Source organism: Xenopus tropicalis, chromosome 7, assembly GCF_000004195.4.
Source record: "Xenopus tropicalis strain Nigerian chromosome 7, UCB_Xtro_10.0, whole genome shotgun sequence".
NCBI lineage: Eukaryota > Metazoa > Chordata > Amphibia > Anura > Pipidae > Xenopus > Xenopus tropicalis.
In genome coordinates, this window is record NC_030683.2 from 73,036,528 (window position 1) to 73,097,475 (window position 60,948).

General features: G+C 38.5%; 3 protein-coding genes and 1 long non-coding RNA gene across 11 annotated transcripts in view; 3 read left to right on the forward strand and 1 right to left on the reverse strand.

Moving 5' to 3' along the window:
- tmem45b (transmembrane protein 45B) overlaps positions 1–8,115 on the forward strand; it is a 20,374-nt gene extending 12,259 nt beyond the window's left edge. Inside the window, 4 exon segments of one of the 2 annotated variants that reach the window (NM_001011108.1) lie at positions 191–403; positions 2,407–2,591; positions 5,730–5,875; positions 7,601–8,108. In NM_001011108.1, coding sequence (NP_001011108.1) covers positions 191–403; positions 2,407–2,591; positions 5,730–5,875; positions 7,601–7,715 — 659 coding nt within the window. In that variant the 3' untranslated portion in view covers positions 7,716–8,108. 2 annotated transcript variants of the gene reach the window in all.
- A 5,986-nt stretch (positions 8,116–14,101) lies between these two features.
- Positions 14,102–59,988, reverse strand: nfrkb (nuclear factor related to kappaB binding protein). Of its 6 annotated transcripts, none has more exon segments than NM_203876.1 (26): positions 14,102–14,766; positions 15,198–15,333; positions 18,012–18,118; positions 18,854–19,537; positions 25,252–25,455; positions 25,539–25,806; positions 26,157–26,371; positions 28,449–28,528; positions 28,622–28,745; positions 29,951–30,057; positions 33,053–33,227; positions 33,795–33,855; positions 34,177–34,220; positions 35,453–35,532; positions 36,463–36,528; positions 37,923–38,049; positions 38,182–38,290; positions 39,422–39,605; positions 39,810–39,894; positions 40,700–40,773; positions 40,887–40,988; positions 44,960–45,134; positions 45,875–46,002; positions 46,260–46,461; positions 46,637–46,781; positions 48,422–48,535. In NM_203876.1, coding segments are annotated over 25 exon segments (3,798 nt in total). In that variant the 5' UTR covers positions 46,772–46,781; positions 48,422–48,535; the 3' UTR covers positions 14,102–14,640.
- On the forward strand, positions 48,584–51,209 carry LOC116412091. Of its 2 annotated transcripts, none has more exons than XR_004223545.1 (3): positions 48,584–48,602; positions 50,911–51,012; positions 51,125–51,209. It is a non-coding gene; the product is annotated as an uncharacterized LOC116412091 (long non-coding RNA). The 2 variants fall into 2 exon arrangements; XR_004223544.1 differs by lacking the exon at positions 48,584–48,602 and adding an exon at positions 48,734–48,870.
- Positions 51,650–55,040, forward strand: LOC116412090 (nuclear factor related to kappa-B-binding protein-like). Its single transcript, XM_031905591.1, has 5 exons — positions 51,650–51,830; positions 52,969–53,077; positions 53,209–53,335; positions 53,910–53,975; positions 54,913–55,040. Exons 1-5 carry the CDS (start codon positions 51,667–51,669, stop codon positions 55,023–55,025), a joined length of 579 nt encoding a protein of 192 aa, XP_031761451.1. The 5' UTR covers positions 51,650–51,666; the 3' UTR covers positions 55,026–55,040.
- Positions 59,989–60,948: the final 960 nt, after the last annotated feature.

Below are 60,948 nucleotides of genomic sequence, written 5' to 3' on the forward strand. Positions count from 1 at the left end.
TAAGAACATGATAAAAAGCAGCGATCGCAACCGTAATAGCCCAAATATCAGCAAGTGATATAAGTTAAGGAGCTGTATAATAGAGAAGTTTAGTTACAACATACAGTAGATAGCAGTATAATTGTAGGGTTGGAATGGGCTCGGTTTGCAGAGAACCACCAGACATGGTAATGTGCTTGTGTTGTTTTAGGGATTCTGGCAGAGCAGTTTGTTCCCGATGGGCCTCATATGCACCTTGTTAATGGTGAAGACCACAGCTGGGTAAAGCTAATGAACTGGCAGCATACAACTATGTACCTCTTTTATGGAATCTCAGGAGTAGTGGACATCCTGACTTTTCTTCCCCTAAATTTGCCGCGAGGCTTGGATCGTCTCAGCTTGGGAATAGCTGTGATTATTGAAGGTAAGAGTGTGTGTGTATGTATATAATATATATTAGTTACAAAGACCAGAGTCCATCAAGTTCAACCCTTCCAAGTAAACCCAGCACACACAAACCTATACTGACCTATCTATACACTCACATACACCATATATACCAACATCAGTACTAACTGTAGATTTTAGTATCACAATAACCTTGGATATTATGCTTGTTCAGGAACTCATCCAAGACCCTCTTAAAGGCATTAACAGAATCTGCGATCACAACATAACTAGGAAGGACATTCCACAACCTCACTGCCCTCACTGTGTGTATTACATGTTGATGTCTTTGTGTTTTTTTTCTTTGCCATTTGAAAATAAACTATATCCCCAGAATAAATACGTAACCAACAGATTGTTTAGATTATAGTAACCGGCCTATTAAAGAATCTTACCAAACTGGAATATATAGATATATAGAAATAATGCAGCTCTAATTGTAACAGGGAAAAGTGTAAGAGTAATAGACAGAGCTTTGCCCATTAGTTGGCTGATGTGACCTAACATGTATGTGTGCCCTTGGTTTGTTTGTGAGCACTGTGCATCATATGATCCCAGGGGGCGGCCATTAGTACTAATAATGGCAGTTTTCTATTTAGTATTACCTAATGGTAATAGAAAAGTATATTTTATTGTATGAAGCAGGGCTGTGCTGTTTAATGCAATATATTTTTATAGAGACCTACATTGTTCAGAGGTATAGTTTTCATTGAAATTTCTGATACAATACTGATTGAGTTATAGTTTGCCCTTTATTACTCTGCACCATGACCTCAAAACTATAGAAAAAAAAAATGTTCATGTTAAACAAATCTTCTTTGCAAAAAAAAAAAAGATTATCCAAAATTCCAAATGCTTAAATGTAATTAACTAAATGCATATTTCCTCCTCTGTCATATTTCATCTCCTGATTCTTTGGCTCCAGAAAATAGTAACCCATGACCTAAGTACCAATGCTAAGGTAACTTACTAACTATGCCAACTCATTTTATTTTTGCATTACATCACATTTACTGAGATACAGACAGCTCTACTTTGGATATTACATGTAAGGCAGTAATGTATGATAAGTAATTCTTGGCCAAGATCCTTTTTTATTTAATAGAAGATTTAGTAGAAATGCAAAACAATGGGCCTTGCGCTGTTTTTCATTCATGCGCACAATTAGAAATGCTGAAAGGGAACAATGATTGTAAAACTGTAGTTTATACCAGCTTTAACCTCTTAATCTACACTGAGGTACTAGCGTTACAGCACCATACATGTTACATTTCTGGGTTGAATGGAACTCTACAGAAAAAAACTTGTTTGTCAAGTACGTCACAGCCAACACTCAAAGCATCAACTAACTGCATTTCAAAGGTTTGTCTTTATCAGTTGGTAGCAGTAAACTAGCTCAACCAGTGTTTAGAATGAGTCACTCAGAGCTCCATTGACATTAATTCAGTTAATGGTTCCATGCTTTTGTCTTGTGGCATGTTTGAGAAAGTTATGTTATGGGTTACTGTTTCTCTGCAACAAATTGAAACAAACTGTTTCTCTGCAACAAATCAGCACTTCTGGTTATATCACTGCCAAATAGAGAGCAAGCCTTTCTAGCTTTCTATAGATTTTATATCACTAATATGGCTAAGGTAAGCCTTTAAAGAACAGTTGCTTAAAATGATTTTTAAAGAAACTGTTGGATATAAAAGATATATTAAAACTTTGTTATACTTTTCCAAAATAATGCTTTAGGGCTATGATACGTGGAGCTACTTGTAGCCAGCTACAGTCAGTCAAAAAAACCACCAGAAAATACCCTGCCCTAGACAACTGAAAATTGTTTCTGCTAAAACACACGTAATATTGTCTATTTTGTAGCTGCAGCTTTCTACCAGAGAACTTAGAATTATATACAGGATGTATGATATGACATGAATAATTATCTTCATTATTCTCACTATAGTTCTATCCCTGATTTCTTTTGTATTTCTGCAGGTCTCCTGTTCTATTATCACGTCCATAATCGCCCGGCACTTGACCAACACATTCATTCTCTGCTCCTCATTGCTGTTTTTGGTGGTGCTATAAGTATTATGATAGAAGTGTTTATGAGAAATGATATTGTTCTGGAATTATTCCGTTCCAGTCTCACAATTCTCCAGGGAACATGGTTCTGGCAGGTAAGTTCTAAGTTCTCTCCTGCTTCATGGATGTCCTTTCTGTATTCTGCCTTATGAGTCACTGGAAATGTCCTATTTTTATAACAGAGCATTGATTCGCATGTAAGAACATTTTATTAAAAGCTTAGCAAAGTTAGAGGAACTAACACTGCAGAAACTTGTTTATCATTTGTTCTCCTTTAACTACACTTCTGTAAAAGTGTAATAGACTAGGAAAGTGATTTCTACATCAGATGTCCACTTCAGAGGCTCCATCCCATACTTCTACCTTGTTTGCTTGCACATGTTAATAAAGTGTAGCGCATCAGCGTAGGTGAACAGGGAAATGTTATATTGGCCCTTACAAAAACAAAGAAAACTCTAGCTAGAAAGAAAACACTAGCATATACAGTGGAGGAAATAATTATTTGACCCCTCACTGATTTTGTAAGTTTGTCCAATGACAAAGAAATGAAAAGTCTCAGAACAGTATCATTTCAATGGTAGGTTTATTTTAACAGTGGCAGATAGCACATCAAAAGGAAAATCGAAAAAATAACTTTAAATAAAAGATAGCAACTGATTTGCATTTCATTGAGTGAAATAAGTTTTTGAACCCCTACCAACCATTAAGAGTTCTGGCCCCCACAGAGTGGTTAGACACTTCTACTCAATTAGTCAACCTCATTAAGGACACCTGTCTTAACTAGTCACCTGTATAAAAGACACCTGTCCACAGAATCAATCAATCAAGCAGACTCCAAACTCTCCAACATGGGAAAGACCAAAGAGCTGTCCAAGGATGTTAGAGACAAAATTGTAGACCTGCACAAGGCTGGAATGGGCTACAAAACCATTAGCAAGAAGCTGGGAAAGAAGGTGACAACTGTTGGTGCGATTGTTCGAAAATGGAAGGAGCACAAAATGACCATCAATCGACCTCGCTCTGGGGCTCCACGCAAGATCTCACCTCGTGGGGTGTCAATGATTCTGAGAAAGGTGAAAAAGCATCCTAGAACTACACGGGAGGAGTTAGTTAATGACCTCAAATTAGCAGGGACCACAGTCACCAAGAAAACCATTGGAAACACATTACACCGCAATGGATTAAAATCCTGCAGGGCTCGCAAGGTCCCCCTGCTCAAGAAGGCACATGAGCAAGCCCGTCTGAAGTTTGCCAATGAACACCTGAATGATTCTGTGAGTGACTGGGAGAAGGTGCTGTGGTCTGATGAGACCAAAATAGAGCTCTTTGGCATTAACTCAACTCGCTGTGTTTGGAGGAAGAAAAATGCTGCCTATGACCCCCAAAACACCGTCCCCACCGTCAAGCATGGGGGTGGAAACATTTTGCTTTGGGGGTGTTTTTCTGCTAAGGGCACAGGACAACTTATTCGCATTAACGGGAAAATGGACGGAGCCATGTATCGTGAAATCCTGAACGACAACCTCCTTCCCTCTGCCAGGAAACTGAAAATGGGTCGTGGATGGGTGTTCCAGCACGACAATGACCCAAAACATACAGCAAAGGCAACAAAGGAGTGGCTCAAGAAGAAGCACATTAAGGTCATGGAGTGGCCTAGTCAGTCTCCAATAGAAAACCTATGGAGGGAGCTCAAGCTCAGAGTTGCACAGAGACAGCCTCGAAACCTTAGGGATTTAGAGATGATCTGCAAAGAGGAGTGGGACCAACATTCCTCCTAAAATGTGCGCAAACTTGGTCATAAATTACAAGAAACGTTTGACCTCTGTGCTTGCAAACAAGGGTTTTTCCACTAAGTATTAAGTCTTTTTTTGTTAGAGGGTTCAAAAACTTATTTCACTCAATGAAATGCAAATCAGTTGCTATCTTTTATTTAAAGTTATTTTTTCGATTTTCCTTTTGATGTGCTATCTGCCACTGTTAAAATAAACCTACCATTGAAATGATACTGTTCTGAGACTTTTCATTTCTTTGTCATTGGACAAACTTACAAAATCAGTGAGGGGTCAAATAATTATTTCCTCCACTGTAGATATATACTTGGCAGTGCAACAGGATGTAAATGGTAGTAGAAGCTTTGATTTCTTTTGATGAAAACCAATAAAAAATGTATCCTACAAGAGTGGGCAGATGTTTATACTACTATGGACCAATATAAACACTAGTCTGAAAGATTTAAATGTTTTTGTTCCCTAGTGCTGAAAAAAATCCCAAAACATATCCAGCATGTACCTAAAGCTTAGTATGTAAAGTAACTTAAAGGAGAACTAAACCCTAAAAATTAATTTATATAATAAACTGATTCAAGTGGCTTAAAGTTTCAGTATCTCTATAGTAGTAATGATATATGTCTTTACAGTTATCACAGTTACATCTTCCTATCTTGGATTCTGTTAGAACTGTCCGGGACAGTGCACATGCTCAGTGGGCTCTGAGCAGCTGTTGAGAAGCTAAGTTTAGGGGTCGTTGCAAATTATCAAGCAGAAAATGAGATATGTCTCTCATGTAAGCTGATTCTAGAGGGTTCATTATTTCATTCTGATGCAGTTGCACTTGTTTCAGATCTGTCATTTAATGTGAATCTGAATTACATTACATATATTAAGAGTCAGTCCCTAAGCTCAGGTAACATAAGAGAGGAGCAGGGCACATCCAAATGATAAAAAGTTACAGCTTTATTTTACATATCAAAAAACCCAACACGTTTAGACCCCCCCATTCAAAAGGAGGGGGTCTTCGTCAAGACCCCCCCCCTCCTTTTGAATGGGGGTCGAAACGCGTTGGATTTTTTGATATGTAAAATAAAGCTGTAACTTTTTTTCATTTGGATGTGCCCTGCTCCTTTGGGGGATCTTACAGGGGACCCCTGCAGTGAGCACCCACATTATTGTATTGATTCTGTAGGTGTGCAGCATTACATACTTGAATTCCTAAGCTCAGGTAAGTAACGGCAGCACAGGGTATGTGCAGTGAATCAACAGAAAAAAAGATGGGGAGCTACTTGGCATCTGTGTAGGCACAGATCTTCCCTGCTAAAGGGCTGTGGTTGCCTTGAGCTGGTACAGAAGCCTAAAACATAATATACAACATTTCTGCTCTACTTCTTTGGTTAGGCTTTAGTTTTCCTTTAATAGATAAAATAATAAAATGTAAAATTCATATTTGTTCATATTCAGATTGGGTTTGTGCTATACCCACTTGGAGGAGCACCAGAGTGGGACCAGACTGATCACGGGAACGTCATGTTTATCACAATGTGCTTCTGTTGGCATTATGCTGTGGCCTTGCTTATCATGGCTATCAACTATTCTTTGGTCTACTGGTAAGTTTTAATGATTATCCAGAATATTTTAGTAGTACGGTAAAAATGAATCCCTGTAAGAATCCATAAACTTTTGGATTGATAGCAGCATATTCAACTAAACGGAAAAGCGGCTTTACAATTTTCTTTATTATTACCTATTATTGAATTAATATTTGGTATGTGTATGGAGATAATGGAACCAAGGATGAGATTGCAGCAAAAGGCCAGACATATAAAAAACAACACATATATTTAAGATATTCCATTTATCCCTTTTTCACAGTAGCCAAACCACAGTATCTGTTTTCAGTATCAATAAAAATGCTATTCTACTTCCAATGCCCTGTAAACCCCACCCTTGTAAGAATCTGCACAAACGAGTTCTTGCATTTCTCAGTACTAGAGTATCACTGTAAGGACAAACAAAAGAAAGAGCGGAGGACTTTTACAAATGCAAGTGCAAGCCTGCATCCATTCATGTTCCACAAAGACACTTGTGTCTTTACACGCTCCTCTATTCTTGTATTACCCTTCTTTGACCTAAAGCACACTGACTGCTCCCAGGGTAAGAAGGGATTGTGTGGCTGAATTACAACCAGTGACTGAAGAAATAAGGCCACCAATAGATTTTAACCATAAATCAATTTTTATGTACTATAAAAACTATAAATGACGTACTCACTTAGGACATTGATCCACAACAAGTAGTTTGGGAACACAGTGACATTCAGGTAAAATGTAAATAAGCAGGCACAAGTACCAGAAAGGAAATGGAGCTCACCAGAAGAGAGCTACCTACTAGTGGTCTGGATCAAGGTATTACTTGTGTGAACTACCTTTAGTCTATCTATACTTGTTGGAACAAAGTGCTGCTCTTGTTAAGAAGTCCTGTTCGAGCACAAATAGTGGATTCCGATGCAGAGACTCTAAGGCGGTGATCCCCAACCAGTGGCTCGTGAGCAACATGTTACTCCCCAACCCTTTGGATGTTGCTCTCAGTGCCCCCAAACCAGGTAGTTATTTATGAATTCCTGACTTGGGGGCAAGTTTTGGTTGAATAAATACAATATTTCCTACCAAATAAAGCCCCCTGTAAGCTGATAGTGTGCATAGAGGCTGCCTAATAGCCAATCTTAGCCCTTATTTGGCACCTCCATGAACTTTTATGATGCTTGTGTTGCTCTCCAAGTCTTTTTACATTTGACTGTTGCTCATGAGTAAGAAAGGTTGGGGACACCTGCTCTAAGGTATGCATTTTTGCTCCGAAATCTGCTGTTTGCTGACAGGCTGATTCTGTGTAGAAGGAAGTTGATCAGGTGTGTCATTAGCATTAGGATAGTTATTGGAGAAATAATAAATAACATGATCAGATAGATCATACGATGGCGTGCACAACAAAAAATTATTATAAAGGGAATAATTCATCCAAAACCCTCTATACACAGACACACATTCACAAACATACACACTTACAAAAGCATGTTTTTTAAAAATGTTTAACCTTATAGCAAAAGCAAAAATCAATATAATCCATCCTGCCAGCAATAAATGGGAAAAATCTAAAAATGCAATTACACAAATACTCAACACCCTTTTGTAGAAAGTGACACTGAAGATTCCATACTAGCCCCATCTAAGTATATAATATAATAAGTCAAAATAAGGATTTGATAATTTCAAATAACTGAACAAGAAAATGCACTTTAATATCAATATAATATCTGTATTCTCTTTTTACTGCAGTTGTGTAAAGAGGCACAAGAAGTTGTCTAGTGTTGTGGATAACAGCCTTAAGAAAATAAATTCAAACAAGACTGAAGTGGAAGCCTCCCTTCTAGCTGGCTCTGATGAAGAATGAGACTAAGCAACAACGAACGAAATTCTGAAGCAAACAATTCAGAGATGAGTCTGCAGAATTTGTGTTCTAAAAGTTACTGAACATTGAACATCTGCAAACCCCACTGACTCTGTGGAAATTTGGGATGACTTCTTTGCTCAATGCTTGTATATATTTAATATATCTGGATCTGTGAAACTTCCATACACATTGTTGGACTAAGGACTCTTTAACATATGCTTTTGATATAAATGCAGTTATTATATTACATCTTGTTTACATATTAGTGAGATGTGTATCATACAGCTACTTTGCTATTTAATTGCATACACTGTGTAAATTTTAATATAACTAAAAAAAATTATGGTTTACAGAGAAAAGACAGAAAAATAAAGCACAGCTTAATGAAGTATACTATATATTGAACTGATTGCCACTGCTTTTGTGGGAGCCAGTTGCTAGCCATTTTGTGACTGTACCTTTAGAATTGTTTCTATTCCTCTTAAGGCAGGGATCCCCAACCTTTTTTTTTACTTGTGAGCCATACAAGCATGAAAAAAGTTCCTTGAGGATGCAACATAAGGGCCATGATTGGCTATTTGGTAGCCCCATGTGGACTGTTAGCCTGCTTGGAATAAAGCTTCCAAAACTTGCCTCCAAGCTAGATATTTAAAAATGGGCACTGGGAGCAACATCAAAGGGGTGAGCAGCTTGGCTGGGGATCACTGCCTTAAAGGCAATGGCACATATGTCATTTTCATGTTCTCATGATCCACTGTTGATTAGTAGCTCTGTGGGTGGAATGTTCCCAGTCACTTGTTTGGCACCCACCTGCAAGTGTGTGTGCACCCAGATATTTTAGGTGATTGCCATACAAGTGAAAGGGGTTTTTATACTAATTGCCAAGGTGACGTGTTTAGAATCACCCCCTTGCCATTACTGTAGTGACAAAGCATAACAGTAGTGGCAATTGCCCATTGTAAAAGCCAAGTTATATAATTGTTTAAAAAAAAAAAAAATCAGTGACTTCTCCTCTTCCTAAATAAATGTGGCATTTTACGTAAGACTATGGAGTCTACTTCAGTCTAGACCAGGAAAAATGGCTGCTCCCCAAGTGCAGAGAAATTTTACTAAAATAAGGTATTGTACGTCTATTAATTTTAAATAAATGACACTACTTGCAAACAAGGTATCTTCCCTAAACACGCTGAAGCATTCTGACTTGCACTACAGATTAGTACGTTAGGGGCCGATAGTAAAATTAATAGAATTAAAGAGGAAATCAGGGAGTAGAGGAAAAAAAAAACTTGGACTGCAGTAAAAAAAGAGAGCCATTGAAATTTCAATGTGAGAGCTGGAGGAGTAAAAAAAAAATTGTGATGGTGGTAGAGGCAGATCATTGGAAATGGGCTATGAGCATGTGTAAGCCTGCTATCTCAGTTCTTGCAAGCACCCTGTTGCTAAAAATTGTTGATTCTATAACATACTTAAAGTTAACTAAGTTGAATCACTTCCCTTCTGAATGTCAGTGACACTGCCCATGCTCAGTACACACTAAGCTGCTGTTGAGAAGTTATGCTGAAAGATTGTAAAAAAATTCATAAAAAAAATAGGCAAATGTAAGGTTACATCAGTCACAGAAACAGATGCTAAAGGCTGATTATTACATCAGTCTATATTAGCTATCAGTCTGATTTTTAGATGTATACATGCTGTAGATTTTAAGCCAATCCCTAAGCTAACTAAAGGTGGCCATACACGCACTGATGAACAGTGCGAGTATGCAGGGCCGGATTTCCAAACTGGCTGCCCCCGGTTAAACAGCGAGGGAGAGGGCGTGTGCCTGTGCGGTAGGCCAAACTTGCATACGGAGCAGTGGGGAAAAGTCCCTATTGCTCCGTATGGGAATAAAAATTTCAAGATTTTGCTGCGCGGGGCGGCATGCCGCCCCCAGGTTTGTGCCGTCCTAGGCCCGTGCCTTTGTGGCCTCTCCAAAAATCCGGGCCTGCGAGTATGAATATTGGTCGCCTTGGCGCAGGACTGAAAATTTTGACCAATTGAACATAGTCACATTAATGCTGAATCAGCAAGATAGGAGTACAGAACTCCTTTTGTTTTTACCTAGATATCTGTCGATTCAACTCTTAGTAGAGTGGACAAACAATCTTTCCTATGACCAATGGTCATGGAACAGATCATAATTGTAGCGTGTATGGGCACCTTAACAGAAGCCTGTGCAAAAAAATCAGCACATATGTTCGCTGCTAACAGGCTGTGGTGGCCTTGGCCTGGTACATAAACCCAAAACAAATGGTGCAACCTTTTAATGCAAAGTATATAGTTTGTCACAGGTCAAGGAAATCCACCTTAAATGCCTGCCTTTAGTGAGAAGACCTGGACTACAAAATTAAATGTATATATGCTCCGCATCTTCATTTTCCCAGGTGCCACAGCCATGTGACCTGTGCTCTGATAAACTTCAGTCTCACGGGGAGATAAGTCACCCACAATAAATCTTCACTATTGTGTCAACTAATCTCCCTGACATACATTCCAACCGGCAAGAATGTAAATAGTTGGTGGGATGGCATATGTATTGCTTCAGTTTTCTGAAGATGCCCAAAGATTCCTTGCAAGGAAGTTTCTTGCTGGTGGGATTAGCCACCTACAATAGTGAAGATTTATAGCGTGCGACTGCCCTTAAGGGTGAAGACCTTGCCATAGACAATATTAACAATTGCTTCAGCTAAAACACACAGAGACAGATCAGTAAAACACCTGCATTGCCTATGCCTAGTGGCCACAACAAATAGCTTCTACTGGTAGCTCCATGTGTCTTCACCCTAAGTGCAGTGGCACACAGGAAGATTAGTCGCCCATGGTAGCAAAGATTTATTGCGAGTGACAAATCTCCCTGAAATGCCGGGAAACAAAGCGAAGCATATGTCATCCCACCAGCGATTTACATTCTTGCCAGTGGGATGACACATGCTTCGTTTCCCGGAATCGCGATTATCAAGAAAAATATGGCTATTTTACAAACCGGATAGGGTTTTTCAAATGTCGTTTTGTTTTTAGAAAATCCCGTTCTCTTGGGAATATTTTGCCTCTAAGTGATATTCATACTGCTTCCAAAGAAAACAAAATGTGGCTCAAGTTTAAAGGTACTTTTTGATGTGGTGCTCGTAGATGTTTAACTTGCAAATATATATATAGGGAAAGAAACATTTTTCTTCTAACGCCACTAGAAAAATATTTAAGAACAAGCAAACATAATGTGATCTACCTAATCTCTTGTAAAAAATGCGGAAAACAATACACAGGACAAGCAGGTAGAGCCTTGAAAGACAATACATGAGCACATTCATGATATAAATATAGCAAAACACCGAGTGTTCTCTCTCTAACTTCCACAATTTCACAAAACAAAATGGATCTTTACTCTTGCTACTAGATATCCATTTGGCATGAATAGTGAATATGATGTTTCGTATTTTGGGTAATTGTTCTTACTGATCCTAATTGAGATTGTCTGTAGATAGTTTAATTTGCATATAATAAAAAATCTTTTTGAGCTTCTGCTCTGCTCTCAACAGGCTTCAATCATGAGAGTACTACTATGGTGGACTAAGTTCACCAATCATAAAAAGGCTTGAATTTGCAATATATATGAAGATACACCAATTAACTTGTATGCTTTGATTAGTGAGACCACCTTTAAATATCTTGTGATTGTTGTTAGATCTTCGCCTATGATTATGTGTTTGTGAACAAGAAATGCATAAGGCGGGACCATAAAAAAAAAGCTACTTTTTAACCAAGAATTCTGCCTGAAGATTTGGTCAGTGAGTGCCTGCTCTTCAGTAAACAGTGATATCCACCTGAAGTTGCCTCTCATGGGAACTTTGGGCGACTTCAGAAAACCGAAGCTATGCGTATGCCATCCCACCAGCGATTTACATTCTTGCTGGTGGGATGGCATTTTGGGGAGATCAGTCGCCAGTGGTAGCGAAGATTTATCATGGGCTAATCTTCCCATGTGCCTCTGCCCTAATGTGCAGTGCTGGCTCCTTCGAAAGCTCAGACTCAGGCACAATGCACAGATATGGCTGCCTACACTCCAATATTACAGCTTAAAAAAAGACATTTGTTGGTTGAAGAATAAAATTTTAAATGGTAGAGTGAATCATTTACTATGTAAACAGAGTAATTAAGAAATAAATAGAAAACCATCAAAATCATGACAGAATCCCTTTAATCTGAAATATAGACACTTTCTGCCTAGATTGGTTCCAGTTATCATGGCCTCCAAGCTCACAATCTCAAATCCTTAAGACAGACCTATTCACTCCCATCCAAGATTACAGTGGGGTTGGGAAAAGAAAGAATCATCGCAAATGCCCCATATCAGCATTAGGGTGAAGACAAACAGAGCTAGTAAGGGCTCTGGCACACGGGGAGATTAGTCGCCCGCGACAAATCTCCCTGTTCGCGGGCAACTAATCTCCCCGGATTGCCACCCCACCGGCGAAAATGTAAGTCGCCGGTGGGATGGCACACGCTGTGCAGGCAATTTCGGCAAATCGCCGAAGTTGCCTCGCGAGGCATTTTCGGCAATTTGCCGAAATCGCCTGCGCAGCATGTGCCAATCATGTGCCAGAGCCCTAACAGTTACTTGTCGTGGCTACTAAAAGACAATGCTGATCATTTACTGATAATTGTTCTTATGTGCGTTTTAGCAGAGGCAATTCTCAGTATTCTCTATGGCAGGGTATTTTCTGGTATTTAGTAGCCGTGACAAGCTGCTACTAAGTACCTCCATGTGTCTTCATGCTAAAACATGCAGCATTATAATCCTAGGTTCAGTGTAAAAAATGTGTAGAAGTGGGACAATGTTGCACTTTTTTTCCCTATATCTCTTCTCCAAGGTATCACTAGCACCATGAATTACTAGGTAGAAGTCACTAAACACTAAAACCACACAATTCTTCCTCAGAGAAAATAAGAAAATAAATGGTTTTCCATTACAGCTGCAACTCATTTTGCTAACCTCTCACTTTACATGGTAAAATGACACAAAGAAACAACATTCTGCCAATGCGCAACACTAACACACACAATTCATAAGCCACCAACCATTAATATATAAAGGTAGGAGACCTGTTATCCAGAATACTAGGGACCTGGGGTAATTTGCATTTCCATACTTTGTCTACTACAAAATCATTTAAACTCGTATAAAATCATTTAAAGCCAATAGGATTGTTTTGCCTCCAATAAGGATTAATTATACCTCAGTTGGGATCAAACACAAGGTTCTATTTTATTATTACAGAGGAAAAGGGGATCATTTTTAAAAATGTAAATTATTTCATTAAAATGGAGTCCGAGGGTATTTCCATTTTCCTTCTATAAGGCCATTAACAAGAAAAGCAAGTAATACAGATGACAAACTAGTATCCTTTAGGTTATTGGGTGTTATATGCCATACCTCCCAACTGTCCCAATTTTAACGGGACATCACTCTTAACAGCTTAGCCTGCAGTCCCGGATTCTTACTGAAAAGTCACTCATTTGCCTTTGATCTCCTACACTGAATGCTAAAAAAGATACAATGTTTCTCAAATGTAATTAAATAGGTAGCTTTTGGCAGAGAGCCCAGAAATCTTAACAAGCTACACCTGCACTTAGATACAATTGTAACTAATAAGCTAAAACAGGTCCCTTGGGGGAGACTTGGGCTTAAAGGGCAATTTCACCTTTTTAGCAAAACTGTAATAACATGAAACAACCCCAAAACCCCCAGGAATGTGTCTAAACTTAAAATAACCTGCCAAATGTAGTAAAATGGGAGTGGTAGTTGGGGGGTGTGGTCGCACAAATGAGTGTGGTCCCTCTTTAAAGTTTTCAATGTGTAGAGGTATGGGAGGTATGTTATATGCCAATATGTTAACCATGTGCTAATTATCCAGTGTCCAACACTGATTTTATATATGGACTTGGTTAGTAAAAAAGTGTAATTTTTTTTTTTGCCTGATAATGGACTACTTTTGAGGTCACAACATACTAAGATTATAAAACACAGCTTCCTGCCAATTCACTGTAAATACACTAAAAAAATTTGGATACACCATCTACTAAAAAAAAATATTTAAGCATTAAACCCAATAGGATTGTATTGACTTTAATAAGGATTAATTATATTTTAGGATTAAGTGAAAGTAACTGTTTAAGTTTGTTTAATTATTAAAAAAAAAAAAAAAAAACAATTCCTTTTTTTAAAATTTGAATGATTTGATTAAAATGGGGCCTATGGGACATAGCTTTCCCTTAAGTCAAAGCTTTCTGGATAACAGATCCTATACGTGTACTTCAGTTTTAAAATGAATCACAGAAATACATATAAGTTTTCAGTCTTAAATATATATATTTAACAAACGGGAGAAGAAGGCATATAAGTTAATTTTTTTTTTACTTTTGCTTTTACAGCATAATATAACAAAATTCATTCTGGCATACATAAAAATGCATTTTACTTTGCTTTGACAGTGGATATTGTAATCTGGCTAGACATTCCACTGCCACGATACAATCCATCAAGCTATTTCAGAAGTTTTAGAAGAAACTTTAGCACACAAATGCATCAAACACCAGAAAGCTCCTCTGAACTTGGCAGCAGAGGTCTTATTCCTACGAGCAAAACTTTAGAAATGAACCTGCTCATAAGGCAATAACATCTTCTGATCAGTTTTTAGACAGTGTGAACAAGGACAAGGTTGGTAGAAAGAAATAATATGAAAGCAGGCAGATTGCCAACATGGTATTAGGTCTGAGTTAATCTTACGATGATCCAATTCTCAACTGATGTTTCTATGGTCACCAGACTGAATTAAATGGCAACATATAAAGGATTACGGATCTCATGAGATCAAGATTGAGCTTTCTATTACTGTGGCTCCTGGGTTGGTTTGGTTGTGGGAGTAGTTGTTACAACGACAGTTGACACAGCTTTGGAAGAGGCAGGTGAAGTGCCTTGTGGAAGGTGTGATGCTGGAACAGTTTGAATACGCACCTGTCATTTGGAAAAGAAAAAAAAACAAAAAAAACAATGAGCAAGGGTCTTTCTGTCCTGTATGTGAAACACGAACTGTGGCAGTTTGTTTCCTTGAGCCCCTAAAGATACATGCAGTGTGTTTATAACTAAGAATTTAATAAGCCTACAACTATGTTATCTTATAAGCCTTAAACTGCCCTTAACCAGAAATCTACTTATTTGGAGAGGTCACCAAGATTAATTTTAAGATTAAACTTAATTAAAAGATTTAATTTAAGATTAAATTTTGCATTTTTACAATTAAAAAAAAAATATATATGCAGAAGGGACTGAACGTTGACAAAAGGAGAGAAGCATGTGAAAAGCATGTTTAATGCATTTATATTAAATCTGGTTGAATGACTAACAATGAAATACATAGTAGTTGTAGCTCAGCCTATGTTTCTTACCTGGGTGGCCTGACCCTGCTGCTGCAGCTGCTGAAGTTGTTGTGCTGTCAAGAAGCTCACAGGCTTGTTACCAGCTATCAGTTTTGTCCCAGCCGGCACTGTTGTTAAAATGATGTTGCGGCCCAATCCACTAATACTAAGAAGTAGAAATATATTAAACAAAAGGATTTATATACAACATTACATCTTCTCTTCTTTGGATGCCAGAACACACCCTAACAAGATTTTAAGGATGTCTAAAACTGGCCACACACATGGTGATTTACGATCTTTTGTGCGACCATCGGTCACACAAAAGATCGTTCCAACCCTCCCCTGACATTCAGGGCTGAATTGTCAGATTTGGAAGTAGAAACTATAGGATTTCTACTTCCTTCTGCTGATTCAGCCCTGAAGGCAGATTTTGCTCAGGCGCCTTCATTGGCGCCCGATCAAAAACTTTTCACCCGCCCGATCGGTGAGTCAATCCATATCAGCAGCTTTCTGCGATATTGGTCGCTTTGTCGAGTTGCCATACACGCACTGAATATTGTACAAAACGAGGTTTTGTACGATATTATCGGCGCGTGTATGGCCAGCTTTAGGGCAGAAGTTTGGAATATTGCTCATTAATTTTAATCCTCTGTCTCTTACCTTAAATTTTTACTATTTAGGCCTATTTGTACATTAAAAATGGTTCTCTCTTGGTTGCACAGGAAGCTTCCCCATCTGCAGCTTCAGTGTGAAGCTTTTGAAAATCGTAGTCTAGAGCTGGCCATACACGCACTGATAATCTCATTTCATACGATATTTGGTGCATGTATGGCGGCTCGACGAGGTGACCGATATCGCAACCAGCTGCAGATATTGGTCGACTTGTCAATCGACCGGGTTAAAAGATTTTGCAAAATCTGCTTACACAGCTGAATCAGCAGAAGGAGGTAGAATTCCTATTGTTTCTACCTCCATATCGGACAATTCAGCCCTGAACGTCAGTGGAGGGTGGGAACGATCCTAAGATAAAAATTGGTACATGTATGGCCATAGGTGGCCATAAACCTTCAGATCCGCTAGCTTGGCGATGTCGCTAAGCGAGTGGATCTTCTCCCGATATCCCCACCTACAGGCTAATTCGGTCGTTTGGCCCTTATTTATTAAAGTTCTACTGAAAGTGGCATCTTTGAGCATTCTATGTTTTTGCTTTAAGAGTACGCAAGTAGCTAAGAGTGCTGCAAGTAATAAAGTCATCAAACATCATGTAACAGGGCTCCTTTCACATGAGCATTATATAAAATTGCAACTCCTACTTCAATATCTGGTTATGGGTTGGTTCAGCTTTACGTTTACTTTTAGTAAGGTATAGAAAGGCTAGTTCTTAGCAACTTTTCAACCAGCCTTCATTTTTTTTTTTTTTTTTTTTTTTAATATCTTTCCAGCTTTTAAAAGGGGTTCACTGACCGTGGCAACCAAAAACACTATTGCTCTTTGAGGCTACTGGAATAGGACTAACAGTGGGTGTGAATAGAAAGCTAAGTAATAAACATTAACAATCATTTAATTATTGTTACTTTTTATTACTTAGCTTTCTATTCACGCCCACTGCTATTCATATTCCAGTTTTCATTTGAACCACTGCCTGGTTGCTAGGGTAACTATGACCCTAGCAAACATATAAAGCAGTTTCAGAATAGCACTCTTTATAACATACTAAAAGTTAATTTAAAGGGATAATGTCATGATTTTTATTTCTAAGTTACACTGTTTACATAGCATAGCAGCCATCTTAGTGCATTGTGCCAGAGTCTGAGCTTTCAGAGGAGCCATCGCTATACATTAGAACTGCTTTCAGGTAACCAATTGTTTCTTCTATTCCCATGTAACTGGAGGAGTCCCAAGCCAGACTTGGATTTCTAACTATTGAGTGCTATTTTGTATATCTACTGGGAGCTGCTATCTTGCTACCTTCACAATGTTCTGCTGATCGGCTTCTGTGGGAAAAGGGAGGGTATGATATCACTCCAACTTGCAGCTCAGCAAGTTTATTAAAGCACAGGTCACATGGCCGTGGCACCCTGGGAAATGAAGAATATGGCTAGCCCCATGTAAAATTTCAAAATTAAATATAAAAAAATATCTATTTGGTTTTAAAAAAAAATGGATTTCACTGCAAAGTTCTGCTGGAGAAGCTCTATTTACTGATGTGTTTTGAAAAACACATGGTATCCCATGTCAGTATTGAATGATATTCTAAGCACCCATAACATTTAGCTTCAGTAATGTATCAATTTTGAGATGTTTGCTATGGCTCAGTACAGTTCAGTGTAGTTGTTACAATTTTATTATTACTAACATGTATTTATACATTTTTATTCTGCAGATATATAAAATAAAAGGGTTTAAGCATCAAACATAAATTCCATACAAATACTGATGAGCACAGGAAGCAGAGGGCCATATGAGTTCCATCTTATAATCTAAGAGGGATGGAGATCTGAGACACAGGTGTGGGGATGGGCAGGAGTCAGCAAAGTGAGAGATGTGGCACTGAGGACTGCACTTATCAGTGGCATAAAGAGTAATTTGAAGGAATGCAAGGCTAGAAGTGGTTATCTACAGAAACATGTTTTAATAACTAGTTTAAAGGCAAAGATACAGAAGACGAAACATATAATGGAAAGTCTTGTGTCCCATTGCTGGGATGCAGCTGTATAAAAATTCACCAGGAACTCTTGGTTAATTGCCCATGGGGCTTTACGTAAATAAGGGGTTTAAGAAAGTAATGGAAAATTAAGACTATTCATGTAACATCTGATCTTTACTGCATTAGATACTTACTTAGCTCCTAAGTTTCCTTTGATGATAGGTGCAGTTACAACACCCTTTCCTTTCATAGGCTGACTGAGTACAGACAAGGGTACAGTGATACGTGCTGGTAGTTTACCCTACAGAGGGAAAAAAAAACAATGTTTATAGTTGTAAATTAAGTAATGCATTTACATAATACAATAAACTTATTTATTCTGATCTTAAAAGTCAGTTGACATATTTCTGTTCATATTGCCCAAAGCTGAAAGTGTCTCCAAAACTAGCTTTCAAGTGAGCAGTGAAAACCGAAGCTCCCTTTCACATCTGACCCCAACTCTTTGGTTAAATTAGTTAATCAATATATCAATTAAGCCTCCTATGTACTCCCCTATAACTGTTAGCCTGTGATAAAAAAAGAAAATAGAGAAAGAAAGTTGCTCTTTTCCAAGGGAAGAAGTAACATTTAAGGCAATGACACACGGTTGGCCGCACTAAATCTGCACTACCATGGGCAAGAAAACACCCATTGTTTTCTTAACACCAGTTGTAATGAGAATCAGTGGTGAGAAAACATATGTGATGCTTTTGCTTTTCAAAGTAGCCCAAGGTACACATGTTTTCCCACCGGCCATTCTTATTACTGCTGGTGGGAAGTAAACTAGGGGCATCTTGCCACCCGTGGTAGAACAGATTTACTGGGTGACAAACCATCTTGTGTGCAATTGCCCTAAGGGCAACGACAGATGAATTAGGAGATACATCTAAATGTACTGTTTTACATACAACGCAATGTAAAGAAATAACTTTAAAATACCTGCTCCACTGTAGTCAAGTCTGGGACCAAATCCAAATAATTTTTGTAATTTACAAACCTGCTGAGTTGTAGTAACAGGAATCTGTCTCACTGTAGCAGCTCCAGTTCCAACAACAATACCAGTAGGTGCAGTCTTTACTGCTGTGCTGTTCACTGTTGGAAGGCTGACATTTGAGGCTGAATGAACAGGGTTCACAATAGTTGAAGAAGGAACAGTGACTGGTTTTGCAGAGACTGTAATACTCTGTGTTGCAGATACCTTAGGAGGCATAACTCCAAGGCCTTGCACTATCCGTATTGTTGTTGCTGGTTTACTTTCACCAGCTGTCACTACTTTGCCTTTTTGCTCAGCAACAGATATTCCCAGAGCTGGCATCAGTCTGAAACTAGAACTGCTTGTTTCTGCAGGTTTCATTTCTGGTGTAAGCTTGATAGTAGATGGAGCAGGTGGAGAAGGCGATGAAGGGCTAGAGGTCACATGTAAGAGCCCCTTTCCTGTGGTGCTCACAGGAGCAGCAGAAAAAAGTTCTTGTGACAATTTGACAGCAGTGACTTGAGATTTAGCTAGTGTTGCCATCATATCAGGTGTGATCCGCAAAATTGTTTGGCCCTTGGCATCTGTTGTGATAGAGGATGGTGGGAGACGTAGGACATCCTTGCCCTGAATGCGAAAATTGGTAGAGGAAAGCGGAAGGCTTGAAGATGGCTGTGATTTCACTCCAAGCTGCCCAGACAGAGCCACCTAGTGATGAAAAAGGAAAATCAATGAAAAAAATCTCTATGCAGAGAACTAGTGCCAAAAGACTGCCAGAATTTCCAGCACTGGGTGTTGTATACAGAATAATTCAATGTAATTGCATCTGGTTTGCATTGAAGTATACATGCATCTGTATGTGTTTTTTAATACATCTGTGTCATGTTGTAGCAGTAAGGCTCAACATGTAAAGGGTTAAGTTCAATTTAGAAAGTCTGGTTGGAATACACATTTGAGGGAAACCCTTCCCAGTAGGGGGTAATTCACAAATACCCCCTAAAGACACAACCAGGGACTGTGGAAGGTGACAACTTCAACATCTTCATCAGACAATGCGGGACCAGCCCATTGAAGCAGGAAGCTGGTTTCTTTGATCTGTTGATCAAAGAGAGGCAAAGTGTGGACCTAGAACTGCAGGGGGGAACAGCATACAGAAAAATATGGATTATAGAAAGAGATCCATATCTCCTTTGCTTTAGGGTTCACATCCTCAAAAATCATATGTGGTTTATGAGGAGGCCCCATGCTTCCCAATGATATCAAACAGGGACTTTCTATACCCACCAGTTAGGAGGGATAGTTTCGGGGGGACTGGTACATGAGACACCCCTCGTGTTTGGTATAATTTTAATCACCCACATATGGGTTAAAACAATCCCCTACTTTCATATTAATATTGGGTACTGCCAAGTACCAATATTATATGACAAGAAACTGGCATGAGAAGTACAGCTCTCTACAGGGGAAGTCATGTGACACTCCCCTGGGCACTCCCTCCTCATGCATACGGTAAATGATGGAGGAGCCCAGAAGGGGGATATAAGGGGCACAGACCCAGGTACTAGTTAGCTTATTCTGGAGGCCTCAACTGGGGGGATGGGCTCAGGATTTCCAACCTCTTGTCTCAGAGGACACAAAAGATAACTCTGTAATGTACATAGGGTTTTCTCTGTGTTTTTTTTTATTCCCTTTTATTTTATTTACTGTTTTGTATGTGTGTGTCTCTTTTTGTAACATCTTTTTAAAATGCACGGTTTACCCTTGTAATATTAAATATAAAATTTAATAAGTTCTGTCCTTTGGCTCTATAACGATCTCCACGTACCTTGTATGACTGCTCAGGCCTAAATGTTGTAACTGCTGGGCTGTATGTGTGTTGAGTTGGGGTTGGGCCAGTTCTGTGTAACTGCTAATTAACTAGTGGGCTGCTAGCAGGGGTGTGTGTTTGACTGCAATTTTAACCCTGTGGCTGCTAGTGTGCTGTTAAATTAGTGGGAACTAACCTTAACTGCAATATGAAAGTTTGTGTGTGTGATATATTTGGGTATTAGGTTTCTATCGCCTGTTAATGATAGATGGTGGCAGCAAATAGTTATTTGGGGCAGTGGTGTGTTTGGGGGGGCTTGATGCTTGTCTAACCTGTGTGAAACGTGACTGAGTATAACCCCTTATTTCCCCGTCCCGGTGTCAGACACGTCTCAGAGTAGCGTGTCCCTAACAATCTGTTACAACTGCATCACAACCATCACCACCTTGTGCCCACAATTAAACTGGATTTGTGGGAAAAACATGATAGTGGGTAAAATAATGCATCGACTTGTGCCAGTAATTACACTTTGCACACTTCAATTGCGGTTGTAAATGATTCATAGTCATGGCAAAGACAAAGTAGACATCAAGCAGTCCACAAACATTTAAAAGGGTAAAAAGGTTAAGTTATTAATTACTGTATTTTGGATGCTATAAATGAAGGATTATGGAGCATGTACAGTGGATATATAAAAAGTCTTCACACCCCTGGTAAAATGTCAGGTTCCTGTGCTGTACAAAAATGAGACAAAGATAAATAATTTCAGAACTTTTGCCACCTTTAATGTGACCTATAAACTGTACCACTCAATTGAAAAACAAACTGAAATCTTTTAGGCGGAGGGAAGAAAAACAAAAAAACTAAAATAATGTGGTTGCATAAGTGTGCACACCCTTAAACTAATACTTTGTTGAAGCACCTTATGATTTTATTATTGAGTCTATCAGCATGGCACATTTTGACTTTGCAAGATTTGCCCACTCTTCTTTGCAGAAACACTCCAAATCTGTCAGATTGCGAGGGCATCTCCTGTGCACAGCCCTCTTCAGATCACCCCACAGATTTTCAATCGGATTCAGGTCTGGGCTCTGGCTGGGCCATTCCAAAACTTTAATCTTCTTCCGGTGAAGCAATTCCTTGGTTGATTTGGATGTATGCTTTGGGTCATTGTCATGTTGTCCTCCTCATGTTCAGCTTTGTAGCAGAAGCCGGAAGGTTTTGTGCCAATATTGACTGGTATTTGGAACTCTTCATAATTCCTTCTATCTTAACTAAGGCCCCAGTTCCAGCTGAAGAAAAACAGCCCCAAAGCATGATGCTGCCACCACCATGCTTCACTGTGGGTATGGTGTTCTTTTGGTGATGTGCAGTATTGTTTTTGCGCCAAACATATTTTTTGAAATTATGGGCAAAAAGTTCAACCTTGGTTTCATCAGACCATAACACCTTTTCCCACATGCTTTTGGGAGACTTCAGATGTGTTTTTGCAAAATGTAGCCTGGCTTGGATGTTTTTCTTCATAAGAAAAGGCTTTCGTCTTGCCACTCTACCCCACAGCCCAGACATATGAAGAATACGGGAGATTGTTGTCACATGTACCACACAGCCAGTACTTGCCAGATATTCCTGCAGCTCCTTTAATGTTGCTGTAGGCCTCTTGGTAGCCTCCCTGACCAGTTTTCTTCTCGTCTTTTCATCAATTTTGGAGGGACGTCCAGTTCTTGGTAATGTCACTGTTGTGCCATATTTTCTTCACTTGATGATGACCGTCTTCACTGTGTTCCATGGTATATCTAATGCCTTGGAAATTCTTTTGTACCCTTCTCCTGACTGATATCTTTTAACAATGAGATTCCTCTGATGCTTTGGAAGCTCTCTGGGGACCATGGCTTTTGCTGTGGGATGCGACTAAAAAAATTTCAGGAAAAACCAACTAGAGCAGCTAAACTTTATTTGGGGTTAATCGGAGGCACTTTAAATTATGGAAGGTGTATGCCGACTCCTATTTAACATTATTTTGAATGTGATTGCTTAATTCTGAACACAGCTACATCCCCAGTTAGAAGAGGGTGTGCACACTTATGCAACCACATTATTTTAGTTTTCTTCCCTCCACCTAAAAGATTTCAGTTGTTTTTCAATTGAGTGGTACAGTTTATAAGTCACATTACAGGTGGAAAAAGTTCTAAAATGATTTATCTTTGTCTCGTTTTTATACAGCACAGGAACCTGACATTTTACCAGGGGTGTGTAGACTTTTGATATCCACTGTGCAGTTTGTGTAACTTTGTCAAGTGGCATGCGTATATTTTACTGCCTGAAGAGGAAACAAAAGTGAATAAAAAACCCAACTTATAACCAGGGTTCCCAGCAACAGTCTACAAGCTATTTTTTCTGACATATTGGAGTCAGGTAAGAATTTATTTTTTCCTCTGATGCAAACTGGAGGGATTTTTCGCCTTCCTCAAGTTAAAGAGATACTGACACCAGAAATTAAAGTTATTTTACAAATGAATAACTGCAAAGTGGGGTGTGCGTAATTATTCAGCCCCCTGAGTCAATACTTTGTAGAACCACCTTTTGCTGCAATTACAGCTGCCAGGCTTTTAGGGTATGTCTCTACCAGCTTTGCACATCTAGAGACTGAAATCCTTGCCCATTCTTCTTTGCAAAACAGCTCCAGCTCAGTCAGATTAGATGGGCAGCATTTGTGAACAGCAGTTTTCAGATCTTGCCACAGATTCTCGATTGGATTTAGATCTGGACTTTGACTGGGCCATTTTAACACATGGATATGTTTTGTTTTAAACCATTCCATTGTTGCCCTGACTTTATGTTTAGGGTCGTTGTCCTGCTGGAAGGTGAACCTCCCCCCTAGTCTCAAGTCTTTTGCAGAAGAGGTTTTCTTCCAAGATTGCCCTGTATTTAGCTCCATCCATCTTCCCATCAACTCTGAGCAGCTTCCCTGTCCCTGCTGAAGAGAAGCACCCCCAGAGCATGATGCTGCCACCACCATATTTGACAGTGGGGATGGTGTGTTCAGAGTGATGTGCAGTGTTAGTTTTCTGCCACACATAGCGTTTTGCATTTTGGCCAAAAAGTTCCATTTTGGTCTCATCTGACCAGAGCACCTTCTTCCACATGTTTGCTGTGTCCCCCACATGGCTTGTGGCAAACTGCAAACGGGACTTCTTATGGTTTTCTGTTAACAATGGCTTTCTTCTTGCCACTCTTCCATAAAGGCCAACTTTGTGCAGTGCACGACTAATAGTTGTCCTATGGACAGATTCCCCCACCTGAGCTGTAGATCTCTGCAGCTCGTCCAGAGTCACCATGGGCCTCTTGGCTGCATTTCTGATCAGCGCTCTCCTTGTTCGGCCTGTGAGTTTAGGTGAACGGCTTTGTCTTGGTAGGTTTACAGTTGTGCCATACTCCTTCCATTTCTGAATGATCGCTTGAACAGTGCTCCGTGGGATGTAGTGTCTGTGTCAGAAGTATCAAGATCTTTTTCGTCTCTTTGAGCTAAATTCTGTTTTTTGTGTGGCCAAATGTATACCTTCCCCAGATCCCACCTGGCTCACTTCACTGCCTTGGTCGTGCAGGGATAAATAGTCAGTGTAGAGCTCCCAATTCACAACCCCGACTGTCCCCTTAATCTCCCTTCCTTAAGTCAAGCGGGACAGTTTAGCGATCTAGGTATTAGGTATTCATTCGGCATTAACGACGGCTATATCCAGCTTACCACAACAAACCCCGTTTAGCTTACGGAATACCGGGTTGGTGATCAATATTTACAGCAATTATTTCACGCTGTTTAACTCTTGTTGCTTCACAAATACCAACTGACGGTTGGTACTAAAAAAAAAAATTCCACATACCAGGAAACCATATGTAGCAGTCTATTTCACATAACAAGAATGTTATTTAAAAAAAAAAATATATATATATATATATTCTTATTCTAAACGTACATACTGTTTAGCAGTGAGCAATCCATCTGCTATTTAATCTAATGACAAACATACTATAGCTTGAATATGAAGATTTTCATTCATACAGGTCATGGTATATCTAATTATTCACGTAACAAGCTATAGTATGTCTAGTATAAATAAAACTAAAGCAACCGGACTTGTTAAGTAATCACTGAAGATGTTCCACTACTCATCCGAGCAGCTTCTTTAGTTCAACTGAAGAAGCTGCTTGGATGAGTAGTGAAACGTCTTCAATGATTACTTAACAAGTCCAGTTGCTTTAGTTTTATTTATACTAGACATACTATAGCTTGTTACATGAAGGAATAAAAGATATCTTCTCTGGAATGTATCCAGTTTGAACAAAAACCTGGCACACCTTTGATAAATGTGTGAGAAATGTTTACCACCACTATGCCATGAAATCTATTCGAGTAAAAAAAATATTTGCAAGCAAAATGTCATTAGACAGAATAGACATTTTTCTAATTACTATGAAATAAATATTACTAGTTAGCAGACCTCAACCTCAACTAAAGAACTTAGCATCTTACCCAATTTTTGTTCTAGAATCTTAGTTGGTTTCCACACTCTTTGAAAAACATTTTTCACTATAGAACTGTGCCAACTATAAATACCTGTTTGATGATGCTTTGTCCAGTAATGCTCTGAAGTATTGCAGGTCCCGAGGCACCTGGGGAACTAACCACTGACTTTGATGCTAATCCAGCAGAAGAATTTAATGTGTTCACTGTGACACTTCCCTGAGTAGTTACTGATGCCCCAAGTCGAGAAGCACCAATGGTGGTCTGGTTTTTGACTGGTACTGTTACCACCTGAGTCTAAGTACACAAATAAGAAAATGTCAGAAAAATTCAATACACAGTACAACTATATACACACATTGAATTGTTTACCATTTTACCTGAGCCAGTGCCTTGGTGGGTGTTGTTGTGACTGGCAATCTGATGTGTGAAATTACTGGTGAAAGAGGCTGAGTTACTACTGCAGCTGATTGGGTAGTAGGGACACCTGTAGTAGCTGTCACTATTCTTACTTGAGGAACCCCAGTAGATGAGGAAATGGTTGCTGCCCTCCCAGATGTCGGAGTGACAGAAGTTGACTGGCTTGTCACAGCTGGAGACAACAAGGTGCTAAGCTGTGGCATTGCTGGAGATGATACCAGGAGAACACTTGAAAAAAAGAAAAAAAAAAAAAAAAGAGGATTGTAAAGAAAATCTGTTTTTGAAACAGACTCTCCATACTTACCTCTAAGATCCAAGCATGCTTTGTGTTTGGCACAAAAAAGCACAAGTTTTTTGGTGTGTGGTGTCAATTGCTGTTATGGTTTATCTGTGTATGTTGTCAACACCTGCAGTCTAGAAACCAGGATAGTACATTACAAAAGTTAAGCTACCATTAAAATAAGTGTAAACTAAGCTACTTGGATTGGATTTGCTCTTTATAAACTAAAAATTCAAATGGAACACATTTTTAAGTAACTCATTACACTGGACATTATCAAGGTATTTAATGAATTTACCTTTGACTGGATTTCTGTGTCTCTGTTATTGTACTTGCCACTATCTTGTTAACAGTAGCGGATGTAGATGGAGACATGGGGGTTGAAGGAAGTGCTGGTGGTGTTGGGGTACCTGGAGTACCTGGTGTAGGAGGCATGCTTGACTCAGTGAGACTTAGCTGTGCTGGTTCTGGTGTCCCACATAACTTTAACGAACATTCTTTACTACCAGATTTCTGTCGATACAGGAGACAGGAAATGAACAGTTAAGAAAAAAGCAACCATAGCTAAAGATCTACTTATGTCTGGACTTAAAGTTTATTTACGCAGCACCCAATGAATATATAAGAAAAATTGCTTGAAAAAAAAAAACAGGAACAGAGGGATATATCTTCCACCTATAGGAGGCAGTAAAGTAGGGGAGCCTTCTGTACCCCTGAACAGCTAGGCAGGCCTCAGTTTTGCAAAACAAAGGAGGTAAAGAGACGAATAAAACCAATATAAGCAGCAAACCAACATAACTAGGAGAATTAAGGTTCTGCTTCTGAGGAAAAGCCCCCCCCCCCCACCCCCCCAAATGTCAGGAGAAAGAGATTTGATTAAAAGTAACACAAAATCTTCTGTCCCACAATAGCTGGAACACTGGGATGGTGAGGACATACCAAAGTTGTCGCCAAACAACAAGGGCAGGCAGGAAGTGCAGTCATACAATTAGACTATCACCACCTGCAAAACCTACTGATCAAAGCGTGCATCAGAAGCAGCAGAAGCATTACATTTGTCAAACTTGACAAAAAAATGAATTGTGGCTCAGCTAATGCTTGCTTCCTGAATGCACAGAAAATACTGACAGCTCTACTTCAGTGAGCTCCGATAACTGGGGGCAAATTTATTCCCCTGGCAATGTAAGTTTTGAATGTATTCCCAGAGCCACAGAGAAACAGTTATCTTGGAGGTAGATTGCCATTGATGGGGTCCCAAAGGGTCAATAAACAGCGCTTCAGATTTTTGGATTCTTTCAGTTCAGCAAATGTTATATTTGAAAGCACAGACACTATCCAATGAGTGAAGAAAAACCTTCTTTGGACTGGGACAGAACAATGGGATGGTTGGTTGATGTTGAGACCGTGGACAGATTTCAGAGACTTTCAGAAACTTGAAAAGGCCTTGAAAGGTGGTTTTCCTAATGGCAATTTCATCTGCAAGTATCCAGGATGGGGAAATAGTCAAAAGGGATGCATATATGGAGACTCCTGAAGTGCAATTGATACCAGATTACACTGAACAGAAGACACTGGTCTATAGGGAGTAGGTTTTTATTACTGAACCCAAGAAACCCTTTCTGCGAAGGATTTATGATTCAACTACTCTGTTAAACTCAGTGTCCCGAGTTGAGAGAAGGGCCCCTACAGAGATTTTTATGAAGAGAAATGCCATGGGTCTTTCTAGGTTGTGGATAAATGGTCAGAGAACCATGACTGACAAGGCCAATAAGAAGAAATGATAATGGTTCATGCTTGATCTTTTAACTACCTGGGGGAGCATGGGAAGAGGCAGAAAAGAGTAGGCTAGCCAGTATTACAAGGGGGTCATCATGGCATCTACGGACCAAAGGATCCCTTAAATGTGCAAAGAACAGAGGGACTTGGTTGTTTGCTCAAGAGGTAGAAAAGGCAGAGCATAAGCAGCCCTCTAAATTTTGTTTATAGCATCCCATCCAGAAATGGGAAAAGTAGTAGTATTGGAGGGATTCCACTAGATTTCTAAGGGAAACAATACAAGTTGAAAACAGGATTATTCAGTGTATGGACTTTTTAAAACAAAGATGAAATCCAATAAACCTAAAGCACATTGCTTATAGGCCCTAATCACAGGGTATAATTTACCAAACTATAAACAGTCTGTGTAAGCCTTTACAAAGTATATAGGAAGGCAGCAATTACATGTAAGAAAAAAACTAGAACATAATGCCTGATGTGTTTTGTGCCAGATGAGAAACTGCTGTGTGAGAAATTATTAATTCATGTATGAAATCAGAAGAGTTCCCTAAGCCTTTCAGGTGAAGGGTCTCTCTATACCAGAAGAAATGTCTATAGCCTCTATAGATCAGGTAGGATCAGGTTTGTCAGACAGTTTTCCCACACTCTGTAAAACCTGAAGTGTAGTTGTAGCTAGCTGTGCATGGGGGTGCATATGGAGAAGAAGCTGTCTCCTTTTTCCTAAAGTTCTCCCTCCTACAGGTGGAAGACCTACCACACAATTCCTGTGTCCCCCAAGCGGTTTTAAAAATTACTAATTTATGTTTCAAGCTACCATCTTTGTTGGAGGCTTTGGCTTATGCTGAAGAGCTTTTTTTGCCTTTGCTGCAGCTGCTTGAGCTTGGTGAATACGCTCTAGAAAAAAAAAAAAAAAAAAAGCAATGTTACAAAAAGAAAATAAAGCAAAACATTATATCTCTGAAGAACCTAAGTTTAATTTGTTCTTACCAAACTCCTCTTCGCTGCGATCTCGATGAAGGTAAATCCACAGCTTGCGTCCAATGTCATACTTCACACAGGGATCTTTCTCATAGTGCAGCCTGTCCAGAGCACCACTCACAACTGTGTTAACCTAATCAAAGGAAAATTAAGACTTAACTGATCAAGTGGAACAATGATTGTTTAAAATACACTCTGCCATAGAGGTAATAATTAGTAACAACAAGAAGTGAAAGTGTCCTAAAAGCATTTATAAATTTGCCATTATTACATATGGGACTGTGTTTGCACCAACAATTATTAAAAAAAAAAAATGACTTCATATAATATCTTAAGATGCCTCAGAAGTCAGTGATAAGTGTATTTCCCTGAAAGCACACAAATATTAATAAATATGGCCCTTCTTGTATCAGAGGCATTGCAGACAAAAAACAACAGGAACTTTTACATAAATATGGCACATGTTTAAGAACTAGTGCTTAATTTTCAGAAGTGCAGTCTGTCTGCAATGCCTCTGATACAAGAAGGATTTAGACAAGCAATATAATCAGGCTAAAAACAGGGTGGTCAATATGCCCCCCAACCTAACTGTCACAGCTTCTAAAGAACTGTATGGGAAATGCACTGCCTAAAGCACATGTATTGATGACAGATGAACCCCCTCTCAGAAATTTCAGGATTTCTAAGCAGAAGACACCGTCACCGCTGTATACTTTGCAGCACGTTTCATTACATGACGATAAGACAGACTGTAAAGCTCATGTATCAAAACTGCCCAAATTTGCACCTTGGCTGTAACCCTTGGCAACCACTGAATCTTCAACTGTTTACCTGCAGCTGGCTGGCATTAGCTGATTACAAACTACCAAGCTACCATAAAAGGCAGAACAACTTCTAAAAAAGATTTGTACATGTATAGGATAGGTATAAATAGTATGTCAGATCATATTTATGATTAATAATAGTTTTTGATGTTAGAAATCCTTTTCTTCCAAAAACTATATAAAATAAAAGCTAAATAAAAAGTTCTGCATTATATTATCTTCACAAAGATTTAGGAAACAAAAATCAATTACAAACTGATCTGCTTGAAGCTGATCACACTACTGGTGAACCTTGTTATCTAACCAGTGGGAGCAAGGAAGTATATAATCAATCTATTGCTTTGTGGATCTGACAGGACGTTGGAGGGAGATGCTTCTCCTCTCAATTTCAACATCTGCCAAAGCTACACAGAACAAAGTAAAAGGCAATAAGTGGGCATGTGGTTCCTAACCTATGTTGTTTTAAAAAATATTTTGCTACACTTTTCTGAGAGCTAGATATGGTTATTCTTACCTGAGCACTGGTAACATCAGGTGCAAGAAACTGGGAATCTTTCAGTAGCTCACAGATTTCTGCACGTGTTCCTTCACCATTTGGCAGACGAGCAGCAGCATCCCGAACTGGTGGAAAATAAAAATCACATAACAGTTTTATATTCAAGTTTTAGTTTGGAGATCAACTACTACATCAATGTTATGTTACCACTACCTTTTGTGCTTGTTGTATCACTTTCATTTCAAATTACAGCACCACAGGTCACTATAATAGGCAAGGCTCATCAGGGCATAAGAAGGGGGTACAGTTGTACCAGGTCCCGTGAAGTTTTTTTTGGTGTGGGGGCCCAGTTGAGTTGTGAAAGTTATGCAAACTGTGTAGGTTATGCCGAAACGTACACAATTTATGTAACTTTCGCAAACACCGTCTACAAAACTATGGAATTTGCCTAGAAACTTAAGTAACTAGTGTATTAAGAAAAAGACAAGCTTTGCAGGGACAAACTCCACTGACCACCAGTGAATTAAAGAAAATTAAGTTAAATGCAATTGCCCCAATGAACTGACTGACTTATTAACACATTAATGATTAATTTTAACTATTTATATGAACTGCTTATTATATTGTTTATGTTTATATTCAGATCCATTTAATGAATTATAACAGTGTCTTCAACATGAACTTTCCAGCAGTGGAAATGACTGGTTAATGGACCCCACAGTAACATCATTGGGCCCCTACGCTTAACTTATGCAAAAACTTACTTTCAAAGAAACTTACATACAATTGCTACTAACCCCCCCAATTAAATACTGACTTATTAGCACATGAATCATTTTTATTAAAGACTAGTACTAGTTATTAGGCCCCACAGCAATATCATTAGGCCCCTAAACTTACAGTTTACGTTACATATGCAAAAACTGACAGCACAGAGCAGGGAAAGGTGGGAAGGAATTAAATGTAGGTCAAACTCCACTGACCTCGATAAACAGATAATCAGTGAAACTCTTTATATGAACTGTTTTTTATAGAGTAACATGAGCTGTTTATATTGCATGCACAACAGGTGTGTTCATGGGGGACCCCCAATATAAATAACTTTTGCAGGGCCCCAAAGTTTCTGATGAGGGGCCTAGATGCTCATACTGTGGTAAAACATACTTTGTGGTAAAACATCATGTGGTACTTGTATGTAGATATTTTTCACAACATCAATGCTTATTTCTAAAGGGGAAATTCTCTTATATGTTATAGATTGCCCTAATCAAGACAATTTTCCCGTACTAGATGGCTAGTACTGGATCCTGGAAAGCAAAAGTCTTTGTTACTTATTTATTACTGCTTATATTTCTATAAGTTCAGGTCCTATACTATTCATCTCCCGTGCTAATTAACTATCAGCAGCATGGTAGCAGAGTGTTTTGCATTGCTATCTTACAACAATTCCAGGGCACTGTCTGCAAGGAGTTTGTATGTTGTGCACATGTCTATGGTTTCCTTCAGAGCAGAGCTATGGAGTTGTAAGCAATTTTGGGTACCTGGAGTCAGCAAAAATGTACCGACTCCAACTCCTTATAAATTTAAACTGCAATGATAAAAAAATACAAGATACAATGTCATATTTCACAAATAAAAGTTATAATAAAGTACTTCTCTGCTGTAGAAATAAGCCCAGTGCATAGTGGTTTCACTAGTCTGAAGGCCATCTGAGCTATCATAAATCATAACATTATTGTCCTCCTTTTTGTCTTTTGTTTAAACTTAGGTTTAAGGAATGTTTGTATTTTCTTTAATAAATAAAATAATAAAATAAGCCACAATGACATAAGCTTAGTTACAGATTTAGACCTAAACATAAACAGGATCCTCATTCAAGGCAGTGACAGGCTTGGATGGCCAATAGGGTCAGCTTCCTAGCCAGTAGTTCTTTGGTTTGTTCACAAAAGCAGACACTATCTTCATATAGTTTTAAAATTGCTGTGCTTTAGCAGTGATGAAAAGCCTTGTATGTTGTGTTCTTTCAATCAACATAGAAATATATTATTATAATATCAAAGGAACAGTAACACAAAAAAATTAAGTAATTAAAATATAAAGTACTGTTAATCTGCACCGGTAAAAGTTTCATGTTTACTTATCAAGAAGCTGCTGTGTAGCCATGGGGATATACATTCGAGCTGGAAAAAAAAGGAGGCACACATTACATAACAGATATGCTCTGTAGATTGCCATTGTATTCTACAGAGTGTATATGTTTTCTGCTTGCTATGTAACCGGTGTCTTTTCTCGTATTTTCCAATTTGAATAGCTACCCCCATGGCTACACAGCAGCTTTGTTTATATAAACTATAGTAGGGATTTGAAGGGAACACACAACTTTAACCAGTGCAGGGCAACTTCTGCTGCCTGTTTACTAGGGCATTAAGCCCTTTCCAAGACCAAAAAGCTCCAAACAAAAATGCAAATGATACAAATGCAGAAAAATAATTAAATTTAAGTGTTCTAGATCAGCACAGTCATACTAAAAACAATTTTATGAAATACTCCTAGCATCTGTGTGTCATTGTGTGCATAGATGCCTCCATGACAGGTATTTTATGTCATGCTTGTGCTTATTACACAGGGATGTGCAAGTGCTTTAAGGTACCCTTATGAGTTCCAAAGTAAGACAGGCAGTATCAGTTGGCTTTGACTATTGCCCTTAACATAATAATTCAATTGTAAAGTGCCAGTAATTTGGCATGGAAGATAGATAAGGGCATTACAGAAGACACTTGGCACTAAGAGTTTACTGAGGTCATCTGCTGATAACAAGCTTCTATCTTTTAGAAATAACCGATTCAGTGTGCCTAGCTTTAGAACTGTGCAGGTGCTTAAAATACATCCCAGGATAAAACTAGAATTTTAAAGATCTAAACATTGATGTGGAATAAATGTACACAGTTAGTACATTTATGATCCATTTTAGCTACCTTTATTATTGTAAAAAATATAATTATTATTGATTTTTTTATCTCTTATTTTTCAGTTATTAAGCGCTCTCTCACCTTTATTGCATCATTATAAATAAAAAAAACTTAGCTAAAGCACAACTGTTAATAAATAACATATCCTTACCAAGGGAGAGAATAGTAACATAAGCTGGACGATCTGAACGCAGCAGTGAGTGTTCTCGAGCTTTGTTTAGAGATGTCTCTTTGTCAAAAACCCCTTTGACAGGTCCCACAACAGATTCAAATCCATGCATACGAAACGTGAAGGCCTTATGAGGCTGAATGTACCTGTGTCGCTCCTGAGAAAGCGCAGAGCAACCATTATGAACAAGTGTGACAAACTAAAAAGTCCCCCTATTATTACCTATACGGTTTTAATTACTTCTAAACATCAGTTACTAGGAGTTATTTCTATATAATAGTGAATGCTTTAGGACAGCAAAGCCTGGCAAGAGTTACTTGCTGTTACAAAGGAAGGTGCCTCTTGGCTAGGTTCTAGGTGTAAAGAAGCTAATTGGAGGATCTTAAACCAGTTCAAGTGGGTTAAAAATACTAATTGTAGTTGGGTATGCACTATACTTAAGTGAAATGTCTAATTAAATTATGGGATTTGTTGGGATAAACACACCTGCATCCAAATTAAAATTCATAAAACTATTTGTTTACATATAGAATTATTACAATTACAATTTTGAATAAACTTGTGAGAATAGCATCACATATACTCTCAACTTTCTTTAATGACTGAAAGAAAATTGCATGCCTTGCTAAGAAAGCTCGTCAGATACACTTGAGAAAGTTCCTGATTAAATGTAATTTTACCCTGACCAACCCCTAGAAATCATATTAGAAAGGGCTTTGTTCACCTGCTCCTGAAAAACATGTTTCTCTTCTCCAGAGCTTGGTCGTACAATGTAATCAGTCCTCCTGAAAGTGTAAATAATGCATTGCTTAAAGGTTTATTAAAGGTAAGATACTGGGCAATAAATTCCATTAAATTAATATAATTCCATGCTTCTGAAGTCACTATGATGAGAATGAATACAGCATTCCCAACATCATAAAAAAATTACAGAAAATAGATTGAACTTGTATTTGTTTGGTTAATAATCATAGGCAAATAACTAGCTTGCAACTAAATTTAACTCTCAAATAAAATGAGCTAGCTATTAAATTCTTTACAACTTTGTATTTGTATTATATTTTATTTCAAAATAATTATAAATAGATATAGTAGCTTCTACTTACACCCTTGGAATGGGAGTGCTTGCATCAATGCAATCTTCATTTTCCTAAAATGCAAAGAACATTTTTTACAGCAACAGTCATACAGAAATTTAGAAATAAATATGACTAGGGCAAAATTATTGTTGTTGTTCATCACACTTACAGCCAGTGAACAAAACACAATCTGTGAAATAACAGATAATTTGCACAAATCACTGTTCTGAAGGACAATGCCAATGTAAACAAGCATTGCTTTTCTATAGGAATTCATTTTTGGGAAGATAAAGGGAATGATGCAGTCTTAATGTCATGAAGCAGTTACTAGGTCATACATATACATGTCATGGTGCACTAGCATGAGTTGAAAATAACTTATAAAAGTTTAATAATCTATATATATATATGGCTACTACAGCAAATAAAGTGCTGTCTTGTATAAAAAAGGGCATTGACTCAAGGGATGAGAACATATTTTTGCCTCTTTATAGGTCCCTGGTAAGGCCTCACCTTGAGTATGCAGAGCAGTTTTGGGCTCCAGTCCTTAAGAAGGATATTAATGAGCTGGAGAGAGTGCAGACACGTGCAACTAAACTGGTAAAGGGGATGGAAGATTTAAGCTATGAGGTTAGACTGTCGAGGTTGGGGTTGTTTTCTCTGGAAAAGAGGCGCTTGCGAGGGGACATGATTACTCTGTACAAGTACATTAGAGGGGATTATAGGCAGTTGGGGGATGTTCTTTTTTTCCCATAAAAACAATCAGTGCACCAGAGGTCACCCCTTTAGATTAGAGGAACAGAGCTTCCATTTGAAGCAGCGTAGGTGGTTTTTCACGGTGAGGGCAGTGAGGCTGTGGAATGCACTTCCTAGTGATGTGGTAATGGCAGACTCTGTTAATGCCTTTAAGAGGGGCCTGGATGAGTTTTTGAACAAGCAGAATATCCAAGGCTATTGTGATACTAATATCTACAGTTAGTATTACTGGTTGTATATATATAGTTTATGTATGTGAGTGTATAGATTGGTTAGTATAGGTTGTGTGCTGGGTTTACTCGGATGGGTTGAACTTGATGGACAATGGTCTTTTTTCAACCCTATGTAACTATGTAACTATATATATATAAAATGCATCTAAATATACTGATAAAATTGGTCATAATACAGTGTTCAGCTTTGTTTTTACCAAACAAAGCTAAAGCAAGGTTACTAGACGTAAAAATTTAATGGGATATTAGACTTCAGGAGATATTATGCAAGCTGCACAAAACTACACACAGATAAAGTAAGAAATAATCCAAACCTTGCTATATATCTGATCCTTTGTTTCCAGCCAGAGGTGAAAATGAGCCACTAGTTCTTTCTCAGAGTCACTAGAGGACACTGCAAAAAAACATTAACCCATTTAGAAAAAGTATGTTTACTATTTTGTAGAAAACAAAATAATGCTGAATCTTTTTATTATTTCTGCAGTATTATTTTTAAAAGGGGTTGTTCCCATTTAAATTAAGTATGATGTAGAGAGTGCTATGAGGTATATTTGTAACTGGTCTTCAGTTTTATTATTTGGAGTTTTTAAATTATTTAGCTTTTTTTCCCATCAGTTCTCCAGTTTGGAATTAGAGCAGCTATCAGGTTGCTAGGGTCCAATTTAACCTAGCAACCAGAAATAAGACAGTAATATGAATAAAGGAGGGCCTAAATAGAAAGAGAAGTAATACAAAGTAACAATAACATTGTAGCTTCACAGAGAAATAGTTTTTTGGCTGCTGGGGTCCATTTGGAACCTAGAAAGAGTCAGACGAGGAAGGCAAATAATAATTCAAAAACTATAAAAAACTAAGACCAATTGGAAACTTGCTAAAAATAGGACATTCTATTACATACTCCGTTAACCTGTAGGTAAACCACACCTTTAACATTCTCAAATCTCAGACCAATTTTCCTTCTTTCCTTCACTTCCCTATTCTATTATGTGTGTGTACTGGGTCTCTCTTAGTTTGTGCTCTTGCCCTGTTTGTATCCCTTTCCTCCCATGCTCTCATCTGTACTGACATATGCCACCTCACCTGTGTTCTCCTGCTCAATTTACCATTTTAATGTTTTTGACCGCCACCTGATAACAATTTGCTGACTGAATTAAAATCTAATTTCACTCTCTAATAAATTAGCCCCTTAGTATTTCTAAAAGCAATAAGTTAAGATTTTTACAATCAACTCACTTAGCAGATATAAAAATAGAGTAATTTTTTTTCACTGAACAGGACACAATACTCAAACATGAGCTCAACGTATACAAATTGTAGTACTTACCAACGCACTTCCATTGCTGAGTTTTCTCTCTAAACTCAACAAATGGAGTAAAACTGGAAGAAGCAACTACAAACAAAACAAAAACAATATTTATACAAAAAATATAAACTTGGCTAAGTAATTCATACCTAAATGTAAGTAAACTTTTCAGTCAAAGGGTTTTGGAATTCCTGTAACATAGTAACATAGTAACATAGTAAGTTGGGTTGAAAAAAGACATATGTCCATCAAGTTCAACCATAATGCCTATATATAACCTGCCTAACTACTAGTTGATCCAGAGGAAGGCAAAAAAACCCCATCTGAAGCCTCTCTAATTTGCCGCAGAGGGGAAAAAATTCCTTCCTGACTCCAAGATGGCAATCGGACCAGTCCCTGGATCAACTAGTACTAAGAGCTATCTCCCATAACCCTGTATTCCCTCACTTGCTAAGAATCCATCCAGCCCCTTCTTAAAGTTATATAATGTATCAGCCAGCACGACCTTGTTTGCCCTTGCAGCTGCTGCCTGGCATTGCTTGCTACAGCCACGTTTATTATCTACAAGGACTCCAAGGTCCTTCTCCATTATGGATTTGCCTAGTGCAGTCCCATTAAGGGTATACGGGGCTTGCATATTTTTACATCCCAGGTGCATGACCTTACATTTATCCACATTAAATCTCATCTGCCACTTAGCTGCCCAGATTGCCAGTTGGTCAAGATCCTGCTGCAGGGATGTCACATCCTGGATAGAATTGACTGGTCTGCAGAGTTTTGTGTCATCTGCAAACACTGATACATTACTCATAATACCCTCCCCTAAGTCATTTATGAACAAATTAAACAAAAGTGGACCCAGTACAGAACCCTGAGGGACCCCACTGAGGACCTTATTCCAAGTAGAGAATGTACCATTAACAACCACCCTCTGTACCCGATCCTGTAGCCAGTTTTCTATCCATGTGCAAACGACTTCACTAAGACCAATAGACCTTAGCTTAGAAAGCAGTCGTTTGTGTTTAAAAGAATACTGTCAAAACATGCTTTTTTCCAAAACACATTAGTTAATAGAGCTTCTCCAGCAAAATCCTGCATTGAAATCTGTTTTTACATTTAATTTTTAAATTTCCCATGGGGCTAGCCATATTCTTTGATTCCCAGGGTTCCACAGCCATGTGATCTCTGCTCTGATGAACTTTAGTCACACTTTACTGCTGAGCTGCAAGTTGGAGCGATACCCCAGCTTCCCAGGTATCCCTTGCCCTTTCGGCAGAAAGAAAAGCCACAGGGAATGCCTGGGAAGCTGGGGAAAGATGGTGAAAAAATGAGGAGTGATGGGACAGGGTAATTAAGCAATTAGAGTTACAGGTTAGCATGTGTTAAAAAGTAGATAATGCTTGCGTCTTTACAAGCAAGTTTCAGCTGAAATCTGTAAAGGTAACATTTCACACTCCTCTTATTTCTTCCAGCAAACTCACCTTTGCACTCCCCACTCAAGTAGATGAGAGCAGGGTGCACCAAATCACACCAATTTGGAGCTACTGAGAACCAGCTATTTAATGTACTAGCTGGTAAGGACTGCCAATCAGATACCTTGTCTTCAAGCTACAAGACAAAAACAGAATACAACTCACAGAATGATTAACAAAAGGTAAAATGATCAGGTTTAAAATAAACAGATGCAACCAAACCCAAACACATTTGCACAAACTTTTATAAGCAACCAACTGCTCATACCAGTGGGAGGCTACAGGGCCCTTCCATTGTAAGAATATCCAGGAGAAGACAGAAAAAACATGCTGAGATTTCATTAAATGGAAGTGGAGGTTTCACATCTTCTAATGGTCTGCAGAAAGATTAAAACAATTTAATTTAAAACACTATTCAAGCAAACCAAATACTATGTTAAATAAAACTAGTAAACAAATGGGAAAAAATAAGGCATATCGTTTCTAGAATTCAACTTGAGAAGGAAAAATATGCTGGTCTATGGCTCTGTGCTGACAAGTGTCAGGCAACCTCCCCATAATGCCAGTTAAAAAATATTCCAGTATAAACTGCAAAGAATGACCAAATCTAAACCTTAATTACATGTGTGGGGCAATCACAGAATAGTATTAGGTGTGCTCTAACAACCTGCTTTCCAATCCACAAAAGCAAACTGGAAACAGTGAATGCTGTATGATCACTGGCCAGTTGAAAACCCTAATGCTGCAAAATTCTTCAAGAGACATGATTTCAGAAGGAGGTCCACTTAAAGGCCAACTACACAGTTTAACCATGCCCTCTTCTTTTCCAACCAAGATCTCTCTTACTATTTAAGTATAAACCCATTATACAAACATAAAAATATGTTAATTTCCAGATCCTGATTTTAAACACTCTTCTTTTTCTCTGTAAAATTAAGCTAGCACCCTTTCCTCAATCTTTATTATGCTTTAAATCCATTCTGGGTATTTTTAAACTTAAAAAAAAAAATTGTAATACTCTTAAAGCAATGGTGCTCCAAGTTAAAGGGATACTGTCGTGATTTTTATGGTATAAGTTTTATTTCTAAACTACACTGTTTACATAACAAATAATTCACTCCACCATTTAAAAAAAATTTCTATAACCAACAAAATTTTTTTTTTTAATATTGGTGTGTAGGCAGTCATCTCAGTGTATCGTGCCCGAGTCTAAGCTTTCAGAAGGAGCTAGCCCTACACATGAGAACTGCTTTCAGGTAACCTTTTGTTTCTCCTACTCCCATGTAACTGGAGGAGTCCCAAGCCAGACTTGTATTTCTTACTATTGAGTGCTATTCAAATATCTACTGGGAGCTGCAATCTTGCTACCTTCTGCTGATCGGCTGCGGGCAGGGGGGTGATATCATTTCAACTTGGCGGCTGTAGATTAATTTGTTTAGTGCATTAAAACAGTACTAATAAAAATACATGTATATAAACCTTTTTTTACTCAAATTATGGCAACTCACTCTTCCTTCACAGCAGTCAAAGTTACTTGAGGTGTCTCAGGAGGCAGAACGGCAGGCATAATGTCAGCTTCATCAGGCATGTCAGGGTAATCTTCCACCTCTGTTTTAATAGTTTTAAGCTTTTTTTTCTTCTTGTCATCTTTCTCTTTCACTCGTTTTTTCATTGTTGCCAGGTCAAAGAGTGCTAGAAGAGAGGCATGTGCATGACAGGATCAGTTATCTGTGATCAATTTGAGGAGGACTGGAGCAAGGAAAGTGTCCAGTGTGCAATCACAATTCATAGGCATACAAAAAGATACTTATATGATTATTTGATGTGTTTAGGTTTAAAACTAAAATAGGCATGCATATAAAGGAATTTAAAATAAAAAAAAAAGTAAATTCTTACCTGCAAGTGACCCTTTCCTGCCAGCGTTTACTCTTGTCATTATATCATTCATTGATAAATTATCTGTTATGAGGTCAGGATGATCCTGCACAGAAAACATACTGCTATAAATGAAAGAGCATAGCAATCTTTATCGCACAAAATTTAGACCAAAATAGTTGTACAAATTATCTTCCCAGTATCTTAAAAGAGAGAGGCCCTTTCCATACTTTGCTATTTCAGTTCAATAAGTTCTTTTTTATATTTACTGAGGAGAGGTACAAGTAAATATGTAAAATAACATTTTTGTTTACAATAGTGAAAGATTCAGCACTGGTAAGATATTGCAAAAAAAAAAAAAAAAAAAAAAAAAAATGGCAAAATCTCACATGGAATAAAGGCAGCACAAAAAAAGAAATGTCTTTGAAAGATCTCTTACGATTCCCTACTGGCAGCAAAGGAGCAACATTTCAGGCATTACCCATAAGATTTCACTGCCACCACCACCAAAGTGTTAGAATGAGAATCCTTTTTAGGTTAGGTGCTCATACATGCACCAAACAAGCAGATCTTTCACCAATAAGCCCACTTTAAAGGATCATAATAGGTGGCAATGATGGCTGTCAGGAGAGGAAAGGGCCAAATTAGCATCTTAAAACAGCCCGTGTATGGCCCTCTTTACTTGAAGGCTCTTCTGCAAAGTTCTTTCATTCAAAACACAAGTCATTCAGACATCCCTAAGGAAAAAAATCATTTTTTTGGCAGTTTTTCTACCTACAGGCAGAAGAGGCAAACCTTAAATTTACAATGCAATTTGGAATAATGAAGACATTTAAATGCAGTTTTACTTTTACATTTTAATGCCTAACTCCTAAGAACAAAATGCTTGTTATTTGCTATGTGATCCCTACCGACTGACGTTTCCTCTTCTCCCGATGCCTTCTTAAAAGCAGCTTCAGGTCATGGTTAGTAAATTCCTGTTTATCTATGACAAATTAAATTCAGAATAAGAATTTTTTAAGCCTTACTAAAATAAAAACTCGCAAGAAAAAAAAAATATATAAAAAGGAATGGTTAAAATGAAAAAGAAAATTTTACCAGCAGTTTTCATGTCCTGTGTAGAAAGTGTTGGTATAACTCTAAGAGGGACAGCAACACTTGGACAGTGTGTGGGAGATTCTGGAAGCCAGGAACTCAAATCTAAATAATTGAAAAGAAAAATGGGGAAAACTGCTATTGACATTTTAAGTTAATTGTGAGATTATCACTGGCAGGTTTTATTACTATATTTAGATGCATAAAATAAAGGCCTTTTAAAGAATGCACAAACATATACATTTAGAGACCTACACAGGCCACAAATTATGCAGAAAAATATTTGCATTACTAATATACTAAGAAACAATGAAGGGTTGAAAGTATCACAAAATAAAATAGAAATGTATGGCTGCACAAGAGAATTTTGTATATGAGTTTATAGTTAATAATTTAGGGCCGCAGGTCATAGAACATGATGCAAGTAAGGTTACGGTAAGGGTCTAGTAAAATTGTGCAGAACCCAATGACGTTAGCAAAAACAAAGATAAAAGGAAGTTGTTAGGCAATGTTACTACAACTGTAATTTTCTCTACAACAGTTCCCCCTCCCTAAGCTTAAAGAAACAGTAACACCAAAAAATGAAAGTGTATAATATGAATTAAAAGATAATGTATTATTGCCCTGCACTAGTAAAAGTTGCATGTTTTAAAAAGACTATTGTTAAGTGGCAGACAGTGGCAGTGACATTTCAGATAACATAAGCAGTGTAAAACACCATTGCATTCTCCACCATTGCAATTTTCATCTGCTATATAACCTGTGCCTTTTCTCCAGCTTGAATAGCTATCCCCATGGCTACACAGCAGTTTATGTATATAAACTATACTACGGTTTCTGAAGCATACATACAGCTATTCTAAAACCTTTACATGAGGCACAAACAGAAACATTGAACCTAAAATATTGGTGTGCTCATTTGCCAAGTGTAGAGTAGCAGTAATTGCTTTGCACAAAGTGGATACTGGACAATAGTTGCACTTGGTAGTGGTAGTGGTAATTCATTCTCCTAATGAGTTGTTATTGATCTATTATATAACGTTACTTTTAATGGTAGTTTACAAATGAAAGTATTTTTATGGTGGAAACCTGGAGAGTGCTGAATTGAGGCTCCATTTGGGCTCTATGTTTCTATTTGGGCTACAAGTAAAGGTTTTTGGGTATAGTATATAACTTGAGCACCGTCCCAAACAGGTATTTCACAGGCATTTTTTGTAATATGAGCAATGTAACCAGTCGCCTTTTGTTTTTGGCTTGAATAAAAACATGCAACGATTATCAGTGCAGGGTGGCAGTACATTATATTTTATTTTATTTACTTTAATACATTTTCATTTTTTGGCATGACGGTTCATTTACCATGTCCAGTGAAGTGTATAATTTGCAGTGTAACCGACACACACCAGTATTTTTATCTAATAGGAAGCTCATTAAAAACGGATTTTTTTTTTTTTTTTATAAACAATTTTAAAGGCATGTCCACAAAAAATATTCTAAGCAAATCTACATAGTAACATAGTAAGTTGGGTTGAAAAAAGACACACGTCCATCAAGTTCAACCAAATGCCTATATATAACCTGCCTAACTACTAGTTGATCCAGAGGAAGGCAAAAAAACCCCATCTGAAGCCTCTCTAATTTGCCGCAGAGGGGAAAAAATTCCTTCCTGACTCCAAGATGGCAATCGGACCAGTCCCTGGATCAACTAGTACTAAGAGCTATCTCCCATAACCCTGTATTCCCTCACTTGCTAAGAATCCATCCAGCCCCTTCTTAAAGTTATATAATGTATCAGCCAGCACGACTGATTCGGGGAGGGAATTCCACAACTTCACAGCTCTCACTGTAAAAAATCCTTTCCGAATATTTAAATGGAACCTCCCTTCCTCTAAACGAAGTGGGTGCCCTCGTGTCCGTTGGAAGGACCTACTGGTAAATAAAACATTAGAAAGGTTATTATATGATCCCTTTATATATTTATACATAGTTATCATGTCACCTCTTATGCGCCTCTTCTCCAGTGTAAACAGACCCAACTTGGCCAGTCTTTCTTCATAACGGAGACTTTCCATACCCTTTACCAGCTTAGTTGCCCTTCTCTGGACCCTCTCTAACTCAATAATGTCCCGTTTGAGCACTGGAGACCAAAACTGAACAGCATATTCTAGATGGGGCCTTACCAGCGCTCTGTAAAGGGGAAGAATAACCCCTTCCTCCCATTAATCTATACCCCTTTTAATACAACTCAAAACCTTGTTTGCCCTTGCAGCTGCTGCCTGGCATTGCTTGCTACAGCCACGTTTATTATCTACAAGGACTCCAAGGTCCTTCTCCATTATGGATTTGCCTAGTGCAGTCCCATTAAGGGTATACGGGGCTTGCATATTTTTACATCCCAGGTGCATGACCTTACATTTAACCACATTAAATCTCATCTGCCACTTAGCTGCCCAGATTGCCAGTTGGTCAAGATCCTGCTGCAGGGATGTCACATCCTGGATAGAATTGACTGGTCTGCAGAGTTTTGTGTCATCTGCAAACACTGATACATTACTCATAATACCCTCCCCTAAGTCATTTATGAACAAATTAAACAAAAGTGGACCCAGTACAGAACCCTGAGGGACCCCACTGAGGACCTTATTCCAAGTAGAGAATGTACCATTAACAACCACCCTCTGTACCCGATCCTGTAGCCAGTTTTCTATCCATGTGCAAACGACCTCACTAAGACCAATAGACCTTAGCTTAGAAAGCAGTCGTTTGTGGGGAACGGTATCAAATGCTTTGGCAAAATCCAAATAGATTATATCTACTGCATCCCCACTGTCCAGCTTCTTACTTACCTCATCATAAAAAGCAATTAAATTGGTCTGACATGACCTGTCCTTCATAAAGCCATGCTGATTACTGCTCATAATGGCATTCTCCACTACATAATTTTGAATGTGATCCCTAACAAGCCTTCAAATAACTTGCCCACCACGGATGTCAAACTTACAGGCCTATAATTGCCAGGCTGAGATCTTACTCCCTTTTTAAATATGGGAATGACATTCGCCTTCTTCCAATCCCTAGGTACCATACCTGATGAAAGAGAGTCTGAAAATATCAGAAAAAAGGGCCACTGCAATTCTGCCCCTAGCTCTCTCAGTACCCGAGGGTGTATTCCATCTGGCCCAGGTGCCTTGTTTACATTTATCGTGTGTAACCCTTTAAGCACCATATCCTGTGCCAACCACTGTGTAGTTGGAGCTGAGGCAACAGTGAAGCTATTGGGTGGGACTTGGCCCACTGGCTCCTCTACTGCATTACGCATTCATTACAATTTTTCAAATAGTTTCTTTTTTTATTATCTATATATTATTTATATATTATTTCTATTTTATTATTAAGTTATCTGTATATGTTAACTGCTAGCAAAATCGGTCCCTTTCCATTCTTTTCCCTGGTGGCTCAGACTTTTGAAACAATGTAACACAAGCCAGCTGATTAACATAAAAATTTGTAATGAACACATAATGGAAGTTGCTTACAATGTTTCCTTTTTTAGACAAAAAAATTTTTGGGGGGGGGTTGACATGTCCTTCAATATAAAACAATTTTGCATGAGGTCTTGGAGGGCTGCTGTGCAGCTGAACAGGCCACATTTCTGACCTTGAATACATCCTAAAAGTCTTTGCAAGGCATGTGTTTTTCGCGATGAAATACTCACCTATAATATCATGAAGTGTACTACTCTATGAAACCTAAAATCAATTTTTCTTTTTTCCTAGCTGTACACTGCATCATGTTTTTTTGACAAAAATACAAACTTTGCAAAATGAGAAGTGTGTAATGATGTTTTGTATTACTCAAACAGTTACGGTATGCAAAGTTTCTATTGAACATATATAGATACAAATATAGCAGTTATCAAATCTTGTTAAAACCTATGTTCAAAAACTCCAGTAAAAAGGACTTTATTCCCCTGCATTTGTCATTCATCTGGGTTTGTACTATTTACTTGGTGTTTGAATTATGTTTACAATAATTATTGTTCATCTATAATTTGTTAATGTAATCCCCATTCTCACCTTCTTCTTCAGAAGACAAAGTGCCATCCCCACACTCATCTTTCACCTCTCTCAGAATTTTAAGGTAACGGCACTGTGCTCTTGTTTCTCTCTCCTCAGGGGTGTTCCTTAAAGAGGATGGCTTCTTTTTCAACACTTGGTCAGGTCCATTTTTTCTAGCAAGGTCTAGTAGCTCCTTAAGACAATATGAAACATGTTATATAGTTGCATGAATAAGGTCTAGTGATAAAGTCTTAAAAATCTATGTTGGGATTAGAAAAAATAAATAAATAATTCACTAGGTTTTACCATTACTTTGTTCAGCCAAAGTTGAAAGGGAAGAGTCTAGGCTACTTGGAACAGTGCCTTCCCACCATTTTCCAGTTTTTGTATATAAGGCCAGACATGGTCCAATACTATAGGAGGAGTAAAATCACCTACATTTATGTAGCATTTGATTCTGAGCATGGTAGATTCAAAATTTGTGGGGGGAATTTGTTCTTGATTAAAAATATTTAGCCTTTCACAAGAGTAAACTATTGCCTTGATTTTTCACAAATGAATTAGTTCAGATGATGTGATTTGGTCTGTAATATATCATTTTTTTACAATTAAAATTTTGAAATGGTGGTTTTCACTTTTTAGCAAGATGCAGACAACAGTAAAGAATAGTTATATGGTCTTCAATATTTAAGCCTACTGTTTACAGATCTCCTTATGTGTTTAGAACCCAGCCATTTGGAACACCATACTTGCTGCTTCAAAAATCGATAATTCCAAATACTGACATCAATAGTAGCAGCTACAAGTCACTTATAGTTCACAGAATGTTGAAACAATTTTCCACAGGCACATATAACAGGTAAAAAGAAATGCAAGAAAAAATAACTACTAAATGCAAAAGGATACCAGCTACAACTGAGCATGTAGACTTACCTTTCGAGATGCTAATATCTGCTTAAGTAACTTGTGGAAATACTGTTGCTGAGAAGTCAGGTAGCGCTTGTACTGGGACTTGAGGCAAAGCTGTCGATACTTTACAACCTCTGGGTTAAAGTGCCCATCTGGAAACAGAAAAAATGTATAAGCAAGCTCTCAAAACAAATTGTGACTTTACAGCAGAGTGCACATAGAATAAGGAAGATTTAGAGGACTGGCTTGTGGTTGCACAGGTAAATTGATGAAATTTCAAAGTTTGTCATCCCAATCCTCACTCCCCATTTTTTTGTCCTACTGTATCTGTTACTATTTTGTTCTCCTGGGTTACATACACTGCACTAAATAAAAACTATAAAATATAATATACCTAAGAAATGCTTACCACGAAAAAGTTTCTGAGCAATGTGCAGTGGGTTACCAAAGCGGAAATTGTCCCCTCTGAATAGAGACTGGATAATTTTTTCTTGTTGATTAGCATTGTCATCCGGAAAGACAGGCAAAAACTGCTTGAGGTGCTCACGCTGTGAATCAGACAGAACATTCTTCCAGGTATCCCTACTGACCACTTCGAAAAATAAGTCTGGCTGTAAAAAAGGGCAATGATAAAATTGTTAAAATATAAAAAGGGAATAAATACAAAAGTAGAATCATACCAAAATAGTAAAGAAAAATATTTTAAACAAATAAATTTCAGCATAATATTATTCCTATGAGATAAAAAGTGGTCTAAGAGAGAGTATTATGGAAATAATGGCTTACATCCTCTAAGAGGTCTTCAGGAAGACTGACCCTAGTTCCTCCCAGCATGCATTCTTCCATGATACCAGTTCCATTGCTTTCCACACAAGGTCCCAGCTCCAGAGGGTCTGTGAGCATGGAGTCAAGAGACTCCATGTCAACTTATCTAAAAAAAAAAAAAAAATAACTTCACTAAGCATAAACCTGATTCAGCTGCAAGAATTGGTGTTTACATCACCAGTGCTAAAGAACTATAGTATATATGAACTATGGAAGAAAATACACTGATCGGTCAAAAACAAAGGGGATTTCTGCAGATTGTGCTTTCTCTTGCCAGTATTGGAAGACAAAAAGTAGCACATTTTAATGAGTGGTTTTTTTTTTATAGGGCTGCTCTTTGTATAGCAACACAGATCAACATGCTTTCTGTAAGATTACTATTAATAGAGCATTTTTTTAATTACAAATGTTTCTAAACATTTGCTCACCAACCCCTTGGATGTTGCTCCCAGCGGCTCTTTTGAATGTGGCTCACAGGTGAAAAAGTTTAGGGACCCCTGGTTTAAGGCAACCCGTGGCTTTGACCCAAAATATGTTGTGTAACCCATCCCAATAAAAACTTGCTTTGTAGTTAATGATTTAACTTTATGCCTTCATACATTTGTGCTTTGGCAATTATATTTATGGTGCAGCAGAGGACTTCAGAGGAAGAAAGAAAATGTGTGCATATTTAGCACAGACTACCTGCTACTGTCTTTTTCACAACAGTATAAGCTACATGTCACGAAAAGAGGAACATTCAAGACAATGCACTGGAATGCAGAAACTCTAATAGAACAAGTCTGCCACTGAAACACAGAATATTCTGTATCACAATAAGTCATTCAGGCATAACCCCATATGTGGTGGTATATTTTATTCTTCTGCAAGATGCTGGATGGTACTTCAGGTACTGTCTACCAGCTTTCCCTGCTTATGAGGTCAGGGTATGCACCTGAGCTTGATTTCTGTGCAACCCAAATAACAATGCAGAGCGAGGTGTGGCTGCAACAAAAGTCAATGGATGCATTACTGTGTTACAATCTGGACAATTGTATTCAAGTCTATATGTATCCAGATTTAAGCAATAATTACAGTTCAATGTGTAGAAGGTTAGTTTTATCACATACCATTTTGTACGCATGTTGCTAAGATTACCATTACCAATTGCCAAGAAGGATTCTATTACAATCTTCTTATAATGGTTAAGATAATAATAATTCACGTCACATTGGTTGTCGCTGTTTAGATGCACAACTCATGCTAATTTAAGAAACACCTGCATGAAATACCCTTTGTGATAGAGAAACTGTTTTCACACCAGCTGTGTCCATTTCAGCAAATTTACTTTCACTTCATTTTTTAATAAACTTCCTGACAAACATATGGGGATTTTAGATATCTAGCACTGAGCATTATTAATTTGCATTGTATTTGCACTTAATTGAATTGACCAATATAAGAAAGACCTGTCCGATGGTGCTTCCTCTACAAAGGTAAAATCCATTTTACAATACACAGGACAAATCATAAAAAATGACTAAATTCTTGCATCAATAATAATGTAAGCCCAAAACTTTTCTTTAATATGAAAGAATATGTAATTCTAACCCCACTGGTGTGCGATCCGTTTCCCCACCAAGCCAGGTATACACCTGCTAAGAGTGAGCCCCCTTCGGATGTGTCGCTCCACTTCCAATCACAGAGTGTTTGACACAGGTAAGTCCCCACCCCCTTCCGGGTGCGCCGCTCCGCTACATACTCTACCCGCTCCTGGCGTTGAGCCCCTCTGTGGCACGCTCCACATCAGGAGTACCGGCGGGTTTAGAAAAAGCTATATGTGCTTCTATCAGCGCACTCGCCTCACCACTTCTCGGCGTCTCCCTCACTGACGGCGCAAGGAAGTGACGTCATCACACTGCGCGCTCTGCAGGAGATGAACGCAACGGTACACAGCAACTACACTGCTCAGTCCCTGGCTGGTTGGGACCTACTGTTATATATTCTGGCAAGCTGATAAACCAATACATTCCACAGCCTAAATACTCTGTATAATGGCACATTCCAAGAAGCATTTAGACTTAATAGAGGACCGGTCTTCACAGCAGGATGAAGCTACTCTACCTTAGTAGAAACCATCCAAACATTCTAAAAAGAGACCCAAGAAATGGGATCCTTCCCTTCCTAAATTACTTAACATGGCAAACTGCAGCAAGGTATTGAGTCTGATACAGACACTACTCATGCTTGCTCACTTACCACTACTGCACTAATCCATTCCACACAGGACTTGTCCAGTCCTCCCCAATTTTCTCCGGGCCTGTCTAGCCCAACTATTAATCTTCTGCCTGAGAATTCTCTCAGTTTCTGAATCATATTAATACTTTAATACTTCTATCCAGCAGGCAGTTTTTGCCCTATCACTTCCTAAGCAACACAGGCCTAAACTACAATCCAGTACTAAAGCTCAAGCCACTTCAGCCCCCTTATCTTCCCAGTCCGAATCAGTCTCTGACTCAGACTCTAGTGAAAGTGGCTCATCGCAATCCAGTGGTTCTCAGTCAGATGAGGAATCAACCGCCAAGCAGCCAGATGATGTCAAAGCTCTTTTAAGGCATCTCTATGACACACTAGACATGAAACAGACAAATCCAAATCCTCTTTTAATGAGGAGTTAGACTACACCAGCTGTTTCTCATGGCTAGCCAAGTACAGACTTTATATTTAAGTTTTTCTCTTTCCACTGTTACTGGGGCTTTCTTAATCTGCCTGCTAATAATATCCTCACCTGCTAGCTAGCCAATGCATTTGCTTATTACCTAAACTGTGAGCTCCAATACTGCTTTGACAGGGTTTTTACTAGGTCATGTGACCTACATTGTAACAAAACCCCTGTACGTAGTGTTTGCCTTTCTATGTCCTAAGTGCCTTCTTAATTCTTTCTTATTGCGTTAACTGCTATTTAAGATGGTTTGAGACAGCCACATGGAGCAGAACTGGCAGCTTTATAGTTTGTAAGAATAAACTATGCAACTAATACCTTCTGTGTGTGTGTGTGTAGTTCAAGACAGTACAGCTCCCTGTCATGTACACCTTAGGAATGACCAAAGAATCTTGGAATGTGCCACTTTGCTAGTCACCTTGCTATCCCTGCTCTAATACTGAATATCAAATCCAAAGCCTTTGTGTCAGCCAATCATTCCCACTGGCATAGACCACCAGGGGCCCTCGCCAGTGCAGACCCTCTTTCTGCCATGAGATTGTTAACTTTTCAGTTTATACTCGCCTCACTGCTCTCGGTTCAGTGAATAAAATAAGAGGCAACTGGACATATTTGTCAATGAGGTGTGCACTGCAGGGATCATCACCACAAAGGAAAGCAATTTCTTAACAGTAGCAGGTCCTAATTTGCCTAGCCTGTCCACAACAGGCTACAAAACCCTTCTGGTTGACTGGTTGTTGTGGGTATTGGTAGTCTAGGTGAAAAGGCATGTGTATTTGTAAACTGTTTCCTACAGAAATTTGTAATGTTATTAAAGTCATGTGTGTGATTCATTAGACCTGTTAATAAAACTTCAGGGTTACGAATAACCTTTTGATTACTTGTGATGCAGAAGCACTTTATTCTATAAGAATAGAGCTAAGTCTGCTGGCAGTGGGCTTTTTTTTCTGGAGCAGAGTTACATAGTTACATAGAGTTGAAAAAGGACTAGAGTCCATCAAGTTCAACCCTTCCAAGTAAACCCAGAACACACAACCTATACTTACCAATCTATACCAACACATAGATAACTATATATACAAATATTAATACTAACTGTAGATATTAGTATCACAATAGCCTTGAATATTATGCTTGTTCAAGAACTTATCCAGGCCCCTCTTAAAGGCATAAACAGAATCTGCCATTACCACATCACTAGGAAGGGCATTCCCCAACCTCACTGCCCTCACCATAAAAAACCACCTACGCTGCTTCAAATGGAAACTCTGTTCCTCTAATCTATAGGGGTGACCTCTGGTGCATTGATTGTTTTTATGGAAAAAAATAACACCCCTTATCTGCCTATAATCCCCTCTAATGTATTTGTACAGAGTAATCATGTCCCCTCGCAAGTGCCTCTTTTCCAGAGAAAACAACAAAAGGCCTTTATTTTATGCATCTAAATATAGTAATAAAACCTGCCAGTGATAATCTCACAATTAACTTAAAATGTCAATAGCAGTTTTCCCCATTTTTCTTTTCAATTATTTAGATTTGAGTTCCTGGCTTCCAGAATCTCCCACACACTGTCCAAGTGTTGCTGTCCCTCTTAGAGTTATACCAACACTTTCTACACAGGACATGAAAACTGCTGGTAAAGTTTTCTTTTTCATTTTAACCATTCCTTTTTATATATTTTTTTTTCTTGCGAGTTTTTATTTTAGTAAGGCTTAAAAAATTCTTATTCTGAATTTAATTTGTCATAGATAAACAGGAATTTACTAACCATGACCTGAAGCTGCTTTTAAGAAGGCATCGGGAGAAGAGGAAACGTCAGTCGGTAGGGATCACATAGCAAATAACAAGCATTTTGTTCTTAGGAGTAAAAGTAAAACTGCATTTAAATGTCTTCATTATTCCAAATTGCATTGTAAATTTAAGGTTTGCCTCTTCTGCCTGTAGGTAGAAAAACTGCCAAAAAAATGATTTTTTTCCTTTGGGATGTCTGAATGACTTGTGTTTTGAATGAAAGAACTTTGCAGAAGAGCCTTCAAGTAAAGAGGGCCATACACGGGCTGTTTTAAGATGCTAATTTGGCCCTTTCCTCTCCTGACAGCCATCATTGCCACCTATTATGATCCTTTAAAGTGGGCTTATTGGTGAAAGATCTGCTTGTTTGGTGCATGTATGAGCACCTAACCTAAAAAGGATTCTCATTCTAACACTTTGGTGGTGGTGGCAGTGAAATCTTATGGGTAATGCCTGAAATGTTGCTCCTTTGCTGCCAGTAGGGAATCATAAGAGATCAATGAAAAAACGAGTGAAAGAGAAAGATGACAAGAAGAAAAAAAAGCTTAAAACTATTAAAACAGAGGTGGAAGATTACCCTGACATGCCTGATGAAGCTGACATTATGCCTGCCGTTCTGCCTCCTGAGACACCTCAAGTAACTTTGACTGCTGTGAAGGAAGAGTGAGTTGCCATAATTTGAGTAAAAAAAGGTTTATATACATGTATTTTTATTACTACTGTTTTAATGCACTAAACAAATTAATCTACAGCCCCCAAGTTGAAATGATATCACCCCCCTCCCAGCAGCCGATCAGCAGAAGGTAGCAAGATTGCAGCTCCCAGTAGATATTTGAATAGCACTCAATAGTAAGAAATACAAGTCTGGCTTGGGACTCCTCCAGTTACATGGGAGTAGGAGAAACAAAAGGTTACCTGAAAGCAGTTCTCATGTGTAGGGCTAGCTCCTTCTGAAAGCTTAGACTCCGGCACGATACACTGAGATGACTGCCTACACACCAATATTAAAAAAAAAAAAAAAAAAAAAATTTGTTGGTTATAGAAATTTTTTTTTAAATGGTGGAGTGAATTATTTGTTATGTAAACAGTGTAGTTTAGAAATAAAACTTATACCATAAAAATCACGACAGTATCCCTTTAACTTGGAGCACCATTGCTTAAGAGTATTACAATTTTTTTTTTAAGTTTAAAAATACCCAGAATGGATTTAAAGCATAATAAAGATTGAGGAAAGGGTGCTAGCTTAATTTTACAGAGAAAAAGAAGAGTGTTTAAAATCAGGATCTGGAAATTAACATATTTTTATGTTTGTATAATGGGTTTATACTTAAATAGTAAGAGAGATCTTGGTTGGAAAAGAAGAGGGCATGGTTAAACTGTGTAGTTGGCCTTTAAGTGGACCTCCTTCTGAAATCATGTCTCTTGAAGAATTGCAGCATTAGGGTTTTCAACTGGCCAGTGATCATACAGCATTCACTGTTTCCAGTTTGCTTTTGTGGATTGGAAAGCAGGTTGTTAGAGCACACCTAATACTATTCTGTGATTGCCCCACACATGTAATTAAGGTTTAGATTTGGTCATTCTTTGCAGTTTATACTGGAATATTTTTTAACTGGCATTATGGGGAGGTTGCCTGACACTTGTCAGCACAGAGCCATAGACCAGCATATTTTTCCTTCTCAAGTTGAATTCTAGAAACGATATGCTTTATTTTTTCCCATTTGTTTACTAGTTTTATTTAACATAGTATTTGGTTTGCTTGAATAGTGTTTTAAATTAAATTGTTTTAATCTTTCTGCAGACCATTAGAAGATGTGAAACCTCCACTTCCATTTAATGAAATCTCAGCATGTTTTTTCTGTCTTCTCCTGGATATTCTTACAATGGAAGGGCCCTGTAGCCTCCCACTGGTATGAGCAGTTGGTTGCTTATAAAAGTTTGTGCAAATGTGTTTGGGTTTGGTTGCATCTGTTTATTTTAAACCTGATCATTTTACCTTTTGTTAATCATTCTGTGAGTTGTATTCTGTTTTTGTCTTTAGCTTGAAGATAAGGTATCTGATTGGCAGTCCTTACCAGCTAGTACATTAAATAGCTGGTTCTCAGTAGCTCCAAATTGGTGTGATTTGGTGCACCCTGCTCTCATCTACTTGAGTGGGGAGTGCAAAGGTGAGTTTGCTGGAAGAAATAAGAGGAGTGTGAAATGTTACCTTTACAGATTTCAGCTGAAACTTGCTTGTAAAGACGCAAGCATTATCTACTTTTTAACACATGCTAACCTGTAACTCTAATTGCTTAATTACCCTGTCCCATCACTCCTCATTTTTTCACCATCTTTCCCCAGCTTCCCAGGCATTCCCTGTGGCTTTTCTTTCTGCCGAAAGGGCAAGGGATACCTGGGAAGCTGGGGTATCGCTCCAACTTGCAGCTCAGCAGTAAAGTGTGACTAAAGTTCATCAGAGCAGAGATCACATGGCTGTGCAACCCTGGGAATCGAAGAATATGGCTAGCCCCATGGGAAATTTAAAAATTAAATGTAAAAACAGATTTCAATGCAGGATTTTGCTGGAGAAGCTCTATTAACTAATGTGTTTTGGAAAAAAGCATGTTTTGCCATGACAGTATTCTTTTAAACACAGGAATTCCAAAACCCTTTGACTGAAAAGTTTACTTACATTTAGGTATGAATTACTTAGCCAAGTTTATATTTTTTGTATAAATATTGTTTTTGTTTTGTTTGTAGTTGCTTCTTCCAGTTTTACTCCATTTGTTGAGTTTAGAGAGAAAACTCAGCAATGGAAGTGCGTTGGTAAGTACTACAACTTGTATACGTTGAGCTCATGTTTGAGTATTGTGTCCTGTTCAGTGAAAAAAAATTACATTACATTATATTTTTATATCTGCTAAGTGAGTTGATTGTAAAAATCTTAACTTATTGCTTTTAGAAATACTAAGGGGCTAATTTATTAGAGAGTGAAATTAGATTTTAATTCAGTCAGCAAATTGTTATCAGGTGGCGGTCAAAAACATTAAAATGGTAAATTGAGCAGGAGAACACAGGTGAGGTGGCATATGTCAGTACAGATGAGAGCATGGGAGGAAAGGGATACAAACAGGGCAAGAGCACAAACTAAGAGAGACCCAGTACACACACATAATAGAATAGGGAAGTGAAGGAAAGAAGGAAAATGGGTCTGAGATTTGAGAATGTTAAAGGTGTGGTTTACCTACAGGTTAACGGAGTATGTAATAGAATGTCCTATTTTTAGCAAGTTTCCAATTGGTCTTAGTTTTTTATAGTTTTTGAATTATTATTTGCCTTCCTCGTCTGACTCTTTCTAGGTTCCAAATGGACCCCAGCAGCCAAAAAACTATTTCTCTGTGAGGCTACAATGTTATTGTTACTTTGTATTACTTCTCTTTCTATTTAGGCCCTCCTTTATTCATATTACTGTCTTCTTTCTGGTTGCTAGGTTAAATTGGACCCTAGCAACCTGATAGGGGCTCTAATTCCAAACTGGAGAACTGATGGGAAAAAAAGCTAAATAATTTAAAAACTCCAAATAATAAAACTGAAGACCAGTTACAAATATACCTCATAGCACTCTCTACATCATACTTAATTTAAATGGGAACAACCCCTTTTAAAAGTAATACTGCAGAAATAATAAAAAGATTCAGCATTATTTTGTTTTCTACAAAATAGTAAACATACTTTTTCTAAATGGGTTAATGTTTTTTTGCAGTGTCCTCTAGTGACTCTGAGAAAGAACTAGTGGCTCATTTTCACCTCTGGCTGGAAACAAAGGATCAGATATATAGCAAGGTTTGGATTATTTCTTACTTTATCTGTGTGTAGTTTTGTGCAGCTTGCATAATATCTCCTGAAGTCTAATATCCCATTAAATTTTTACGTCTAGTAACCTTGCTTTAGCTTTGTTTGGTAAAAACAAAGCTGAACACTGTATTATGACCAATTTTATCAGTATATTTAGATGCATTTTATATATATATAGTTACATAGTTACATAGGGTTGAAAAAAGACCATTGTCCATCAAGTTCAACCCATCCGAGTAAACCCAGCACACAACCTATACTAACCAATCTATACACTCACATACATAAACTATATATATACAACCAGTAATACTAACTGTAGATATTAGTATCACAATAGCCTTGGATATTCTGCTTGTTCAAAAACTCATCCAGGCCCCTCTTAAAGGCATTAACAGAGTCTGCCATTACCACATCACTAGGAAGGGCATTCCACAGCCTCACTGCCCTCACCGTGAAAAACCACCTACGCTGCTTCAAATGGAAGCTCTGTTCCTCTAATCTAAAGGGGTGACCTCTGGTGCGCTGATTGTTTTTATGGGAAAAAAGAACATCCCCCAACTGCCTATAATCCCCTCTAATGTACTTGTACAGAGTAATCATGTCCCCTCGCAAGCGCCTCTTTTCCAGAGAAAACAACCCCAACCTCGACAGTCTAACCTCATAGCTTAAATCTTCCATCCCCTTTACCAGTTTAGTTGCACATCTCTGCACTCTCTCCAGCTCATTAATATCCTTCTTAAGGACTAGAGCCCAAAACTGCACTGCATACTCAAGGTGAGGTCTTACCAGGGACCTATAAAGAGTGATTTAGATTTATCACAGGCTTTTCTGTACAATTGGATGGTACAGCAAATCTACTCCTGGGGTTGTAGGAGATGGTTCATGTATCACAGAACAGTTTTTTTAATTACCACATTGTAGGATGGTGGATGTTTATAGATTATATTTTAGTCATTGGTGGGACCTGGATGCCCGATTCTGTGAATTTATTATTCATTCGAATGCTAACTGCCTACAAAATAATTTGACCTTCCCCATCTTAGACTAGTCGGTTGATTTTTTGGATGTCACTGTTTCAAAGGGGCAGGATGGTACATTAGATACAGATTTATTTCGGAAGGCTACAGCAACCAATTCTCTCCTACACTTTGAAACGTGCCACCCAATAAAACTAAAAGCAGGGATTCCGATTGGACAATGTTTATGAGAAAAAAGGAATTCTATTGAAATTGGGACTTTTGAATCCAGCTCTAGGGAACTAACAGCAAGTCTGTAACAGTGGTTATAGTAAATCTCTAGCAAAGAGAGCAAAGGCCATGGCTGGAACTAGTGACATGAGGACCTTGCTAAGACTGAAATTGAAACAGAAAGGTGTTTTACTGGTACTTTTAATGGCCATTGTTAGGTGCAGGGAGTTGAGAAACTCGCCTCAGGCGGCAGCGCCCCCAAAGTTACCAGGGGCGGCAAAAATTCACTCATGTTAACTTTAAGAGCCATATTTCCATTTTTTAAAATGGAAATTCGGCTCCCTGCACTCCCTCCAGCGCTGTAAAGGTAAGCGTCCAGGGGCGAAGGGGAGTGGCATCGTAGGAGCCACCTCGGGCAGCTCAGGGGCTGAAAACACACCTGGGTTGGTGGTCAGTTTGCACACACATTGGCATGTCTGAAATAATGATCTGTCTTTATAGAATCTTGTGGGTCACTTTCCTAAAACTTCCATAAGTTGTTTCCGGAACATCGAAGATCTATTGGTCCACAGTCATTTTCAGAGTGCTGCTACATCTCTGGCACCAAGAGTATAATTTTAGGGGACCTGTTGATAACTGCAAAACATGTTGGTGGATACAGTTGGGTAACTGTCCCCACGTAATGCACTGAATCTGTTAAATAGAAAAGCATTCCAGTTTGTGAACCTGACATATAGATGCAGAGTAGGGCAGCAGAATTCACAAGCACCATTTATTTCAGGTTAGTTTGTCAACATAGAGCTTGCAGGTGCATGTGCAGTTGGAGCTAGTCCATGATTATCTTAGATTGTGCATGTGCCTTCAGACTCTATGTTGATCCAAAGTAACCACTGAGGAAGCAGACCCTGCAGCTACAAGTGGGCCTGGAAAGGATTTTATGCAATGGGTTTGTTTGGCAGAATTAAAATAAATAACTTGTGCAAAAGCAGTTATCCCTGCTATGGGTAACTTTAATTGTATCTGCCTGTCACTGCACAGACAGCGTTTATTTGGGTTTGCATTTGTGCAGCTTCAGGCTAAAATCTCCCTGTTTGCACAATAACAAGCTTTATTGGTACTTCCTCATGTCCTCTTTGTAAGCACACCCTACAAAAAGAAACTAAATGCAGTGCTTAGTCAAAAATACAGTGCAAAGCAACCCAGCAAATAACCTATGATGTGATCTAAACTATGCAAACTGCTTTAGTTTCTTGCTCCTGCTACCCAATTGCATATAAAAATGACATAATTATCACTATCATCATAGTAATACTCCCTGCCACTCCCAAAATTTTGAAGTGACCAGTGGTAGCTGTTGCTGCTGATTGCAGCTAAAGGCTCTCATGCAGCCTCACTCTCTGTGTGGGTCAGGTGGGTTGGTGTTGGTTACTTGGTGGCTGAGCTGCAGCTGGTAACCTTTTACATATGCAAATCAGGATTTGGATTTGGGTTGTTATTTGGCCAAACCTTTTATGAAGCATTCAGGATTCAGCCAAATCCGAAAATAGTGGATTTGGTGCATCCCTAGTAGTTGCACTGTATGTCCGCATGTGCTTAAATAAGTGTAACACATCCAAAGGGATTTTGGAGTATTTATATTTACAGTGGCACTAGGAGCGCTTGAAGATTTCAGAGCAGAGTAAGTTAGTGAGGCCCTCTTTGCCATTTTGTTAGGAGTGTTTGATGTATTAGATTCATTTTTAGATTAAGTACCAGGTACCCAGTCTCTCCCAGTCCACTGCAGAGTGATTCAGGTTGGTCCTGTGCCATTAGATAAGCACCACATGTGGGTCTACCATCCAGCTGGTCATTTACGTGTAATCAATCAAGCATGGGCATATTTATAAAAAAAGGCACCCTGGGGCCAGTGCCTAGGGCAGCATGTTTTGGAGGGCGGCCCTTGGGTGCCAATATTTTCTTTTTTTATTTGAAAACAAAATGCCACAGCTGGGGGGGGGGGGTAGGGAGTCACAGGCTTTGCTGCCCGTGACGTCACTTCCGCTGTGTTGGTGCGTGTGAAAGGGTTCGGTGGGCAGTACTGGACCTAAATACGCCCCTGCAATCAAGTGTTGTTTTTAACTTCCATCATGATAAAAGTCTGTCTATGATAATTATTTCATTTTTATATGCAACTTAGTAGCAAGAGCAAGAAACTAAAGCAGTTTGCATCGGTGGGCACTGTATTTTTGACTGAGCACTACGTTTAGTTTCTTTCTGTTTGGTGTGCTTTCAAAGTGGACATGAGGAAGCACTAAAAGATTTCAACCTGAATCTGCACAAATGCAAACCCTGTCCTGTGCAGTTAGAGGCAGATTTAAAGTTGCCCATAGCAGGGATAGCTGAGTTGAGGTGGGGGGGACACCATAGTTTTTTTGCAGGGGGACCCTGTGACTTCTAGTTATGCCACTGATCCAAAGATACAGAAGAAAATCAGTGCAATTTAATTTTTTTTCTCTTTGTGTTTCACCATACATATCTGAACATTTAGAAGTTCCAATTAGAACGTCAGTTCTAATTGGAATCTGCATCTGACCACAAAGTCTTAAGTACCTACCATAAACACATGCCAAACAAACAAAAGGAGAAAAAACAAAACAACAAAAAAACACATTTAAGTACTCAGCATACTTCACTATTCATAGGGAACATTTCCATCCAAGGGTACCACAATTCACTAGAAGAGGTCTTGTTCATATTAGCTGATGCCAACATTCTCTTGTAGCATTAGTTCTGAGACACAAATACTATAATTTTTTTATATGTTGGTGGCTCATAGTATTCCCATTTTTGAGCTATAGCAGTAAAGGATGCTGTTATTAAATGAATTGTGCAATGTCCAGGTTCATACTTAAGAGCACCAAAGATGGATCGGGAAAAATAAATTGATCAGATAACTTGAGATTTAATGAAACATGTCAGTCCAGAGTGAGGTTATACATGACCACCACATATGCAAAAAATTCCCTCATGTGTAACACCCTCTCCAATAGAATGGGGAGGATGAATGATAACATTTGTTTATTGCACTTGGCATTAAATACCACAATATAAAAAATTTCTTGCGCTTTTCAAATGATTAACACATTTTGAAAAAGGTTCACACATACATACTGCCTTCTTCCACTGTGCCACTGTATAAATTTGACCCAGATCTTATTCCTTCTTTAACAATTACTTTTTTTTGTGCGACAAAATCGTACCTTGGGCATCCAGCCCTAAACATTATGTTAACCCCTCTTCCCTTCTGTGTTTATGTTCACCTTCTCCTCCCTTAATTAGCCCAGGTGGTTGCAATCAGACAATTAACGGGCTTTATAAGCCTGTTACAAGCAACCCCTGGTTGCCCACCTGTGGCTGCTCCTGACACCCTTATTATCACAGGGGGGTCAGTTGGTTGATGAGAGCCAGCTAATGAAGGTTTCCTTTTACGTAGACCCAATTTTATTAATATAACTACTGACGCATGGGTTACTTGAATGTAATGTAATGGTAAACAATGGTAAAATGTCCAGGACCAGATGGCATTCATCCCAGGGTACTATTGGGGGTCTGGCATGGTGCCAAGAGACTGGCAAATTCCTAATGTGGTGCTGTTATTCAAAAAGCCATTCTCAGCCTTAAAACTATAGGTCTGTTAGTCTAACATCAAATTGCAGAGCCTGGTGTAGTTTATTCAGCAGAAAGCTTTACTATACCTGAGTAACGAGCGACAGAAGCTCCCTCTGATAGCTGCTGCCATTTTAGCTCGGTCTTGGTAGCTTGCTGCTGCAGTTATAGCCGTTGGAAGCTCAGATCACACATTCCTAAAGGTGGGGGGAAGTGAGTTCTTATGCATTTTTATGGGAGGGGGGAGCAGGAGAAGGGAGGGTGAGAGGAGAGAACTGAGCAGACTCAAGGCCCAAACCTGAAGAAGCCCTGAAAGAGAGGAAGCCTGACACCGAAGAACATGTTCCCAAAAAAGGAGATAAGAAATCCTGTGTTTCTTTTGAAACCTGTCAGTCAGTGCTGTGACCACTTCCTAAGGGAGACTTAAGCGACACTCCCATCTTTCACTTGACTCTGGCTTCTGACTTTAGTGGCTGTCTATTCAGTTCTCTTGACAGTTTTAGGAGGTAAAATGCTTTCAAAACATCTTTTTTTCTGCATCATTTCACATTTTGAGGGAGGATGAATAATATAACTTAATATGAACTTTATATAAAATGTCTCCTTTCATAAAGTTTGTCTATGTAAATGCAAAATCCCCTGCTTAAAGAGGAAGTATACCACCTTGTTCAACATAAATGCAATGAACAGGCATTTTGCCTATTGTTTTAATCATAAAACCTATGTTTTTTTCTATTTTGTGATGTAAACAGGGTAACCAGAGGAATTGAATCTACTTCGTGTTTGGATTTTGTGAGGCACTGCTACCCAAAAAATGATAGATTATGTTCTCCTGAGTATGATAATATGTGTCTGAATAAGCTGTTGAAAACTTACTGTAATAGCTGCAGTTAAGGGAGAAGAAGCGACCCTTCTCTGCAGTGTGAGTCACATGTGAGCTTCCCCCCTCCCACCCCAAACAATCATAGCAGGAGACAGCAGCAGGGATCACATTACATGCCTGTAACTTTAGCAGCCAATCAGAGAAGAGGCAGGAAGAAAGAGACAGGAAGCAGACGTGTATTAGCTATAGAAGCTCCTACTGCCAGTACTCAGAGTTACACAGACCC

Bases quoted from the DNA above. Each gene is read 5' to 3' on its own strand.
- LOC116412090 (XM_031905591.1), top strand. From the start codon at position 51,667: ATGAAAAAACGAGTGAAAGAGAAAGATGACAAGAAGAAAAAAAAGCTT. The intron at 53,336-53,909 runs GTGAGTTTGCTG...TTTTGTTTGTAG, and splicing joins CTTGAGTGGGGAGTGCAAAG to TTGCTTCTTCCAGTTTTACT. The intron at 53,976-54,912 runs GTAAGTACTACA...GTTTTTTTGCAG, and splicing joins TCAGCAATGGAAGTGCGTTG to TGTCCTCTAGTGACTCTGAG.
- nfrkb (XM_031904947.1), bottom strand. From the start codon at position 46,771: ATGGAGTCTCTTGACTCCATGCTCACAGACCCTCTGGAGCTGGGACCT. The intron at 28,746-29,950 runs GTAAGAATAACC...TCCTTTGATTAG, and splicing joins CTGATGTTACCAGTGCTCAG to GTTAACACAGTTGTGAGTGG. The intron at 18,119-18,853 runs GTTTGTAAATTA...TTCCCTCTGTAG, and splicing joins CTGTTACTACAACTCAGCAG to GGTAAACTACCAGCACGTAT.